This window comes from Hevea brasiliensis, chromosome 9 (genome assembly GCF_030052815.1).
Source record: "Hevea brasiliensis isolate MT/VB/25A 57/8 chromosome 9, ASM3005281v1, whole genome shotgun sequence".
Classification (NCBI taxonomy): Eukaryota; Viridiplantae; Streptophyta; class Magnoliopsida; order Malpighiales; family Euphorbiaceae; genus Hevea; species Hevea brasiliensis.
The window spans coordinates 97,705,117-97,777,205 of NC_079501.1; the positions used below are offsets into that span (position 1 = coordinate 97,705,117).

The window sequence follows — 72,089 nt, forward strand, 5'->3', positions numbered from 1 at the left end:
TTTATTTTTTAGATATTTTTTATTTATTTTATATTTTGAAGAGTTAATATTATATATTTAAAATAACATAATAGAGTGCAATTAAGCTATAATCTTTTTAATGGTATTAATACTTTAAAAAATGTTTAAATATATAATAAAAAATAAATAATTTCAATATTTTACATTATTTATATTTTAATAAAATAATATAATTTTTTTAAGGTCAATAGTTAAAAAAAATAATTTTATCTAATTAATATATATATATGAAAAAATTAAAAGGGTTGGGGCAAGGCTCTCCTGTCCCCCTCCCACAACCCCTGAATTGATGAGATTAACTTAATTATTAAAAAATTTAGTAGTGCTAAAGTGTTTTCTAATGTTGTAAGGTTTTGTGGACTTCAATTAAAAAAAAATAAAGTTTTTCTATTTTATTAATTAGAGTTTAATATAATTGAAAATATTTTATAACTATTTTGAATATGTTAAATATATTAATTATTGTGAATGAATGCATCCTAAAATCATATGAACAAAAGATTATATTTGAATGCACAAAAATTAATTCAAAAATGCTTTTAACTATAAATATTAAAATAATATTTAAAAAATAATAGATTTATCATTTTTTTCATAGATTAATTTATATATTAAGTATTTTAATTTAGGCCAGTAATATTAATTATTCTAATAGCTATTAATTATTTTAGTAGCTGTAGTTATTTTAATAGTTATTAGATATTAGATATTAATTGTTAATTATTGTTAAAGTAGGAATATTTGATAAAAATAATTATTGGATTAGTTATTAAATATAAAAATATTAATATAATTTTTTTGATTTCAATTAAAATACTCACTTAATTTTTAAATAATAATATAAATATTATATCACCAAATAATATAAATAATAGGATTACAATATAAATATTAACTTAAAAACTGCAGTCAAGTAGCATCTTAATTGCTCTTTCAAGTTTATTCAAAAGATTAATTAAATATAAAATAAATTTAAATATTTTTATGAATTATTAAATTAAAATATAATAGATTTATTAATTATTTCAAAGATTAATTTATATATTAAGCCATTTTAATTTAATTGCCGCCTCCAAGTTTATTAAAAATATTAATTAAATAAAAATAAATTTAATTTTTTTATAGGATTATTAAATTTAAATAAAAATTCTTTTTTTTTTATTTACAAAAATTTTTTTCTCTATACTTAACCTGAACAAAAGCCCATTAACTTAACAGTACATCCATGGCATTTGAACCCAAGCCCACCCGGACCAGAGCGCTCTAGACAACCCGGCCCGCCAAACTGTCCTTTTGGATCCTTTAAATATGAAACAAATATTAAAAAAATAAAAATAAAATAAAAATCATACAGAAACTTGGCTTGGTGGCTTGGCTTGCAAGTTCCCAGAGGGTCGGCATCAGTTTGCTTGCCGAATTCGTGAGCTGAGAAGTTGCTTGTGTTGTGACCATTCTTTCGAAGATTGTGAGGTTCCGTTCCTTCCTACTCAATGTATTATCTCCTGTCTTATTCGCGTGCAACAACAAAACTGCTTACTATTAATATGCCTTTCACCTTTCAATCTCAAACTCATTGAAATCATTACTCTTTCTTTTCTTTTTCTATTTTATAATAATATTCTCAATCCCATTAAGGCAAAACTTAATTTTCTTGTTCAAGTTTTGATTTTTTTTTTTTTTTATGTAATTATTTTAACTTTTGTTCATCTGATTATTTCCCACAATGAGAAAATATTGGGGGGGGTGAGTGGCAATCCTTTTTTGCTTTGATATTACTTATAGATCACAAAGGAAGTAAAGGGTTGCCTTTATTTTTGAGAAAAATAGATTTTTTTTTCAATTTTCATATATGTTTCTATTTATTTTTCTGTGTAAAAAAACTGTAAAAAAATATGTTTTTAACTGTTGGAAAGAGAAAATATTTCCAAGAGTTGAGAAAGTGGAGTATTTTTTTTTTTCAAAGAGAAAGTGAAGTTAAGTGAACATCTTTTCCAGTTATCCCTTCAAATTGAGCAGAATACTTGGAAACTACTTGTAATAGTTTCTTGCGTTTACTTTAAAATTGGCAAAATTTGTAAAAGATTTTCTAACGAAAGAAGTTTTGACTTCTTAACTATTGAATGCATTTTTGATAGTTTTCTATGTTCTTAGAGAATTTACCTAAAGTAAACCTGCCCATGTCTCCAAAATTTTTATCTGCATTTCTATAGGGTTTTACATTGCAATGTTCTTGAATGTCAAAAATAGGATATTCTGTCCACATGCCAAATCATGTCTTTGAAGTTTTGCTAGACAGAGAAGAAAAGCAGGAAGTTGATAGAAATTTGCTTAATAGATGATATATGTGGGTGCTTATGTGTGGGTGTGTGTTTGTGCTGTGCTTTGATTTTTAGCCAGTTAAATTTGATCAGAAATTGAAGCTCACTGCTTGTGAATGTGGGTGGTGACCAATAATGTGAAGCTTGTAGAAAAGTTTCAATTTTTATTTCAAATCAATATAGTTGATTAATTTGAGCTCAATTGTCTACTGAGGATTTTGAGTTGGAGCCCAAGTTGAAGCTAAATACTCAACTCAACTCAACTTTTATCAAAAAAATTTATTGAGGTCGGTTATATGGATTATATTTCTCCATTCTAAATGATTTTGGATTAAATTCTCTAAAATGTGTAATGTTTCTAGGTCATGTTGTACTACTCTTCTCCAAATCAGTTTAGGTCTACTCATTCTTTTCTTTCTATTTTCTAACTCAATGTGCTCTGCTTGTCTAACTGGAGTATTCGTATATTTATGCTTCACATGACCAAACCACCTCAATCTTCTTTTTCTCAACTTATTCTCAATTGGCATCACTCCTACCTTTTCTCTAATTCTCTCATTACGGACTTTATCTAATCTAGTATGGCTACTTATCCACCTTAACATTCTCATCTCTACAGCTATCATCTTAGACACATACGGCTCCTTCTTTGCCTAATACTCACTATCATATAATATGGCCGGTCGTATGGCTGTACGGTAAAATTTTCTTTTCAGCTTGTTGGAAATTTGCGATCACATAAAACTCCCGTGGCCCGTCTCCGCTTCAACCATCCGGCTTTAATCCTATGACTAATATCCTCCTCACATCCTCCATCTACTTGAAGGATTGAGTTGAGATATTTAAAGTAATTACTTTGAAGCAATATCACTCCACCCAAACTAATTCCTTCCCTATCACCAGTTCGGCCTTCACTGAACTTGCAATACATGTATTATGTTTTCGTTCTACTTCACTTAAAGTCCTTTGACTCTAGAGTACTTCTCCAAAGTTCTAGCTTTCTATTGACTCCTTCTCGCGTCTCATCTATCAGAACTATATCACCTGCAAACATCATGCACCAAGGGATACTCTCTTATATATATTTTGTCAATTCATCTAGAACTAATATAAAAATGTAAGGGCTCATAGCTGAACCTCGGTGTAATCCAACTGAGATAGAAAAATCTCTTATGTTCCCTCTCACTGTGCGCACAATAGTAGTTCCTTCTTCATCCATATCTTTTAACATTTGTATGTACCTAATAGATACCATCTTTTGTTCTAACACTCTCCATAAGACATTTCTTGGAATACTATCATAAGCCTTCTCTAAATCGATAAAAACTATATGTAGATTTTTCTTTCCATCTCTATATTTCTTCATCAAGTTTCTAATAAGAAAGATCGCTTCCATAGTTGAATAACCAGGCATAAAGCCAAATTGGTTGAGAGAGATAGAAGTGTCATAAAGTAGTCAATGTTCCACAACTTTCTTCTAAAACTTCATAGCATGGCTCATGAGTTTAATTTTCTTATAGTTTGAGCAACTCTGTATGTCTCCCTTATTTTTAAAAATAGGTATTAAAATACTCTTCCTCCATTTATTAGGCATTTTCTTTGAGTTTAGAATCTTATTAAACAATTTAGTTAAATATGTTACTCCTACATTTTCCAAACACTTCCACACTTCAATTGGTATTCCATCGGGTCCACAGGCTTTGCCCACTTTCATTTTTTTAAGTGCTTCTTTTACTTTTGAAGATCTAATCCTTCTAGTGTAATTCACATTCTTTTCTATTGCTCTGTAGTCTATATTCACGCTATTACCACGTTGACTATTATTAAAGAGATCATCAAATAATTTCTCCATCTTTCTTTAATGTCCTCATCTTTCACCAACACTTTTCCTTCTTTATCCTTAATGCACCTAACTTGATTGAGATCTTGACATTTCTTTTCTCTCCTCCTTGCTAATTTATAAATATCTTTCTCCCCTTCTTTTGTTTTAAGTTTCTTATATAACTTTTCAAAAGCCTGTGCTCTTGCTTGACTAACAGTTTTTTTTGCCTCTTTCTTTGCTATCTTGTACTGATCATAAGCTTCATTATTAACACACTTAGGTAATTTCTTATACTATTCCCTCTTTCTCTTTACTGTCTTTTGTACTTCCTCATTCCACCACCATCTCTCTTTTGAGGATGGTCCATGTCCTCTAAACTCTCCAAGTACTTTTTTAGCTACTTCTCTAATCTTTGATGCCATCTGTATCCACATATCATTGGTCTCCACATATCATTGGTCTCCACATCCAGCTTCCATGCTTTGGACTCAAGAAGCTCATTTTTGAACTTTACTTGCTTTACTCATTTGAACTCTCACAACTTTGTTCAAGCTACAATATTTCTTCTAGCCTTACTTGAATTATTCCTAAACTTGATATCTAAGACCACTAATTGATGTTGACTTGTTAAAGCCTCTCCCGGAATAACCTTGCAATCCTTGCATAGAGCTCTATTTGTCTTCCTGGTTAAGGGGAAGTTGATTTGGCTTCTATGTTGTCCACTTTTGAAAGTCACTAAATGCGACTCTCTTTTTATAAAGTGGGTATTTGCTAGTATTAGGTCGTACGCCATGACAAAATCCAGGATACCTTTTCCCTCCTCATTTTGGCTACCAAAACCAAAACCTCCATAAACATTCTCATAACCTTGCTTATCACTTCCTACATGTTCATTAAAATCTCCACCGATGAGAACATTCTCTTCATTCGGTATGATTTGCATTAGATCATCCATATCTTTTCAAAACTTTTGTTTACTCTCACTATCTAATCCTATTTGTAGGGCATAAGCACCAATTACATTTATTGTTTTTCCTTCTAGTACTAGCTTTACTAGTATAATTCTATCTCCTACTCTTTTATCTTTCAATGTCCTGTATATGATTATGCCCACTCTGTTCTTATTCCTCTCATTTCCGGTAAACCACAGCTTATGTGCTGAATTACCCATTTCCTTGTTTTTCTCTTCTACCCATTTAGTCTCTTGAATGTAAGCAATATTCGCCCTTCTCATTTTCAAGGTATCCACAAGCTCCATTAATTTTCCTGTAAGTGATCCAACATTCCAAGTAATAACTCTGATTCTCATCCTATCCTGTTCCTTCCTAATTGATCTTCTTCTATGATATCTTCTATTGTTTTCTATGCCTATCTTGTGTTTTATTCCACTATCTGTTCTGTAAACTAACTTATTTACTCACACATTTCCATAATGTGGGAACCCTTGCTTATTTAACACCACACCCGTGCGTTGGTATGGCGCGTCGTTTTCAGTGAACGCATTATACCCTTGCATATTTCTCACTACACCGGGGCTCCGATATAGTGCGTTGTAAGTAGAGACCTCCCTAACGTTTATATCTTAAGAATTCATATCATGAGGTGTGATAAAATTTTTGCGCTAGTTGTTACCTACTGCAAGCCTCCTCCTTTATTTGCGCTTGGGATCGGTTAAGTATAAAATATTCAAGCGGAGTTAAGCTGAAGCTAAATAATTCAAAAAAAATTATATTTAGTTCATTCAAGCCTTGTGATCTTGCTTGTAGGTTTCACTTCTTACATTTCTATCATGTGTTGATGGATACTGGATTATTCATGACTGAGATTTACAAGATGCATTGATTATATGGTAATGAACTATTTGGACTATCCTGTAAGAAAGTAAAGGAAAAACACCAGTTGGATTGGTTTATTGTTTCAGACATTCTCACTCTATATGCGTTTAATACATTATCTCGTGTACAAGCGAAGAGCCTTGAAGGCCTGAACAAACACACATGCACTGAGTGAGGCAAAAGTTTGTGTGAAGCAGCCATTAGCCGTCTGGTCAGATCAGAGCAAGATGTAAACCCACCTTGCATTTCTGATGCATGATGGATTAATTTGGCTGCAGTGCTTCCTTAAACTTCCCATTCTAACCTAACTTGTTTTTTTATGAAAGTCCATCCAGCATAGGGAGCTAGTTATTGAGCAAACACCAGAATTTTCAGGTCCAGAAATTAAACCACTGTGAACTGCTAGATGACAGATCAAACTGGCTACCTGAATGAAAACTGCACCATTGATTGGGTGATGCCAATGAGCCATCTGTGTATTCATCACTGTTGAGGAGTTCATGCCCTTCATCCCCAGAGTGCTCAATGTCCCTGCTCTTATTGTTTTGTGAACACATGAATTCTGTGTTGTTTAGTCCCTGTTGTGCTTCAGGATCATTATTGATGTTTCCATTGTTTGTAGCAATGAGAGTGTTGCTCCCTTCTAAACCCTTGCAAGTCATATTCCCATCACAAGGTTGATCCAATAGTTCATTTAGCTTCTGCAACTGTTGAAAGAAGGGGAAATAAAATTCAGAAAATAAGAAACTGATTCATAGCCCTTGAAAAGATTCTCTCCTCCTCCCTCCCCCCCAACCCTCTATGGTGATGAACTGATTAGAAAGGTACCTGTATGAGCAAAGACTGTCTTTCATTCTTCAAGGACTCAAAACAGGATGCTAATTTGTCATAATTAGCTCTTAATGTCTTGTACTCTTGCTCAATCTGCTTTGACTTCCATCTAGCTCTTCTATTCTGGAACCATATAGCAATCTGGCGAGGTTGAAGCCCAAGCTCTCTGGACAGTTGCAATTTCTTCCTGGGCTCGAGCTTGGTCTCTGATTCAAAAATTGACTCTAGTAATCTGATCTGTTCATCACTAAATCTCCTCTTGTTCTTGGTGATGTTCTTCTTCTTTCTTGGGGTTTGGGAGAGCTGTGGGCAAGCAAAGTTTTCTGATCTTTCATCTGGTGCCTCTGGAGAATACCCTCTTCCATCTATTTGATTACTCATGTTTTGGTGGGAAATTCTATTTATTGAACTCTCAACAAGAAGTGGCTTTTGTTGTTCCTTATATTCTAGTCTTAAATGCTTTAATATTTGGCTGAGGAGAAGGGCAGTGGGATATATAGCTCATGGAGAAGTTATCTAGTGTGCTTGTTTTCATGATATCTAAACCAGTGAGCTGAGGTCAGATGCCGTGTGTCTTTCTCTCTCTTTTGCCTTGTGGTTATACCTTTTTTGTTCCTTCTTATTATTTGCAAATTGGATTCAGCTAGCTATTACTCTTGTCCTAGTGTAGTCTGTTCAGATTAATACAAATATAAACTATACGCTTGTCACTTGTTTAGGAAAACAAGTTGGCTGTGCTTCCCTTATTGATAGAGATAAGGAAACTGAGGAAAAAAAAGAGGGGAAAAAAAAATCTAATGGCTTCTTAATAAGAAACTGGCCTTTTGGTGCCTTGGTGGCACTTGCCAGTCCATAGATGCCTCATAGCATGTTTATTATGTCCATTTAAAATAAAAAAAGAAAAAATTGTGATGCGATCCACATATAGTGCTGTGGTAGGGGGACACTTATCATTACTTTCTCTTGTTCAAATGTATCATCATGTGTTCTTTATTGATGTTTGCATATAAGCTTATGTAGTCATAACTTGTCCATATGCATTTCAAGCATATAAGATGGAGGTAATAAACTTTGAGATTATAGTGTTTGAATATGCCAATAAAATTTGAAGGCAGGAGAAAAGGAAAATGGGCACTATACCAATCTTGCTTGATTTGTTAATGAGAAAATATGATGAGTTCAAGGAAACATAATAATAAAAAAAAAGAGATATATTTCCTTAATAGTTTGATCCTATCTCTTTTATTTCAAGCTATGGATACTTTGTATGCATTTTTTTAACATTAATTGTTACCCTGCATGTGGCAAGCATGCAGGGGTGATGAAATTTTTTGTTATGTAGTCAATTTGTTAGACCTAATCCAGAGATTTTTTGGGTTGGTATTGAAAAAAGAGTTCTCATGCCTTTGAAAGTTGTCAACTTTTTCTTATCTCTTATTAAATCTTTGTGGTTGTATGCTTGTAATTCCTTTTTCCTGCTGCCATTCTTGGGTAGCTTCAGAAAAATAAACTGCCATGAGGCTCTGAACAGTCAAATCTATGATTTGTCTTGGCATGGTAGGCGCAGAGATATTTAAGTGGCACACTTCAGGATGTGCATGCAGCCTGTTGAAATAGATTTTATTAAGTAAACTTCGGCATTCAATTGTTGACAATCAACATTCTTACATGTTCTAATGGCCTATTAATTTTCACTTTCATTAAGTGCTTCCAATAGAAGGCAAGGCGGCCAGTATTCTTCTAAATGCTAAGACTAATTTCTCTTGAAATACACTTCTTGGTTTCAGAAAGCTGGAGTGGTTGCTTTTCATCTGCTTTTGCTACTGAATTAATTACCTTCTGATTTAGCTCACATCACCAGGCATGATTTTTAATTCCTAGTGAAGCTTCATTAAATCTTCCTGGATGCTAATATTTTTCCTTTCTTTTTAGGAAAACGTTTCAAGAATAACTTGCTAAACATGGAACTATGGAAGTGATTCCCACAAGGTAATATTGGTAATATTTCAGGTTCTTTTTTTTTTAATGGTCTCATAGTTAGAAATCTTTCAACTTAAAAGCATGTCAGATGCTTTTCTTGTAGGACACTAGTATAATGATTTTTATTATATATATATATATATATATATATTATTTTATCATGCTATCGTCCTTTCCTCTCACATGACTTTTGGGTCCCATGTATGGTAGTGTTCACAGTCCACACGGTTTGCTAGAGGGAAAAGAACATAGGATGATCATATATATATTTTTTTTTTCTTGTTTTCACAACTTATAATATACGAGATCATGAGAGATTAATTTCTGTAATTTGAATGAATGACCTCTTGCACATTCACCTAAATTGTGACACCGAAGAATTTATGGAAAATTTGTCAGCTAATATTGACAATATTATGTAGTACACTTGAAAACATTCTCCAGAATGAAGCTTCGAGCGAAGTCATGTCTGTGACTTGGGATGGGTTTAGAGCTATGCCATTGCTTTCATGAACATCAAGTACAAGATAAGAATCTATAAGGGTTGATGGAAAAACTCAATATGAACAAAAGACTAAAGCAAGTTTAGCATTTTAAGCTAATCATGCCAGTTGGCTTTGAAAGAAGTCATCTCATTTTCCATTTGGATTACTAGGATTGCACAGACAGCTAGAAAAAGAAAAAAAGAAAAGAAAAGAAAAGAAAAGAAATGCATTCAAATTATGTCCATTGAATTTCAAGTCTAGTTTCTTTCCATTCAGTCCATTCATGATGTATGCTTGTGTGTGTAGTTTGCTTGTCCTGTATTGCTAAACCGTGTCATGGTTGGTGAAGTGTCATTTATAAACATGTTGAAGACAATAAAGCTTAGGATGCTTTTGGGGTTAGGATGGTCTTGCAAGGCATATGGGCCCTTATAGTTGACGATTTTGGAAGATAGTTTATGGGTTCCTTCGGTTTAGAGTTCTCCAGAAAGACTAGTTTTACCATGGATTTGGATTTACATTGTGAAGTGAAAACTTATAATTCAGTAATACTAATGTCGTCTCCAAAGTTGTGAGGTCTGTTTTAACAAAACATAAGATATGAGCTGAGAGGTTTGGTTTTGTGGTTGGTAAAATGGTTAAATGAGGATATGTTAGGGGAAGAATAGGTGTTTAATTCCAAGAAACAAGGTGCCCTTATCTTGAAGACTACGTGTGAATACAAAGCTTATCCCTCCATACCAATGGTTAAATGAGGAGATGTTAGGGGAAGAATAGGTGTTTTAATTCCAAGAAACAAGGCGTCCTTATCTTGAAGACTACGTGTGAATACAAAGCTTATCCCTCCATACCAATCTCCCTTTGAAAATGACTCTGTAATTTGTCTTTAAATGCTCATCATCACAATGTCTATCCATTTAGGTAAACTGATAAGGACCCACTAAGACCATTTTCTTCTTCACTCGTAACCTTTCACATTAGCATCTTCCCTATGGCTTTGGCCTCTCTCAAAATAATAATAATAATAATTTTGGATGATATTGCCAATTAACCTTTAGGTGGTGACGGGTCGGGTTGAATGAATTCTGGTCATCAGAAAGATTGTCGGGTTATATTCAGGTTGGATTGCAAATCATTTCATATCATTTTTAAAAAAGAAGTAATTTTAATTCGTATAATTGTGTCAGTTTTCGATTGAGTCATCATATTGATCTTTAATTTTGTGGGTCATTTAGATTTAATACAATTAAAAATGAATTATGGGTCATTTTGAATCGTGTGGATTTAATCAAATTGTCGATTAGGGGTCTTGACGGGTCGGGTTGAACAAATCTGGTAATTTGGGTTTCAATTATTTGGGATTGTAAGTTAGTTTGAGTTTTATTTTTAGTTAGTTTGGGGTTTTTTGGATTATGAGTTAATTTGAGTTATTTATGGGATTTAGTTTATGAAAATTTAAGTTTATAAATATTTAAAATTTTAAGTAATTAAAAAAAATATTTATAATCGTTAATGTGTAACTTTTAAATATATTTATTATTAATAAAAAAATAATTAAAAAAGATATTAAATAAGATTTATGATGAAAATTTAAAACTTAAATAAGGATAATATAATAAAAATATTTGATTAAATTAATTTATAAGTACAAGACGTATAAGCATTAAAATAAAAAAAATTAAATTTTTTAGTTTTTTTTTTTATTTTTAAGGTTAAAAATTACTATAAATAAATAAATAAATTAGTCTATAATTTGATAATTTATAAACTAAAACAAATATCTTATTTTTTAAGTTAAATTTATGTTGAAATAATTTTTTATTCATGCAATTTTTTAAGTTAAAATTAAAGTTATTAATCAATTAAAATGGGTCAATTGTTTTAATGTTGAAACGATGTGTTATGCCCTAAAATTATTTTTAGTATTTTAGTTACATTGATGTAGTTTGTATAATTTTCTTTTTCTCCTTTATCTATGTTCTAATAATAGAATAAAAAAAAGCCATCAATAATTAAAATTAAAACAAATTAACGATTTCTTTAATAAGAATCATATTTTATTCTTTTTTAATTATTAAAAATTAGTATCTTTTCATCTTTGCTATAAATAATTCTTTTCATGATAAATTAAACATCATAATTTTCATATTTGATTTGTTATAAATAATTATTAAATACAAAAATTAATATCTTTTTATCTTTGCTATAAATAATTCTTTTCATGATAAATTAAACATCATAATTTTCATAGTTTATTTGTTCTAAATAATTATGTTCATAATAAATTAAACACTATAATTTTCATATTTTACAAGTAAAGAAATTCTATTATGTCATGGATTTTTATATAATTTCTTTTAATTTTGTTTAAAAAAAATCTCACTATTATAATTTAAAATTTTATATTATTTCTTAATAAAAATGAATTTATGTCAAATTAAAATTAATATTAAAACATTAAAAAATTTTAATTATTAACCATTTCGTTTTTTTCTATTTAATTTTAAATTAAAATTATAGATTTTAGTATTGATTTGAACAATATTTATTAACTGAGTATAATATAGTGTATTAAATTAATAAAAATTAAAATATAATTTTTAATTTTTCCCTATTCTTGAGTACGTTTCATAACTTAGCAGGTTAAAGGACAAATGGGCTTGTGCCTTGAGTTATGGCCCATTATTGTAGCCCACTGGGCTAATTTTGGGCCTAAACATTTTGGAGAGGGTTATGTGATTAAGGGTGGCCCCAAGAGTTGGGGTTTTTTCTTTTTCAGTTGACTTTATTTTTGTTCAAATTAAGCAGTTGAAAATTTTTAATTTTTAAAAAATAAAAAATTTTAATTTTAATTTGGAATTGGAATAATTAATTTCTGTTTAAATCAAATATAATTTTTGTTATTCTAATTTCAATTCTATATTAGATCGACTTAGTTTCAATTTCAAATTATAATGGAAAAGAATTAAAAGTAAAAAGTTAAATGTTATCTTTATAAGTTTTAATCTTTAAAAAGATAATTATTTTTACACTCGAAAGAGGACAAATTAATTTTGGAGAAGTATTAAATACCACAAATTTTTAGAATCACTACCATTCCTTTTTTTTCTTATTAAGGTTAAAATATTTTTTGAATTTTTTAGTTTTTAGGACATTCAGAAAATCTAAGATATTTTAAAGAAAAATCACTTTATCTTTTTTTTTAAAAAAAAGTCGTTTTTCTGACTTTAACAATATAAAAACATGAAGACACTTATATATGAATAATATAAATATATATTATTAATTTAACATTGTGAAAATATTTTTATGAAAAATATTGTTTTAGAAAATAATTTCTAAAAACAATTTTGTATATATAAATTATTTTTAACATAACAGAGTCTAAAAAAAGTTTTTAGTTTTATTTTAAAATAGTGGTTAGAGATAAAAAAAAAATAATAAATCTTTTAAAATATCATTTTAAATGTTATCGAAAAATAATTTAAATATTTTAAAGTTCTTATAAGCAAAATATAACAATTTCAACATTTTTTTTTTTAAATAAGCTAGTTATAAAATGTGATATGTGAGTTCTTGTTACAATCGAATATTTCATAGTGAAATAATACCATAAAATATTAAGATTTAACATGATGTTTGAATCTTAAAACTTAGTAGTGTAAACTTTAATTTTTTTATTATTAAATATAATAATTTTCATATGATATTAAATTTAAAATTGACTCTAAAAACCAATAAAAATTTGCAAATTTATACCTTTAACTTAGTTTAGGCTTTGCTTCATAAATTTGTCATTTTCTTTTTTACTTTTATTTTTTCATTTTACATTGGCAAGAAACTAAAAAGGAAAAAAAATATCAAATAGCATTTTAATTTAGCTTTTTAAATAAATTTACATCTCAAAATTAAGTGGGTATTTGATTTAATCGTTAATTTTTTTAGCTATCAATAACAACTACTAGTGCATTTTTTTCAAATGGTTAACATTTATCGGTTATCACCGATAGCTAAACCATACATATTCTATTAGTATTCGATAAGTATTTCATAAATTTATATTCTATAATAAGAGCTTCAAAATAATAATTAATGATATATAATTGGAGTGTATGCTTCATAATGTGTACTACTATCTTTTTTTTTTAATTAAAATTTTATAAGAGTTAATTCAATTGATTTCTTCTTATTAATTTTTATATTTAAAATAAAAAAAATCATTTTTTGTAATTTTAAAAAATTATTTTAAAAAATAAAAATTAAACATAATTGCATGAATTGAGAATAGTCATGCATTACCTGTGTTCGCATACTGGAAGGCACCTCTCTCTTTCAAGAGGATTCACAGCCTGTCAAGCCCTGATAAGTTTCTTCGCTTTGTATCGAATTAAGTCTCATGTTCCACCACTTGTATGGATCCCATCAATTCCTTTGAGTTTCATTCCTACGAACGTGCTCTCCAGACAAGATACTTAATGTGTTAGAATTCAATTAAATTTTTTTATTACAAATAATTTATTTTAAAAATTTCCAAGGTTGAAAAAAATTACTTGTTTAATACATTGAAGATTTAAATTTTCCTTTAGTACTTTTATTAATTTTTTTTATTAATTAGAACAAGACAAATTTAATATGCATAGTATCAAACCCAAATTAAACATTTTCAAGTCAGTTTAACTTTTAAATTTTTATAATTATTAATATATATAAAATATTTAATTATAATATATAAAAAAAATTGTTTTAATGATTATGAAGTTTTGACACGTGAAAAATGAAATGGGCAGACTTGCATATGTTCTTTGAAAGGAGATGTTTTATGCTTTTTGTTAGGCAATTTATTTTAATTGATAATTTACAAAAATCTATTTAACATTCGAATAAATTTTATTTTTGAATTTTTATTTTTTCTAAAATAAATTAAATAATCTTCGTTTTTTTTTTTAAAAAAAAAACTACATTTTAAACATGATATATTGAATTTTTAGTTTGAAAAGCATTAACATTTTTTCCTTAAAAGATAAGAAAATAAAATGTTTAAAATGTTTAAAATATAAGAAAATAACTCTCTCAAAATAAAATGATTTTTTTCATTTAAATGGTAAAAAACTAATTAAAAACTTATTTTATTTAAAACGTAAATGGCCATGACTGTATAAAGTGTATAGAAATTTCATTTTTTAAAATTATATATATATATATATATATATATATATATATATATATATATATATATTAATTCTTGTAATCTTAATATATATAATATTTTAATCATTAATACTATTAATGGATGAAATTGTTGTGAATATTAAAATTACATAAATTAAATTATTCTATATATTAAAATTAAATAGATTAAATAATTTATTTCTCAAACTTCAGAAACTAAAGTATAATATAGTGTAAAATTAAAAAATTAAATAATTAATTTTTTAAAATTCAATTATTAAAAAGTAATATAGCACAAAACTCAAAATTAGTTCTGAGCAATTTATTTTTTTTTTGAAAAATTGTTTTTATTGAATTAATTTTGATGAATTTGATTTTAATAATTTCGGTTGATTTCAATTCTAAATTAGATTAGTCCAATTATGATTTGAAACTGAGCCATGTAAGTTGAAACACCACAATGTTCTATTTGATTTAATTTGGGAAATGGGATTTGAATTTACATTTTTTTTTGTAAAAAAAAAAGGAAAATACAAGCAAAATTAAGGAGTTGTAACCCTGTATCTACCAACTAGGGTAAGATAAATGGCATCACAGTCTCACTTCAATTTTCTTTTCTGTTTTCACTATAGCAGAAAGGTGTGATCAGCCATAATGGCCAAAACTAAGGGTAGGAGTTGAATGGATTTTGTATCCCATCTCTCTCTCTCTCTCTCTCTCTCTCTCTCTCTCTCCCTCTCTCTCTCTCTCTCTCTCTCTATATATATATATTAATTGATTAGTGTTATTATAATTTAAGTGAGAGACAGAGTCAAAAGAAAGCAGACACAAATGCTAGCTTCAAGAAATGACCACGACCCCCCGGACCCCATGCTCTTTCTCTCTCCCTCCCAAAGCCAACTTTTCCTTTTCTTTTAGGTAAAAACAAATGATTATCTTCATCATCATGTTCATTGTCTATGATTTTTAGCACAAACCCACAAATTCTTGTCAAAAGGATTTGGTTTTTTCACCCTCTGGATCCGCACAACAAAAGAAGATGAAAAAAGAATGGAGTGGTTTACTGAGGAAGAAGATAGCTATTGCTTGCTAGGAAGCTTTTCTTTTTGAGGGGAATGTTGTCTGGTTCAAGGTCATGCGATGCTATACATATGATTTGTTTATCTTTTAGCTAGTTCTCCTCGGACCAGGCTTCATTCCTCTCAATTACTGCTTCCATATAAATCCATATGCAGCAGGAATATTATACACTTCTTCAGCTGCTCATCAATCGGATCAACTTCAAGATTTAGAGGTGGGTTTTCGCTTGATTTTACTTTTTATTTTCTTGTTCATGGGTCATCTGATCTCACAGATTTTTCTTTTTCTTCTATTGATTTTGCACAGAAATTAAGGTTGGTAATTACTCAGCAGATTGGTGTAATGATGAAGCATTTTGACTGTTTATTTGTCTTTGCTCTGATGGGTATTTAAAATATACGACTATCTAATTTATATATGTTTTTCAACTTAGTTATCATGGCTAGGCTATGAGATTTTACCATTCTTTCCAACCCTTTTGTGGTTCATCATTGGACAGATTATTCAAGGAATTGGTAGTGGTGATCTTTTTCTTGTCTTGAGGTTTTAGGGTTGAAAACTTGAAATTATATCCATCATTATAAATCCTTTCCATGCAATCTTTTCTCTCTTCTCTTTCTCTGTAGGGTTTATGTTTAACAGTAGCTAGGCATACGAGTTTTCAGTTCTCATATATGTTTGAGATGGAGTCGAGAAAAATACAACAAAATCAAGAAAAAATTGTGTAAAATTTTTAGATTAACGAAACCCATTTTAGACCATCAAGAGATTTTCTTTTCTGTTTTCTTTCTTTCTTTCTTTCTTTCTTTCTTTCTTTTGATTTCTGCCGACTTACCTTTACCAATCTTTTCCATATATCTATTGAGCCGATCGAATCCATTGATGACTTTTTCAGTGGAAGACAAACAGCTGCACTAAAGGTTTTGCAGATAGCGTTGGATTTATATTCTGCAGTATTGATTCTATTCTATTACAGTCACTTTATATTATTTATTAAAAGAGAGGTATCTTTTTAAACCTGTATATGTCTTTTAGAATTATTTCTTTTCACATCCTTTTGTATTGTTAATGTATTCAATACATCCACTAAATATTAATTACCTCTCCTTCAGAATTCTTAATCAGAATGAGATCCACGATGATCATTATCCTTAATTATAATGAGATCCACCATGATCAATGATAAGAGCAAAATTGTTGTACACACATTGGTTTTACTGAAAAATTTTTCGTGTGATACCAGTTATACAGAGGTGGCAAAAAGATCTCAGGACTTTTCAATGCATTGAAAGTTAAAGAAAGGATAGAACAGAGATAGATCTCAGGACATTCAACTTGCATGGCAAAGGAAAGTTGGTCTCATTGAAATTCATGCCATGCAAAAATCCTTCCACATGCTCTTCCTTCTTCCACTGCAATGAAATGAATGAATATTAATTTGGATGATTTCACTAGAAAGATTGATGACGAATTTGACGATGATGATGGTGATATTATGTGTGTGTGTTGATATCAAATCTTTCACTGTGTCTCTGTGGGGTTTCACAGCTGCTACTTTTACAAAGAACGTCAGCATACGCAGTAGGTAATCCAGAGAATCTCATTGTCATTTTCTTGTAACTGGGAAAATCTCCATTTAACGAAAAAGCTCAATGGCAAACTTCAGTGCCCATCTTTTATCTGCTTAAAGCAATTTCCAAAACTGTCCACTGATCATCTCGAAAGCTGATTTTCTCTACACATTGCCCAAGGGAATCATTTACTTTCCTGGGGTCTGATGTTTGCATTTCTTTTTGCAATTTCTGTGTAAGTTTTCATCATCTGTATGCTTTGATTTTTCCCCCCTTTCTTAGAAGAATAAGATGATGATGATGGTGGTAATATCAATGAAGTGAAGAAGGATAAGTTTTTAAGTGGATTGTTGTGAAGAATTGCCGAATGCTAGGAATGCAAATTATCTATTCATTCTAACTTATCTTTTCTTTCTTGTTTGCTGTTAAAAGTTAACTTGTGATTGTAATCACCAGAATCTGGAGCTAATTTTCCTTTCCTCTCCTTCCACTTTTATATTATGTGAACAGAAAAATAGCTAAACTTGATTTCCCTTTCACTCTTTTTACTTTTTTTTTTTAATTTATTTAAATCTGATAGAACTTGAAACTTTATAATTTTAAAATCGATTCCAATATGGTAGAGTTCAAATTTATTCATTAATTGCCTTTTTCACTTGGCATAATAAAATTATCCTGAAAAAAGCTCTAATATTTGATATAAGAGTCATCACCACCATCAATTTGAGAAATTTTACAATAAAACAGTGATTTTATGTAAATATTCTACATGAAATAATAAACTAACAAAAAATATATAAACAGGCAAATAATTAAAATTATTTAATTTTTTAAAAAAATATTTAATAATTATAATTTTCTGAATCTTTTATTCATATAATTATTGTCAGTTTCATTAAAAATATTTTTCCAACTTATCATTTTATATAATTTAAATAATTAATTTAAAAATAAAATTTATTTATTTAATTTTTAAACTAATTAATTTGAATGGATGATCAAAGTTATACGAATCATAAATTAATCTTCAATTTTATAAATCATTAAATTATTGTAAATTAAATATTCAAATAAATTATAAATTATCTTAAATTGAATGATTTAAGTTAAATCTAAAAATCACTAATATGGCCCTCAAATCAATATTACAAAATGAAGTCCAAAAATGTTTTTGTAGTTATGGACAGGTAACTTCATATATGGGCTTAAAGGCAAAATGGTCCCTGGGCTTTCGGCCTGCCCCTCCTTTCCAAAGTTATATTAGGGTAACTTATCACCTTGTATCTTAGGCATGGTACAACCCATTAGTTAGCCCGTATTTATTAACTTAAAATATATTTTTTTTAATTTATACGTTAATTTAAAAATAATTAATTAATTATTTTAATAAAATTATTTAAAATTATTTTAAAATAATTTAAATATTTAGTTAAAACAAGATTAAAAATAATTTAATTTAATCAAAATGACTAAAAATAATATATTATTGAAAGTTATTTAATTTATCAAAATGTCTAAAAAAATATAATACAATGTATTTAGCATCTATCTTATTAATATATCCATAAAATTCGGGTCCTTAAATATGAGAATAAAAGATGTAATATTAAAATAATATTGTGAAATATCCATCGTGTTTCTTTGAAAAAATAATATAGATATTGTGGTTAGATTTTGGAATAAAGCCTAATTTATTTGAGAGGTTCAATTTCATTATTTTCAAGTTTTGATTTAATTTAATTTAGAAATTTTAATTTATGCCTAATTTAGTATAATCTCCCTTATTTATATTATACATGCTATTTACTAAATATTTAATTATTTTTTTATTTTTTACTATTGAAATATTATTTTTATATTTTATAATAAATAAATTAAAATATAAAATATTAATTTATTATTTAATATTATTAATTAAAATGAAAATATAAAAAATATTTTTAAAATTTCATATTATTAATTAAAAAAGTTATAACAATTATACTTAATTAAATTGAAAATTAATAAAATATATTTTTATTTTCATATAATTAATTAAAATAAAAATTATGATTATAATTAAATTTAATTATTTAAATTAAAAAAATACTATTTTCATATTTTTAATTAAAATTAAAAATTATAATAAAAAACGTAATTTTCATATTTCTATGTTATTAATTAATATTTGAAAAAGTAAAATATGAAAAATAACTAATTATAATTATTGAATAAAAAATAATTAAAAAAAATTAACTCATGCATCAATTGGTGAGTAAGTTATACCTTCTTTAATTTTTGGTTAAATTATTTAGACATAAATTAAAATTTTTGAATTAAATTAAATAAAAAATTAAAAATAAATTAAAATGAGCTTTTCAATAAGTACAATGGTAAATAAAATTTTATTCCGTTAAATTTTAAAATATATTCAAAATAGTTAAAAATATAAATTCTTTTTAAAATTTACATAATTATTAGTGATGCTGTATTTGCGGATGCAATGACTAATATGGAAATACGTAGTGTTTTTAATTATTTTTTCTTTTTCTAATGAAGTCAATACAGTTAATAGTAACGAAATTTGACAAGAATCCACAATTATATTCTATTCATAGGAATTTCCAAAAAGCATTAACCTCATGAAATCTACCAACTCTAGGGAAAATGAAAATGCTGCCCTGAAACCAATTGACCACCTCAACTTAACCTTCCAATCCCGAAAACAAAGCAGCCATCTCATTCACAACACCACAAACCCTATTTGCCTCTTGTTCTCTCTCTCTCATTCTCTCTCCGGCCGTTTCTCTCTCCAGAAACCTTCTGTAACTGTGGTTCCCCGCCGGTTGGGAATTGGGGAGAGAAACTTATCTATGTTCTCTTCTCTCCCCCATCCCCTTCCGACCACTCATGTCATTTCATGCATCTTCCACTTCTCATGCTCATGCCACCACCATTTCAAATGATAGTTTCAATTCCCTTTTAGATTCATCCACTCTCTGTTGCATAAGCGGTCTCCTCCTCCTCTCTCTCATTTCTCTTGCTTTCGTCTTTCACCTCCGTCTCAAATCACGAAATTCACACCATTTACAAAGGTTCAATTCCCTTTGGACTGTTCGCTTTCTTCTTGTCTCCTTTATAACCCTCTGGGCCCTAAATGAACTCTTTCGCTTGTCCTTCTTCCGTCGAAAATATCTCTTCCCTATCATTTCTTCCCTCACCCTAAAGCAGCAAACCAGCTTTTGCAAATTCCACATTGTCTTCTCATTAGGGTTTTATGAGCCTGGTTTTCTTATAACCCAACTTTTTCTTGTTAACGTATCAATCCAGAAAAAAACACCACGCAGCTCTTGGGCTATTGCCTTTGTCTTGGCTAATTGTTTTCCTGTTCTTTTTCTGCAAATCTTGTTCGTCTTTTTTTCTGGAACACAGCTACCATTGCCGGAGTTCTTTCTTACAAGTTCAGTTGTTTCAAAAAGCGACGATGTGCTACTGTGTGAATACCCTTTAATGAGTTCTATCATATTTGGTGCTTTTGGGATCTGGTATTTGATAGGCTTCTCATTGTCATGCTTCAAGGTGGTAAACGTTGTCATTAACAAAGGGCTAAGGCTTCGAATTTATGCTCTAGCTTTCGTTGTTCTGATAATGTTACCTATACAAATTCTCTTTCTTGGCTTATCAGTCTTATGGGGGCCGGAGGAGGTCCTCTATGCTTCCATTGCATTCCTTGTCTTCGGAACCACATTAGTAATTGCAGCCGTAGGGGAGGGCATTTTGGTAATTAAACCCATCGTCGATTCTTTGGCTGCTGGAGAAGACGCTCTTCCGCCGTGTGCTCCTCGTGGACAGACGGTGTCAGAGGAGCAGCAGAAACCAAGACCAACATTGGAAGGCACAAGCATTCAATTATAAAATTATGGGGACATAGCTGCCATTTTATTGATTGATGGAGGTCTTTCGAGTCAATTAACTTTCACATGAGGGATCACGCCCATGGCACGAGGTCAAAATTTCCATTGGAGACTTCAAAGGGAAAAAATTTGCTAAAAATGCTAAAGCTTAGATTGAAAATTATTGTCTAAATCCCTATTCCCATGAATTTAAAATATAAATACATGAGATTTATCTTTTTAATAGATAGTCTCATTATACATTTTGTATATTAAATTTACATGAAACCGGGTGTATATACAAAAAAATCTCTCATTTACTAACAAAAAATTATTAGATACATGCAACATGTAAAAATTTAATAGTTTTTATATTTATACATGAATGAATTTTCTATAAATTATGATGAAAAAAAAATCTCATATTTATACAAGTCAAAAAGAATTACCCTAAATATATCTAATAATTTTTAGTTTTTGCTACATATATTATTTTGTCCTCCATCTAGATCAGATTTGTAAAGTACACATTTTTTTTTTTATTTTAGTGTTTACAATATTTTCTTTTTCATTCTTTTTTAGTTCAAAGTTTAATTAAAAACATAAAAAGGTTGTAAAAAGAAATTTTTATTTTTTAATATTTTAAAAAATTTTAACTAGAATTGAATGAATGTTATATTGCTTCTTCTAACCTATATGGTGATGATGTTATTTTTATCTCTTAAATGGAAAATTTTTGTCTGCACTTCATTTACTATGAATTTAAAACATAAATATGTGAGATTCATATATTTAATAATTGGACATCATCATATATTTTATTTTTTGAATCCATAATAGACTGTATTTAGATAAGAAAAATTCATCAGAATTTATAATGGCTAGAACTGACTAGGTTCTGAATATAATAGAATCTCAGTAAGAATGGAGAAAGAACAAGCAAAGGATTCTGTGTATCGATTGGAACACCAATGCTCTCCAAGCTCTTAAATTCCATCTGCAGAGAAGCTGAAACAGAGTTGGAAAAAGTTTGTTTGGTATAGAAACTAAAACTAGAAAAATAAAGTTAAACTATCAGTTTGGATTGATCTTGATCTTGGGTTGCTTACATGATGTGTTGGGGATTATAAATCATTTCATGTAATTATTATATATATATAAAATGAATAAATTTTCAACATTAATTATGATAAAATTCACCATAATTAATAATTAAAATAAAATTATTATATATTAAACGATTATATGAAATTTTAAGGTAAACCGATAGCTTAATAACAGAATATTATGAGAAGCATAGCACAATATATAGAAAATAAGAAATGAACACAAGATTTATATAATTTGATTGTGAAGTTTATGTCTATGGATAAGACATGAATAAGAGATTCTAAGGATGTTATAACTCATTATTGTTAATGTAACACCCGTTACCCGGTCTACAGTGTAATCGAGCAAGAACAGTCACACTTGTGTCGGAGCACCTTATCTTATCTTACTTTATTCCTTTAATAATTTTATCTTGTTATATTTTAAAGTCAATTATATTCAAAAGAGAAACTTACGGAGTTTCCCCTATTCTATTACCGTTTGACGTGTTTTACTATTCACCTGTTTAAAAATTTCAATAATATTTTTCAATAATAACCTCATCCATTTTCATCATAACCAAGTAATTTCAACTCATTATCTCAAATATCATATCTCAATACCATCATTTCCATAATTTTAAATATCATCTCATAAATTTCAATTCATGTTTTTCATCACAATTTCAAAAATTTCATCCATTTTGATTTATAACAGCTTACAACCCTCATTACATATGAAAAGCCAATTTATTAATTTATATCATATACATCTTAAATACAATTTCATAGTTTACATTACAATATAATAAATATTTATAATGTACAAAATACAGTAATATGACCTATATGGGCCCTATCTACATGCATTGCTGAGGAGGTGACACCCTGGACACTTCTGCAGATCCGGACTCCAAAATTCCAATATAATGTCCACTAGGCTTTATCTTCAGTACCTATGCGAGGAAACAATTCATCGCGCTAAGCAATTCTGCTTAATGATGCAATAATATAACAAGAAAATAATATATACAAATAAAGATAAAAATAGAGCATAATTTGTGTAATCAGTAATTAATTTGATTTTATATGAAATTTTTAATATTAAATATCTTTTGTCATATATTTTTGTTGTTCTTTGAAAGTGCTTATTTCATAAGTTTACAATAACAATATACAATATACAAAATTAATAAAAATATTGAATTCATTTTTATATTATTATGGAAGATGCATTTGTAATAATTATTTAAGTTATACTTATTTTTCTAGCATTTTCATTGCTTTACTTAACATTTTCTATGTATTTTGGATCATTTCATAATAAATAAATTTTTAGAACTAATCTAGTTCATTTTAGATCTTTCTTACTCATTTGTTTAATTTCTAATATTCTTAATTTATTTCACTGCCCAAGTAACCTATAACAGGCTGACTGTACTGGATACGCGGGTCCCTGGCACTGGACACCGTGGTGCCTCGGGCAGTCATATCATGGGACGCATAATATCAACCACGTATGCAATCAATATGGCTAAGAAGCCATGGTAACACATAATCTGGCATACAAGCCATAAATGCAGGCATAAAGCCTTACGTAGTATTGCTAAATCAATTCTCTATTGGCATGCCAATCTATCCAATCTGACATATGTGTCCAGGCAAAACATGGGCACATTAGTACCATTAATTGTTTATATGTTTCATTATTTCATTACATATTCCATTTATATTTTATAACATTTTTAATCCTATTCATGGTGGAAGCATAAATTTTCAAATCACATTTCTACATAATTTATGCATTCATCATATCATTCATGTTGATTACAATTTACATCAATTAATTTCATGTATCATTTATACTCAAAGTATTTTTCCTTTCTCTCATGATGGGAACAAGTGTCCCATTTACACATTCATGTGATTTATTTATTCATTACTCTATTTGTGTGAATTATTATTCACAATTCAAGAGGTGTTTCGTATACTAAGTATTTTTAATTCACATTATTCCCTCTCATTTGCCATTTATTGTGCAAGGTATTATTATTCTATTTGCAATGGAAATATAAGTCCTAATGATAGCTTCATCTCATTTATACATTTAACAATTTATTTATGTTAATTACATTTCATATTTCAAGTTGTATTGCTAATGTATTATGAGTTCCAGAATTGAAGACTCAACTTTCCTTTGCAATTTAGTTGAGATGTAGACTTCTTTTGATCCTACTTCCTTCATGAAAGTTGTTCCTCTATGTCTTATCCTTATTTTTCTTTTTAAATCATGTCATTTGCAGTTTTAGAACTCAAGTTATGGTCAAATTATCAAAACTGGTTCATTGCCTCTTTCTGGTTCCAGAACCAGGCAGATTCTGGAGTCAAATTTTATCTAGTCATTTGGGCATACTACAGTCATTTTTAGACCTAATATCCTTCATATGAATTGTTACTCTATGTCTTACGGTTACTCAGGTTCAAGAATCACAATTTTTTAGGCTATGTAGAATGAGTTATGACAGTTTAACTAACCTGGATTCCTAAACCCTATACATCTAGAATTTCAGGTTCAGGTCAGTCTTTGTAACCCACATTAGAGGTCTTTACACTCAAAATTTGAGCAAGGTTCCTAAATCAAAGTTGTAGCCCTATTTCTTAAGTTTTCAAATCAATTTGGTTCATCTCAATTGGAGTTTTCTACTGAAAGTTATGATTCATTTACTATTCGGGTGTCAAATGGTCAATTTGTCCAGTGCAGGAATTTTCAGATTGGGAAGTCCTAATTTCTCCTAGCAATTTCTCTAAGTTGTATTTGGTTTTAGGTTTTAGTCTAAACATCAAAGTTGTAGTTTTAGGTCTTATGAAAATTTTGGCTTTGGTTTCGCTGCATTTTCAGTTTTGTAAACTGAGTTATGACATTTTTACCACAACTGGTCGGGTTGGTCAATGTCCAGAATTTCAGGTCACTTTTAGTTCTAGTCAGAATTATTAACCTAAATTTTTCAAGAAAATTGGTTGGTTTAGAGATAAAATTGGGCTCTATGTTCTGCATGAAAAGTGTGCTCCTATGTCTAACATTTCCAATGGTTCAAGAATCAGGTCATTCTGACTTTCTTAGAGTAAGTTATGGCCATTTGAATATTTACTGTTCATATGGTCATTTTTCCAGATCCAACATATGGTTACCCGGATTCAAGCCAACTTTAGGTGATGTTAGGTTCAATTTCTAGGCAGGGTCTCTACATGAAAAATGTGACAAATTGTCCTAAATTTCATCTCTAATTAGCCTCACACCAATTGGAGCAACATAGCTCTACTTATGGTCTTAAAACCACACTGGACTCAAGGTCCAAAATCCTGCATGAAAACAACACTTCCAATCCAACAATTCCACACTACTACTAACTTCAAAACTCATTCAATTATTATCAAATGGTCAATAATTGACCTCAACAATCTCAATTAAGTCTCAAGGCACAAAACCCCCAACTTATCACAAAACCCTAATTACTACAATTCACAATCTCATATAATTCATGAAATCTTTCATTTCAACTCAAGCATACACATCATTTGGCATTAGTAGACATATTAAATTCCATCAAACTCACTAAAACTTTAGATCATCTAGGCTGACCGAAAATCCAACCTTTCATTAATGCATCAATTATATCATTTCTCATGAAATTTCACCTTGATTCAACTTAGTTTTAAGATTTAAAGAAAGAAGAAAGCAAGAGTTAGGTGCTAACCTCAATTGATGAAATTCCCAAGCTTTCTAACTTCAATTTCTTCTCTTTTTTTTTTTTGCCACTAATCACTCTACCAAGGTCTAAAATTAAGTTTCATTGTTTGGAGTTTATAGAAATTATGGAAGAATAGTAAGGAATTAGAGCTTGAGTTGAAGAAAAATGGAGGAAGTGGAAGTGGGAAGAGGTTCAGCCAACTTAACAAAGAGGAAGAAGATGAATCAATTGTATTTTAATTAATTTCTTTTATCCTTTTTATAGTGTTTGTCTTATTCTTATTGGTTATATATTTTAATTACATCACCGTGACATCATGCCTATGTTATTAATTAGATTTTAGTTTCTTTTCTTTCTTTTCCCATTTCTATTTCACACTTCATGATTTTTAATTTATTTTTAGTGTTTTAATCTCTCCAATTTTAATTGACATTTAGGTCAAAATTCATCTCTGAGGGTGAAATGATCAAAATATCCTTCGTTATGTTCATCAAGTTATAATTGTTTGTACCGATTGGCATTATTTCCTTGTATTCCTTTGACATTTTTATTGTCATCTAAACCTCATAAATCCTTCAATTTAGTCCTGTATAATTATTCCATAGGGTTCCCCACGAGTCTGGGGTTGGCAACTATATTCACAGTCACTTCTCGTTAGGGTTACCTATCGCCGTGACCTCCGGCTCATTTAACCGAGCTGTACTTTGCTTCTTTTATTTTTTTTTTTTAATTTTTTTTAGTCTTTATTCAATCAATTTATGTCTTCTCACCCTAGTTCAAGTGTAGTTTCAGACATTCTAACTGTCCGAACAGACGTTAATCATCGGAACAGTAGAATGTATGGACTACCTAAAGTAAGGACGTTACAGTTAAAATATTTTTTTATATTGATTTTATATTAATTTTTTAATTTAATTTAACTAATATTTTAAACTCGATTAAAAATTTGATTATTCTAACAAAATGCACACTCTTAAAACAGTTGTATTTGAAAATAAAGAAGACAACCAAACCAATATCTAGGGTGAGCACTATTCGGTTTAAACTAAAAAACCGAACCAAATTGCCTTAATTCGGTAATTTGATTCGGTTTTGGAGAAAGAAAATCGGTTTGAACCGAACCGAACTGAATATTATTTTTTATTTTTGAATTAATTTATTTTTATGGGGAATTTATTAATTATATGTAATTATATATATATATATATATATATATATATATATATATATATATATATATATATATATATATATAAATCGCTTAATTTTATTGATTAATGGTTATTAGGTTTAAACTAAGGTTAAAATCAAACCAAATAACTTGAAAATCAAGTCTAAATTAAAAAATAAGTAAATTTTGGAATCGATCAGTTTGAACCGAACCGAACCGAAATAAAGCAGCTCGGTTCGATTTGATTTTTTATTTATTTCTGTTCAGTTCTAAAATATAGTAATTCGGTTTTGATAATTTAATTTTATTCGGTTTGATTTGATTTGAACCGAATGCATTTACAATTTAATGAGAATTTATAAAAATAAAAGTTATATATGAAAATTTTACATAGATAAAATAATTAAAATAATATAGAATAATTTAATGAAAGGAATTCCTTAAAAATAAATGATCTCTACTCTCAGGCTCCATATTGATCACTAGCTCCGAGGGTTGAACTGAACGTAAAACCGTGTCAGATTTTTAATTGAACTGAATAAGAGAATAATACGAAAAAAATAAGTGACTCAATGCTTGGATCAATGACTGGTGTGATTTTATGATCCATTCAGTAGGTTAATAATTTTTAACTTAATAATTTTTGAAAATATCATTAATATTGATATATTAATATTTAAAATTGTAAATTTATATTCAGTAAATAAATGAGATGTTATTTAGTTTTTTTTGTATTATTTAGTTATTTTTGTATTTATAGTACTACAATAAATTTCATAATTATTTTTTATTTTAATATATAATTAGTATTTCTTAAATATTAAGAACATAGTTATTAATTTATAAAAACATTTTAATTTCATATATTACATATAAACGTTAAAAATAAAAATACTAAATAATTATATTTAAAATTTGAATATTTTTAATATTTTTGTATAAAATTTAAAAATATAATTAAAATATATGTAAATGTAACTTAACAAATATCAAAAGCTTGTTTTAAAAAATGAAAATGAGTTTATTAAATTTATTTGTTTTTATTAATAAGTGTATATATATATATATATATATATATATATATAAAATTAATTTTTTGACTTATTTTGTTGATCAGTCTCTCAATTAGATTTTTTTTTGTCAATAGAAGGTACACATGTACTCAAATTAGAGACAAGACTGGACTGCTGTTAAAATCATGACAATTTTAATAGGGTCCTTAGTCCCTCAATTAGATCAAGGGCCGAGTTTCATAATTATGATATTGATAATTATTTTTTATTTTAATATATAATTAGTATTTCTTAAATATTAAGAACATAGTTATTAATTTATAAAAATTTTTTAATTTCATATATTACATATAAATGTTAAAAATAAAAATATTTAATAATTATATTTGAAATTTGAACATTTTTAATATTTTTTTATAAAATTTAAAAATATAATTAAAATATATGTAAATTTAACTTAAGCTTGTTTTTAAAAATGAAAATGAGTTTATTAAATTTATTTGTTTTTATTAATAAGTATATTATCTAATTTATATAATTAATTAATTAATTAATTAATTTTTTGACTTATTTCGTTGATCAATCAAGGGCCGAGTTTCATAACTCTGATATTGATAATATTTTATTCAATTATTGTATGGGGCTACATTTACTTGGATTTGGTTTTGTTGTTTGCTACAAGAGATTATTAGATAAATGGAGTATATAAAAATTTAATAATTTTTATATTTATTGACGAATGAATTTTTTTATAAATTATTAGAAAAAAAAATCTTTTACTTATATCTAATAATTTCTAATTTTTTGCCATATATATTATTTTGTCCTCGATCTAGATTTTATTTGTAAAGTATACATATTTTTTATTTTTATGTTCAGAATTTTTTTTATTCATTCCTTTTTTTAGTTTAAATTTTAATTACAAACAAGAAAAGTTTATAAAAAGAAATGTTTTATTTTATTTTTTAATGTTTAAAAAATATTTAAATATAATTAAATGAAGGTTGCTTTTTCGATGCATATAAACACTCAACTATTAAAATGTTATATTGCTTATTCTAACCTATATGAGCAGGGCCTGAATAGAATAGAATCTCAGGAAGAATGGAGAAAGAAAAAGCAAAGGAATCTGTCTATTGATTGGAACACCATCCATTCTAAATTCAAGATATTGGATGTACTGTAAAATTCACTTATTAAATATATAAATATCACATATTTATATTTTGAATTTATAATAAACTGAGTATAGATAAAAATTTTTCATAGTAGAACATATAGTGAAAATAAAGAAGAAACGAATATAGTATTTATGTAGTTTAACTATAAAGTTTATGTCTACTAGTAAAAGATATTCTACAATAATGATAAATTATAATTTCTCTGAGCTCTTTTAAATTCTAAAATAATTGATTCGGGTTTGTAGTTAAACTAGATTAAAAAGTGATCCAGTTTGATATAGTTGAAGTGGCTTGTGTCAGACTAGTAAATTGGTGTGACCTTGCGGTTTAACAAACAGCCAATATATATATATATATTAAAATAATAATTATTTAATTTAAATAGTGACATATTTAAATTTAATGATAGTTTTTAAAATTATTTAAAAAAATAATAATTTATAAAAATGAAAATTATATATGAAAATTTTACATAAACAATAAAATAATTAAAATAGTATAAAATAATTGAATGAAGGTAATTCCTCAAAATTGATTGATCCCCTAGAATCAATATTGATCACTGTTATAAAACTTTGGGGAATGACTGCGTCGACGGGTTGAATTATGAAAACTCCATGTAGCTTTGACAGCTAACTATGTTTTCCTCTCAATGTACTAAAACTATTGATTACTGAATCAAATCATATTATTGAATTATGAAACAATAATTAATTTTAAAACAGTAATAGACGCACTAGCTAGCAAAAACAAAAAGATAATATATAATAGGAAGCATAGAGAGGAACTAGGAGTAAATGCATGTAGCAACATGTTCAGCACAACTCATTTCACTGTCACCATATATGTGTGCAGTCCTTTGTATATGGTCTGGAGCACGCTGCCCAGAAGTAAATTCAAAGAGCATTGATGAAGCAAAGTAAGGGTTTCAGGAACTCTTAAATAGAATAAGAACATGATTTATAGCTCCATCATTCTTGCGTTTTCCTTCCCCAAACAACTGAATTATTCATGAGCATCCATCAAAACTATCCGTATAGTGCATGAGGCTATGTCATCTCTCTATTTCTCTTTCGAAGAATGAGCCACGTTTTCGATACGAGAATTTCCTGCTTACACTTCCTATACAAGGGAAGATTCAAATTGATTTTCTGCTCACAATAAGTTGGAAAATTCTTGAATATGGCGTTTATATTTGATGCATATATGATTATCTGAATTTTTGTTCGTTTATATATAAATATAAATGTTTATATTCTGCAGCAATGCGCGGGTTATGGTCTAGTCATGGTCTAGTCGTTCAATAAAATGTAATGAAATATTATGTAATTAAATAGTCATTGAAATTCAATAAATATTTGATCTGCCATCTTACAAAATGTAACCTTATTGCACAATCGGCTACATTCCATATCTTAGAAAAAGTACAAGGAGTATATCAAATTCTGGAAATAATTATACAAAAACATAAAAATATTTATATCCTTCAAAAGAAAATCATCTGGAAATTCAAATCACCAGCCTTCCTTTCAACAAACCTTGACTTGGGTTTTATTTAAAATTTTCTCACCATTTGCTGCAGTCTCTAGCAAGCTTGAATCCTACATTAAAAACTATCATCAAGAATTAACATAGAAATCATTAAGATGATGCAAATGAAATTTCAGTCATTCACATCTTCAAAGCAATTAATTAGATTAATTTTCATACTAGCACAAATCATTAATGTTTAAGTTTGCCGATAAGAGCATCCATGAATAATTAATGAGTGATTAAAGAGAAAGAACTAACCTTCTCATGCGTTCCCTTCAAATTTGTTTATGTGAAACTTTTTCTTTAGTTGATTTGCCTTAATTGCAACTGTTACCCAAATCTTGTTGTAGACTCTGTCAGCTAACTGAAAACAAACATACCTCCATGAGTCTTTAAAGTACAAAATGCTACAAACTCCAACAAATCCAGTCACAAAACCCATTCCCAAACCACTGTAGAACCAAAGCATTTTGGAGTCATCTGTCCTCATATTTCCAACTTTTTCATGTCCCTTAGGCAATTCATCTACATCCTCTGAACAATTATTCAATGGAAATCCACAAAGTCCATTGTTGCCAATGTAGATGGATTTGTCATCCAGAGTCTGAAGTTGGTTTCCCAAAGGAATTCGTCCAGATAAGTGATTGAATGACAAATTCAAGTAACTTAAAAAGTTCAAATCAGAAATGCTGGATGGAATAGAGCCAGAAAAATCATTTTTAGACAAGTCAAGCGATTCTAGTGATTTTAACTTGCCAATGTTCCGAGGGATTTTCCCATCTAATTTGTTTCCAGATAGGTTCAGGTTTTGTAGACCTGAAAGATTCATCAGCTCCTCTGGAATTTCTCCAAAAAAGTTATTTCCTGAAAGGTCGATGGAATAGAGAAATCGAAGTGTACTAGTATATTCAAGCTCTATTTCTTTAACATAAACCTGAACATTCTCACCATAGCTATCTTTATCATAATGAACATAAGGATTTTCACTGGTGTGATAGTCCCAAAGCCCTTTGTCTTCATGCATAACAATTGCGGTAAAATTGCCAAAACAAGTAGGAATGGTTCCAATCATCATGTTGTTTGCCAAGTTCAATATGTGAAGAGAAGCAAGAAAGCAAAGCTGCAGAGGAATCTCACCTTCAAATTTATTGGAGTGAAGACCGAGTATTTTGATAGGTTTTCACCTATCCACGAAGGAATAAAACCATCAAAAGCATTCATGCTAAGATCAAGAGTCTCCAAGGATTCTAGATGTCTTAATGACATTAGGATCTTTCCTTGCAGATTATTGTTTTGCAGATGCAGGGAAACAAGAGATTGTGCGGCCAAGGACATTGGAACACGGCCCCTCAGCATATTATTTGACAGATCAATCACTCTTAAATATGTCAAATTTCCCCAACATGAAGGTATTCGTCCTGATAGATGATTTGTCGAAAGATGAAGAATTTCTAAGCGTCCAAGACTGCATAAAGAAGCTGGAATGGTACCGTTCAGATAGTTGTTGGAGAGGAATAACAATTCCAAATTTGGCATCGTTTTGCTGATCTTCCGAGGAATCTGGCCATGGAGCAAGTTGTTGGAGATATCCAATATGCTTGCTTCAATATGAAAATGAGTTAAAGAACCCTCAAACTTGTTAGATTTCAATAATATGTACCTAGAAAAAGCATAAACTGGGGAGAATTCTCTCAAATTTGGCAAGTTTCCAAAAATCTGATTATAAGATAGATCCAATCCTACAATATTGGAAGATATGTTTTCAAACCAGTCAGGGATGCTATCTGAGATGCTTGCATTAGAAATTATTAAAAATACAACTCTTTTTTGAGTTTTGAGCCACTGTGGAAACCGAGGCCCTAATTTGCAAGATGATAACTCAATATCATAAAGTTGGAAGGGAGGAACCCATTTGGGATCAATATCAAAAACCAAAGAATTCCCACTCATAATCAACTCACCCAAGCCCTGAGTTTTAACAAGTGAAGTTCAGAAACTTTCCCATGCAATGAATTCTGACTGAGATCTAGACTATCTAGGTTGTAAAGCTGTCCAATTGACACCGGAATTGGACCACAGAAAGAGTTGTTAGAAAGTAGAAGAGATTTTAGGCATTTAAATTGTCCCAAGTTATTTGGAAGACTACCAGAAAATGAATTGTTGCGAAGAAACAGAAGCTCTAAACTGTTCTGGATGCAACTGGATGAGTTGCCAAAAGGTCCAGAAATCTCACCGCTGAACTTGTTGGATTCCAAGAGTAGCTCACTCAAATTGCAAAGCTTGTTCAACGTTTTGGGTATGTTACCTTCCAAAGAATTATAAGACAGATCAAGGAAAGCAAGAGAATTAAGATTACCGATCTCAGTTGAAAGAGAGCCTTGGAAAGCATTATAACTCAGATCAAGATGTTGAAGGTTGCTAATATTAAATAACCAGCTGGGGATTGTGGAATTGAAGTTGTTATAGCTAAGATCGAGAACCTGAAGAGATGTAAGATTGACATGTGAAACATGACCAGTGAGGGAAAGCTCACAATTAGACATAGATAATTCTAGTAGAGCAGGAAGCATGTTTATTGACTGCAAGCAATTGTCACACTTGTCCAGAAGCACACCCTCCATTTTTAAGTATTTCAAAGAAGGTGGAAAATGGAGGCTGTCGATTGTCAATTTACGATCCTGATTGAGATAAAGATCCTGCAAGTTTGAAAGGTTTCCAAGATGAAGGGAAACCTTTCCTTGGAGGTCGTCCCAGTAAAAGCTTAGCTCAACCACATGACCAGTATGTTATCGCAAGTGACTCCTTCCCATCTGCAGCAGTTATCTCCGACCCATGAAAGCAACGAGTATGAACTGTTGATGCCATGGCTTGCCTTGATCTTGATAAGAGCTTCTCTTTCAATCTTGATACAGCTTCCATTGACATTTGCTCTATTGCAGCAGAACAGAACGCTTTGAAGTAGAATAAGTATGGCAAGAATCTCAACAACAGTAGCAGTTGCTGATCCCATCACTTCTCAATGCAAAGAAGGAAACTTATTCTATTAGATTTTAGATGCTAAGGGCGATTGCATAAAATAATTCCAGGGATATATATCATAATTCTAATGAGAACTTAGTCTCCAATCGGTTAACAATTTAATTCATTTCTTGCTTTCCTCGCAGCCTCTTGACTTGGACGTGTAGCTTGGGGTAAGCTTCTTGGCCCTTACAGGACAGAATTTGAAATATTCCTTCTATGCAGACTCGGAAATTAAAGTCATTTGAATGCCTTTGGTACCAGAATTCCCATTAAAGCATTAATTGTTTCAATTGCTGTCAATTTTACTGAGATGGATGGACCTCTAACACCTTGTTAATTTTATGAGTTAAATAATCCATTACTATTAAAATATGGGATAATTGCCAAAAAAAAAAAAAACTTTGGACTTTTTAAATTTTTGTAATTCTACCCATATTATAAAAATTACCAATTAAATCCTGAACTTTTTAACTCTTATCAATTCTACCCTACCATTAACAAAACCGCTATCTTACTAACGGAGACGCCACGTAAAATGCCATGTCACGCTAATGATAGGGTATAATTAGTAAAAATTGAAAAGTTTAGGATTTATTTGGCAATTTAATTAGTATAGGATATAATTGTAAAAATATTGAAAGTATAGGATTTTTTTTGACAATTTCTTCAAAAATTTTTAAATTTTAAAATATAAATTATTAATTATAAATATGTTTTATGTAGATAATTTTCACAGGTACTTCATATGTTATCATTCCTAACATAATCTAAAGACTAAAAAATAAATTTTCCTTAAATATTTACTATAAAAGTTATATATGATTAATTAAAACATATGCAACAACAATAATAATAATGATAATAAAGTCTTCAAAACTAATTAAAATTGATTATATGAATCATTTTTTGCCATTCAATTATGTTCAAAACCATTTTCATATCAATATTTAAATGTTATACATTTTTTAATATTACTTTATTTCATATCATTTTAGGTATGTCACCACTATTTTATCATATTTCGTGTTGAAACATTTTCGTGTCAATCAAATTAATATAAATCGAATTGTTAATTAACTTTTATTTTTTTTAAAGTAATTTGAAATTTTGTATAAATTAAAATGGATTTAAAAAGTTGCCAAAAAGCCCTATATTTAAAAATTTTACAATTATGCCTCATGCTAAAAAAATTATCAATTAAATTATATACTTTTTAATTCTTACCAATTATATCCTACCATGACATGATGTGACAACTGACATGGCGTGTTAGTGGCATATGATGTGGTAGAGATAACAGTTTTATTACACTTCAAGAAATTAAAAAAATAGTTACGAAAATTACAGATAAATAAATTTTATTGGTAATTATAAAAAAAAGTGAAGTCAAAAGAATTAAAATTTAAACTAATTATTACCAACAAATTACAAACGGAAACTTTACCGATGCCTAAATTTCATAGGTAAATGTGGCGTCAAATTACGGCGGCAAAGTTAGCAATCAAACATAAAACATACCGATGACAATATTCGTTGCTAATTATTGACGAACAATGATTTCATAGCTAAAGTTAAAGAGGGAAAAAAAATTAAAATGGTAAAAAATTACAAACCACAAGGAGTAGTTGGTAATTACTAACGCAAAACGATTTCGTAGCTAAATTTAAAGAAGAAAAAAAAAAGGGCAAAAAAAGTACCTATTATAGGAAGTCAATCCTATGATTATGTAAATAATATTCTTTCTTAATTAGTTAGCTAATTAGTTAGCATAATTAGTGGAATATCACCCCAATTAGAATACTTAATTATAGGATTTAGAATACTAAATTATAGGATCATTTGTATATAAATACCTTGTATCTCATTCAATAAAATACACAGAAAATATTCACTACATGGTATCAGAGCTTTATTAGAAAAGATTTTTTTTTTTTTCTATCAGAAGCATCACTGTGGAGTTAGGTCACCATCTCAAGGTGACATTTAAGTCTCATCGCCCACCCAGGAAGGAAGGTCCCTTACCAGCGACCTCACCCAGAAAATCCGGTCACCAAAAGATTGGCAAGTGAGGCTCACGTGCCGGTACAAGCTCTTGTCGCCGTTCCACTCGCCCACGCGTGGAGGCGCATTTGACGTCCTCTGCAGCTTCAATTGCTCTTGCAGGCATCGCTTTGGGTGTATGCTGCATCCCTGTTAGTTGTTTTGCCATAGGGTGCCTTTGTGGAGTTGATTTGTCTTGGTCCACCTACTGTTGGGTATGTTTTTGGCTTATGTTACACTGAACTGCTTTAAAATTGTGTCCTGAGGTGTGTTTGCTCTGTGTTTATTGGTTTGGGAAAGGAGATTTCTGTGATTTGCTGCTATGAAATTTTTTTTAATGGTAGAAAGTAAAAGTGTAATAGCTAATGTGATTCCTGTGATGACTAAAATCACATAACACAAACTTAATGGTTCTAATTATCTGGATTGGAGTAAGATGGTTTGGGTTTATTTGTGGAGTATCGACAAGGATGATCATCTCACCCAAGATCCACCTACTGATGATAAAAAGTAAACTTGGATGATGGAGGATGCTCGTTTGTTCCTGCAAATTCGCAATTCCATTAACAGTGAGGTAATTAGCTTAATTAATCACTGTGAGTTTGCTAAAAAATTGATGAATTATTTAGAATTCTTATATTCGGATAAAGGAAATATCTCTCATATTTATGAGGTATGTAAGGCATTTTATCGTGCAGAGAAACAAGATAGGTCCCTCACAACCTATTTTATAGATTTTAAAAGGATCTATAAAGAACTTAATATCTTAATGCCGTTTAATCCTAATGTGAAAGTTCAACAAGCTCAACAAGAACAAATGACTATCATGAGTTTTTTGGCAGGTCTTCCACCAGAGTTTGAGACTACTAGTTCTGAAATTTCATCTCTACATGATACTTTCTCAAGAGTACTTCGTACTGAAGCTCCCCAATTCTCCCAATTTGTTAATAGTGCTCTTGTTAGTCATATTGACAGTGGCAGGCAAAGTCATAAAGCAGGCAATAAAGGAGGGTATAGTGACAATAGGGGTAATCAGTGTAGTGGGGAGGTTGCCCCTAATCATAACTCGGGAGGAATTGAATGTTACTATTGCCATGAGCCAGGTCATACAAAAAGGTATTATTCGAAACTTCAGAGTAAGAACCCACGATCTCGGACGGCCAATATGGGAGTTGATGACTCTTCAGTAGCTCTTTCTAAGAAAGCAGTTTTAGTATCCGCTAAAGAATATGCACAGTTCTTACAGTATCAAGCTTCTCTAAAGTTCTTTAGTTCCCCAGTCACTACAATAGCTGAGTCTAGTAAATCTATTACATGCCCTGTCTCCTCCAAATGGGTCATTGATTCTGGTGCAACAGACCACATGACAAGTAATTCTAACATTTTGTCTACATTTTAACCTCATCATCCTTCATCCTCTGTTGTTTTGGCCGATGGGTCCAAGTCTTGTGTCATTGGTTCTGGCATTGCAAATCTCACACATTCCATTTCTTTATCATCTGTTTTGTGTCTACCCAAATTCGCCTTTAATTTACTCTCTGTCAGTAAACTTACTTGAGTCTTAAATTGTAGTGTCTCATTTTTTCCTGATAATTGTTTGTTCCAAGATCTTACGACGAAGCAGATTATTGGTTGAGGATAAGAGTCTGGAGGCCTCTACATCCTTAACAAACAAGTGCTAAGTTCTTTTGTGTGTTCCAGTATTTTAACTCTTATTGAAGTCCATTGTCGGTTGGGACATCCATCTTTATCTGTCTTGAAGAAGTTATGTCCACAGTTTCAGTTTTTGTTAGTTTTAGATTGTGAGTCCTGTCAGTTTGCTAAACATCATCATTTGCCTAAAGTGTCTAAAGACAATAAACAGGCTTCTTCCCCTTTTGAGTTAGTTCATTCTGATGTATGGGGTCCATGTCCTGTTATTTCAAACTCTAGATTCAAGTATTTTGTTACATTTGTTGATAATTATTCCCGTGTTACTTGGTTATTTTTAATGAAGAATCATTCAAAATTATTTTCTATTTTTTGTGGCTTTTGTGCTGAGATTCAAAATCAATTTAATACGTCTGTGCATATATTGAGAAGCGATAATGCTAAGGAATATCTTTCTGGCAATTTTCAAACCTATGTGTCACAAAAAGACATTCTTCATCAGACATCTTCTGTTGATACTCCATCCTAGAATGGGGTTGCTAAAAGGAAAAATAGACATCTCCTTGAGGTAGCACGGGCACTCCTTTTTCAAATGAAGGTTCCCAAACAGTTCTGAGCTGGTGCAATTTATATAGCTTGTTTCCTGATTAATCGTATGCCATCATCTGTCTTTAACGGTGACATTCCTTATACCATTTTTTTTCCTTCTAAATCTTTGTTTCCTATTAAACCTCGTATCATTGGTAGTACTTGTTTTGTGCAAAATGTTCGTCCACAAGTTACTAAACTGGATCCCAAGTCTCTTAGGTGCCTCTTCCTTGGATATTCTTGACTTCAAAAAGGGTACATATGTTTTTCTCCAACCCTTAATCATTATATTGTGTTTGCTGATGTTATCTTTTTTGAATATACTCCTTTCTTTCCTCCCTCACTTATTTGTGAGAGTCTGGGGGAGGAAGATGATGTAACATCCCTAATTTTCAAATAATTATTATATATATATATTTTTTATTCTAACCCAGGTATTGTGGACTTCGCGTATGTACTTTCATTTCATGGAAATTTGATCGTCGCCCGGATCTGCAATTTCGGGCCGAGCAGATAAGCTGCTAGAACCATTTTAGAACCGGGTCAAGATTATAGGCTACCCCACCATTTTGGGCGTTACGACGCGTTCAACGCTGCCCAGTTGTCGACGGTAAACTCGAACTCTACATTACTCAATTTTTGCCTTGTACTGGGTTAGAATAAAATTTATAAAATATTCGTGGATGATAAGAAAATTACGATTCTTATTGCAATAGCCTTATAATATTGTTAAGGACTGCGGGGCAGATTTATAGAATTTTTAAAGTTAGTTTGGATAGTTTTTGAAAAATATTAGTTTTGAAGTCTTATAATTGAGTTGTCTGATGTTGTGATTATTACTTGGTTTGGAGGGCCCAAGAGGGGCCATATAATGATGATGAGATATGGGTTGAGTTTAGAAGTGTTGTTTGAACCATTTTGCAGGTTGGGTAGGTCATAGGTATAGGGGAGACTCTACCAGATTTTCAGCACAACTTAGGGTGTCTTTGGTCTTTTCTAAACTTGTATTGAGACTCAATAGACATCTCCTTGAGGTAGCACGGGCACTCCTTTTTCAAATGAAGGTTCCCAAACAGTTCTGAGCTGGTGCAATTTATATAGCTTGTTTCCTGATTAATTGTATGCCATCATCTGTCTTTAACGGTGACATTCCTTATACCATTTTTTTTCCTTCTAAATCTTTGTTTCCTATTAAACCTCGTATCATTGGTAGTACTTGTTTTGTGCAAAATGTTCGTCCACAAGTTACTAAACTGGATCCTAAGTCTCTTAGGTGCCTCTTCCTTGGATATTCTCGACTTCAAAAAGGGTACATATGTTTTTCTCCAACCCTTAATCATTATATTGTGTTTGCTGATGTTATCTTTTTTGAATCTACTCCTTTCTTTCCTCCCTCACTTATTTGTGAGAGTCTGGGGGAGGAAGATGATGTAACATCCCTAATTTTCAAATAATTATTATATATATATATATTTTATTCTAACCCAGGTATTGTAGACTTCGCGTATGTACTTTCGTTTCATGGAAATTTGATTGTCGCCCGGATCTGCAATTTCGGGCCGAGCAGATAAGCTGCTAGAACCATTTTAGAACCGGGTCAAGATTATAGGCTACCCCACCATTTTCAGACGTTCTGAACGCGTTCCAGTTGTCAGATTTGGCATAGGTAAACTCGAACTCTACATTACTCAATTTTTGCCTTGTACTGGGTTAGAATAAAATTTATAAAATATTCGTGGATGATAAGAAAATTACAATTCTTATTGCAATAGCCTTATAATATTGTTAAGGACTGCGGGGCAGATTTATAGAATTTTTAAAGTTAGTTTGGATAGTTTTTGAAAAATATTAGTTTTGAAGTCTTATAATTGAGTTGTCTGATGTTGTGATTATTACTTGGTTTGGAGGGCCCAAGAGGGGCCATATAATGATGATGAGATATGGGTTGAGTTTAGAAGTGTTGTTTGAACCATTTTGCAGGTTGGGTAGGTCATAGGTATAGGGGAGACTCTACTAGATTTTCAGCACAACTTAGGGTGTCTTTGGTCTTTTCTAAACTTGTATTGAGACTCAATAGACATCTCCTTGAGGTAGCATGGGCACTCCTTTTTCAAATGAAGGTTCCCAAATAGTTCTGAGCTGGTGCAATTTATATAGCTTGTTTCCTGATTAATTGTATGCCATCATCTGTCTTTAACGGTGACATTCCTTATACCATTTTTTTTCCTTCTAAATCTTTGTTTCCTATTAAACCTTGTATCATTGGTAGTACTTGTTTTGTGCAAAATGTTCGTCCACAAGTTACTAAACTGGATCCCAAGTCTCTTAGGTGCCTCTTCCTTGGATATTCTCGACTTCAAAAAGGGTACATATGTTTTTCTCCAACCCTTAATCATTATATTGTGTTTGCTGATGTTATCTTTTTTGAATCTACTCCTTTCTTTCCTCCCTCACTTATTTGTGAGAGTCTGGGGGAGGAAGATGATGTAACATCCCTAATTTTCAAATAATTATTATATATATATATATATATTTTTTATTCTAACCCAGGTATTGTGGACTTCGCGTATGTACTTTCGTTTCATGGAAATTTGATTGTCGCCCGGATCTGCAATTTCGGGCCGAGCAGATAAGCTGCTAGAACCATTTTAGAACCGGGTCAAGATTATAGGCTACCCCACCATTTTCAGACGTTCTGAACGCGTTCCAGTTGTCAGATTTGGCATAGGTAAACTCGAACTCTACATTACTCAATTTTTGCCTTGTACTGGGTTAGAATAAAATTTATAAAATATTCGTGGATGATAAGAAAATTACAATTCTTATTGCAATAGCCTTATAATATTGTTAAGGACTGCGGGGCAGATTTATAGAATTTTTAAAGTTAGTTTGGATAGTTTTTGAAAAATATTAGTTTTGAAGTCTTATAATTGAGTTGTCTGATGTTGTGATTATTACTTGGTTTGGAGGGCCCAAGAGGGGCCATATAATGATGATGAGATATGGGTTGAGTTTAGAAGTGTTGTTTGAACCATTTTGCAGGTTGGGTAGGTCATAGGTATAGGGGAGACTCTACCAGATTTTCAGCACAACTTAGGGTGTCTTTGGTCTTTTCTAAACTTGTATTGAGTCAAATATATTAAATAATTACAATGAAATTGTCAGGTGAGCCGGGATAGCCTTTCTCCTACCTTAGGGAGGGGATCTGTAGCAACTCTAATTTTTCATATCCATTTAATTACCTGAAACTTAAAATACTAGGTATCCAAACCTGTCATTCAATTTAAAGGCTTACATACATCTTGATCTTACATCTTATAATTCCTACATGGAACTTGTACCCTCTCCAGAACACCTGAGCTAACAAGTCTCTATCTTACGCTACAATCCCATCTGGGACACTACTCCATAAGTCATCATTATTAGTAACAACCTTTGATCCCTTCTAAAAAGATAGGACTATACCCTAACTTACTGCAACAAAGGTACTACATTTACCACCTTGCCAAAACCATGTCAAATTAATGACTCTCTTATCATATCATAGCTCTGTAAATCATCAATTCATAGTTTCGACCTTCCCTAGGTAGTAAGGTTGTACTTTACACCTTGCTGATACACACGAGGTATACTATTCTCATTAAGCTCTAAGCAAAACGTCTGTCGTACTGCAAAAATATCCAAAATTCCATATTGAAGACCAGATGGTCTCACTCTATAGATGTCACCTTTACTTTGCAACTAATCCGCAACCTCTGGTCTGATGGCAACTCTTGATGTAACTCAAGCTCATGCTAGGGTAATCGAGTTACTGACTCTAGTTACCATCCAACTGTGACCTTTCGATATTCTAGCTCTAGATCCCTAACCAGGAGTTCCCATACGGAGTCTAAAATTTAACTCAATTGTACAAAATACATTAAATACTATCAATAGACCTACGAAGAAGAAGAGCAGGTTAGCCACAACAAATAATCCCCCCGTAGCCTGGAAAAAAAAATAGATGAACAGGAGTGAGTATTCGACTTAGAGAGTAAAATATCAATTTTAACCATAATCTCTATGTTAGGTTGAGGAATAGTTAGGCTTACTATGGGCCTCGGGGGCTTTAGGCTGGCCTAGGTCCTAGTGCCGATCCGGCCCATAGGTTGGGTCGTGACAGATGATCTCTTAATCTATTATGTCCATTCGGTATCAAGTCCTCACCCAGGTCCTCAGAATTCTCCTACACCAGCATCGGCTCAACCTCGTCACCCACTTATTATTCATGTTTATTCTAGCAGATTGGAGAATCTTGACTCAGATCCTCCATCAGCTTCTTCGTTAGAAGATCCAGTTCCATCCACTGCTCCTCAGTTTGACTTAGATCTTCCCATTGCTCTTTGCAAAGGTAAAGGTCAATGTACTTATCCTATCTCTTCCTTTGTATGTTATGATCACTTGTCTCCATCATCTCATTGTTTTATCAGTTCTCTAGATACTATTTCTATTCCTAAAATTGTTGCTGAGGCATTATCCCATTCTAGCTGGTGTGTTGCAATGGAAGAGGAAATGGTGGCTTTAAATACTAATGGTACTTGGGAATTGGTATATCTGCCCCCGGATAAGAAAGTTATTGGATGTAAATGAGTTTTTACAGTCAAAGTGAATCCTGATGGTACTGTGGCTCATCTCAAGGCTCAACTTGTTGCTAAAGGATATGGTCAGACTTATGGCATTGATTACTCTAACATTTTCTCTCCTGTTGCTAAACTAGCTTCTGTTCGCTTGTTTGTTTTTTTGGCAGCTAGATATGATTGGCCTTTACATCAGTTAGATATAAAAAATGCTTTCCTTCATGGTGATCTCCAAGAGGAAGTTTATATGGAGCAACCACCAAGTTTTGTTATTCAGGGGGAGTTAGGCAAAGTTTGTAGGCTCCAAAAATCCCTTTATGGCTTGAAACAGAGTCCTCGAGCTTGGTTTGGCAAATTCAGTGAGGTAGTTTAGCAGTTTGGTATGAAGAAGAGCAAGTTCAATCATTTGGAGTTTTATAGACACTCTAAAGCTAGACTAATCTTACTTATTGTATATATTGATTAAATTATTATTATTGGAAATGACTCTACAGGCATTTCATCACTTAAGTCATTCCTTCAGACTCAGTTTCAAATAAAAGATTTGGGTTTGTTGAAATATTTCTTAGGCATTGAAGTTTCAAGGTGTAAGAAAGGCATCTTCTTATCTCAAAGGAAGTATGTCCTTGATTTATTAGTGGAAGCAGGAAAAATAGGTGCCAAACTATGCAGTGCACTAATGACTCCAAATCTTCAGCTCACAGCAGGAGATGATGAACTATTTGAGGACCCTAAGATGTATAGGAGATTGGTTGGCAAGCTTAATTATCTCATAGTAACTCGTCTGGATATTGCATATTCAGTTAGTGTTGTAAGTCAATTTAGGTCTTCTCTTATTATTAACCATTGGGAAGCTTTGGGGCAAATTTTATGTTACTTGAAGGGTGCTCCAGGTTGTGGTCTCTTATATAGCAATCATAGGCACTTAAATAATGAGTGTTTTTCAGATGCAGATTGGGCAGGTTCAAAGATTGATAGGAGATCCATTACATGATATTGTATCTTTGTTGGAGGAAACTTAGTATCTTGGAGAAGTAAGAAACAGACTGTAGTTTCTTGTTTAAGTGCTGAATCAGAATATCAAGCTATGTCCCAAGCTGTGTGTGAAGTAATATGGACACATCAGTTATTGGAAGAAGTAGGTTTTGAGACCTCATCTCCTGCCAAACTATGGTGTGATAATCAAACTGCTCTCCATATCGCCTCAAATCCAATGTTTCATGAGCATACTAAGCACATTATAATTAATTGTCACTTCCTTCGAGAAAAGATTCAATAGAAGATCATCTCAACAAGGCATGTCAAAATTGGGGAGTAGTTAGGAGATATATTCACAAAGGCTTTGAATAGGGCTCAGGTTGATTACAATTATAACAAGTTAGGCATGATTAATATCTATGCTCCAACTTGATGGGGAGTGTTATAGGAAGTCAATCCTATAATTATGTAAATAATATTCTTTCTTAATTAGTTAGCTAATTAGTTAGCATAATTAGTGGCATATCACCCCAATTAGAATACTTAATTATAGGCTTAAGAATACTTAATTATAGGATCCTTTGTATATAAATACCTTGTATCTCATTCAATAAAATACACAGAAAATATTCACTACAGTACCAACCAAAACAAGTAGTTGGTAATTACCTACAAAAATCAATTTCTTAGCTAAATTTAAAGAGGAAATAAAAAAAAAATTAACATAGCAAAAAAATTACTTATCAAAATAAGTAGTTGGTAATTGCCAACGAAAAGTGATTTCATAGCTAAATTTAAAGAGGAAATAAAAAAAATAAAATTTTAAAATGGCAAAAAAAATTACTGAACATAATGAGTAGTTAGTAATTACCAATAAAACCAATTTCATAGCTAAATTTTGAAAAGGAAATAAAAAAATAAAATTTTAACATGACAAAAAAAATTACTAGACTAAGTAGTTCCCAATTACCTACGAAAAATAATTTCGTAGCTTAATTTAAAGAGAAAATAAAAAAAATAACAAATATAATTTTGAATAGGAAATAAAAAAAATAAAATTTAACATGATAAAAAATTTACTAGACTGAGTAGTTTTTAATCACTCACAAAATCCAATTTCATAGCTTGATTTAAAGAGAAAAAAAAAAAAAAATAACACGCTAAAAAAATTCTCTCTTACAAACCTTTAAACCTCGCAATGCATTCATATTTTTTAGGATTTTAGAACATACTTTGCATACATTTTGTTCTTATAAATAATTATTTTTATATATTTTTAGTAATATTTTTGTTTAGTTTAGTTTAGCTTTATAATTTTATAATTAACTCTTTTTTTGCATTTTAGGTTAAATTGTGGTCAAAAAGTGCTGATAGCGGTGATAAAAAGAATTTCATGCTGATGTGGGGGTGAGAGAGCTTAAAAGCAGTGAGAATTTCAAGTTTTGGTGAAGCAGAAGATTACGCTAGCACTAACACAGCAATGCTTTTGGTTGTGTAAAGAAGGAACCTGTCAAAATATAAGCTGTGTTTCTAGTTACACAAGCGATGTAATGACTAATAATGTCATTATGAGGGTAGTGCTTTTGCTCATATGAAGACATCTTTAGTAAAAACATCAACTGAATGCTAGGATCATACACCTTATGCTTTGCCTAAGCCTAAAGATTCATTGAAGCATCTTGGGCTTGTTTCTAGCCTTACAGTGGACTTTTGATTTCTGTTTATTTTGCTAGACTTAGATTATATATCTTGCCTATTTTGGAATTGTATATAATATGGGTTTATTTTGATATATAGTTATATATATTATAGATTTTATTTGATCTCTACTTATTTTGCTAGACCCATATTATATATAAAATTTATAATTTATTTTTTTATGATTTATGAATTGTTTTAATATTTTTATATCATTTTGAATAAAATTTTTATTGTTGTAATTTTTTTAAAAAACTCATTTTTTCAAAATTGTAAATTTCATTACTAATTAAATAAAATACATATTATATAACTTAATAAAATTATATTTACTAAAAAAAAACTTAATAAAATTGTTTTACAATCCCCAAATTCGTTCCCCAATCATAAAAAAATTGAAATTCCCTCCTCCCCTCCCCCAATTTCACACTCTCTAATTATCTCTCTCTCTCTCTCTCTCTCTCTCTCTCCCCAATTTCATTCATCATTCATCCTAAATTCCTTCTGCTCCAAATTCCTTCTTTAACATCATTTGTCCCAAATTCCTTTTGCCCCTAAAATCATTTGCATCCACGGCTCTCTTCTCCTTTCAAATGCGCCCAGGATTCTTGGACACCACTATGATGACATTACAATGATAGCTCTCAGCTAAACTCCACCTGCCTTACCTCTAGATCTATTGATCATTTCGTCAAGCTCTACAAGTTTCCAGATAGTTTTTATTTTTATTTTTTTAGCTCTTTTTATTGCTGTGGTTGATCTTTTGGCACCTCGTGCCTAGGCTTGAGGACCTTTTGGCACCTTAGTGTGCCTTGAGCCTTTAATATGTTGACAAGCAAATTTTGAGTCGTTCATCTGGCTTGGTTGAGCATGCTAGTTGGAATAAAAAAACATTAATTTACTTCTTATTCAATCCCATGAAAAATGGATTCTTATTTGTGCAATGGGATCTGGATGACTGTTGACCATTTTTTACTTGTTGAGATTGGTTATAGGAGATGCTCAAAGTTGTTGATGTTTTGAATGTGCTAAGTTTTATAACAGATGACTAGGAATACACAGTTTTAGCTTTTTGTTTGGAAATTTTGGTAAATTGGATTTTAAACTTGACATTTGGTGCTGGGTGTTGCAGAGATAGTAGATTTTTTTGATTTTCTCCCTACACTGGAGGAACAAGCTACACGTGATATAACAGTAACAAGTGTTTTTGATGTTATCAAATACATATGACCCAATTGCAAGGTGATTGATGTCTCTATCTGCATTCTAATTTTATAGATACGTAAGCAAAAAGGTTTTGAGTTTAATTTAAGATTTTGATATCTCTATCTACATTCTAATGTTATAGGTAGAAGTTTTTGGTTTGTACAAGACAGGACTTTATCTAGTAGAAATCACTTCAAATATGTATTATTGTATATTGCAGAAAAAAAAACAGCTAGACTATTGCAGAGAAACTAGGGGTAAAGGTTTGCTTTCAATCAAAGGCTGCTGAACGATATAGGGATGATGTCCCAAATATGTCCCAGAGGGGGGGGGGGTGTTGAAATGGACTAATACAATTTTTCAGTTCTTGCTCATAACCTTTGAAAAATTGTGGCTTGGTTCAACAAAATGTTCTAATGTGAAGTGTGTGTGTTAAAATAGGTCAAATAAATTGTGCATACAAATTTAACTCAAACCATGCTCAGCATACTATTCAAACAGAATATATCAGTACTCAGCAAATAGAGCAGTAAACTGATTCAAACACAGCACAGCAAATTAAACTCAACTAGAAAATAAAATGTAGAAATTTAATGAGTAAGGGTTAAGAAAATAGAACACTGAAATTTTTATGGTGGTTCGGCTTAACTAGCCTATATCCTATCACAATTCGATCCCACAGGCCAGACCGGCACTAGGACCTGGGCCAATATAAAGCCCCCGAGGCCCGTAGTAAGTCTTACTATTCCCAAATCCATAACTAGGGCCAAAAACTGAAGCCCAATATGCAAATAAAATAAAATAAAATATTATATTTTTATTCGAGCCAACCCAACTCGATAACCATTAGAAGCTAAAGCTAGGGGAGCCTAGCTCAACCCTGGTATCATCATTTACAAACTATTTAAATATCATAAAAATTTTTCATTTATTAATACCAAAAACTTAAATTAACACAATCCCTGACAAGATCAATACTACTGCTAGCATATGCGGAGTTCTAAATTACAAATTAAGAAAATAATAGTACAAATGAGTAGCCGCTGATAAACCTACAAGAAAGGAAGCGGGTTATTCTGAAAAAGAAATGCTCCTGTAGCCTGAAAAAATAGGGTGAACAGGAGTAAGCATTCGACTCATAAAGTAAGATATTGATTTTAAATACGATTTTTGTAACTATCTAGGGCTAATGTGTAACACCCCTCACTAGTCTACAGTGTAGCCGAGCGAGGCATGTCACACTCGGTGCCGGAGTACCCTATCTTATCTTACTTTATTTCTTTAATAATTTGATCTCGTTATATTTTAATATCGATTATTTTTCTACGGAGAAACCAGCGGAGTTTTCCCTATTTTATTAAATATTAACGTGATTCACCATTCACCTGTTTGAAATTTTCAATAACATTTTCAAATAAAGATCACATCCATACTCATCATTTCTAATATTGTCCATACATTTCGATTCTTATTCATTACCATGCATATTCATTCATGCTCATTTCATATATCAAAATTCTCAAATTTCCATTAATTACATAATTTACAATTTACATAATATACACATTAATTACAATTCTATTATTTATATTTCAACATAATAACTAATTATAAATACATAAATTAACTTTTGTGAGCCTTATCTACCTGCATTACTGAGGAGGTGACAACCTTGAGCACTTCTGACACTTTTGCAGATCCGATTCTAAAAATCTCAGTCTATTATCTACTGGGCTTTATCTTTAGTACCTGTACCAGGAAACAAATCCATCACACTAAGCATTGCTACTTAGTGGTGCGATAATATAACAAAGAAAATAATATGCAAATAAAGAAAGAAATGGATTATACTTTGGATACTCTGGAATTTAATCTAATTTAATATAATACTTCTAGTATCAACTATCTTTCGTTCTAATTTATTCCTCTTAAGAAGTAATATATTCCTAAATTCACAGTAGTAATATACTTATACTTCTTTTGCAAATCTTTTTATCATTTCATTCAATGCTTTCTAGGTTATCGCAGATTATTTTATAATAATTAAATTTTTATATCGTTCCAATTCATTTTAATTCTTTCTACTAAATAACTAATCTAATTTATTTTAAACATTCTTACTCTTTTATTTAATTGTTAATATTTTCGGTTGCTATTATTCTTAACTCATTTTAATAAATTTCACTGCCCAAGTAACCTATGACAGGCTGACTAAACTGGATAACGGATCGTTGGCACTGGACATCGCGGTGCCTCGGGCCGTCATACCATGGGACGTGAAATGGGGAACGTCAACCACGTATGTAGTCAGAATGGCTAAAAAGCCATGATAACATATCAGTATGGCTAAAAGCCATGATAACATATAATCGGGTATAAAAGCCGTGAGTGCGGGCATAAAGCCATGAATACAAGCATAAAGCCTTACGCAGTACTGCTAAAACAATACTCTATTGGCATGCTAATCTATCCAATCTGATACACATGTCTAGGCAATATATGACTTCATTAAATGTTAATGTATTTTGTTTTATGACTTCATTATTTCATGAAAAATTCCAATTATAATTTATAACATTTCAATTCTATTCCTAACAGAAGTATAAATTTTTAAAATACATTTCTACATAAATTTTGCCTTCATCATAATTCATATATTTATTCATTATATCACTCATATTTATCACAATTCACAGCAATGGTTTTCATAAACCATTATACTCAAAACTTTCTTCTTATTTCTCATATGCCATTAATCATGCAAGGTATTAATTTCTATTATTATTTCTTATGTCTTTGGGGTTACTATTCACATACTATTTATTCAAAATGTTGACTTTCTCTTACATAACAATTACATGAGTTCTAACCACATGAAATTACCACATTTTGGTTCACAAAAGTGTTGGCATTGGTTGCCAATCAATACTTCAAACTAATAGGAAATAAATCAAAAATTTTAGTTTTGGGTGCTAGAGTTCACTGTTCCATTAGGCAATTCTACAATGAGAATTTGGCCAAATGTTCTTAACCAAAGTTATTCCTTATTGTTTTTAGTTCAATTTTTGTTTTTGAATCACTCCATTTGGAGTTTTCTAACTCAAGTTATACTAATTTCTTTAGGGCTGGCTGGATTGCTTCCTACCCAGAATTTCTGGGCAGAATTGGTTCTGCCAGATTTGGTGTCTTGAATTTGATGGACAATTTCATTAAGTTCTGGTCAAAATTTAGAGTTATGTTCTTCATGAGAGTTATTCTAAATTGTCTAATCTTTCCATTGATATAAAATTCAGGTCAATTGAATATAACTACACTGAGTTATGGCCAAATGAACAAACACTATTTATTTGGTCACTTTTACTAGGTCCAGAATTGGTTACCCAGATTTGATTAATTTTTAGGGTATTCTAAGTTTGTTTTCTGGGCAAGGTTTCTTCATCAAAGTTGTGCCATTATGTGTCTAGTTTCATGTCCACTTAGCCTTGCACCAATTGAACCTACACCTCTCAAGTTACAGCTACCCAAACTTGCTAGACTCACATTCAGCCCTGCAGGTCCTATGAGGCAGCATACCCAACCTCAAATCCAAAGCCACAATTCACTTCAATTCCTCATCAAACACAGCCAAATGGTCACTAATTGACCATTAGGACTTTCATTCACCAACACATGATTAAAACCCTAATTTTACCCCCAAACCCTACTCCAAAATTCCAATTTACTCAAACAACATGCAATCTAACACATCCAATCACAAATACCTACAAAGCAACTCCAATAAACACATTTTATTTTATTTAAATTCATCAATTCCCATAGCAACACATGCTGGCCGAAATTCTTCTTTCATCAAACATGAATAATTCCTCAATTTTTTTCTTGAAATTCTTCCCATATTCATGCTCAATTTCAAGTTTACTAGAAAAAAATGGAAGAAAGTAGCACTAACCTTATTTGATAGAATTCCCAACTTGATAAACCTTTAATTCTCCTCTTCTTTTTGGTACCAACCTTCTCCCCAAGGTCAATTATCAAAGTTTAGTGTTAGGGATTATGAGTTTTATGGTGTAAATTGGTGGAACTCAAGCAAATTAAAAATGAAGAAGGAATGAACTCTCCCATGGAGATTTTTGGCCAAGAAGTCCCAAGGAGAAAGAAGCTGATTTTTCTATTGGTTTTTATCTCCTTTTATGCTTTTTATGAGTGCTTGTTGAATCATGATTGACTAGTAAGTTTTAATTGCATCATTTTTACATGTGCATGATGTCATAAATCTTATTTAATATCATTTTATTTTCTTTCCTTTTTATTCATTTTAATTAATTTTTCTTCAATATTTATTCATATTTTATGTCATATAATTCATTTACATAAATAAACAAGTTGGTCAAAATCATCTCTGAAGGCAAAATGATCAAAATGCCCTCCGTTTGGCTTAAGGAGCTAAAACTGTCTGTACCGATCTTAAAAATTCTCCTAACATTTTCTTGGCATTCTAATGCTACCTAAGGCACTGTAATTCTTCTCTGGCATCCCAGAAATTATTTCACGGGATTTCCCTCGAGTTTAGGGTTACTAGCTGTCTTCATCGTTACTTCCCGTTAGGTCACCCATCACCGGGGCACCGACTCATTTAACTTTGTTGTATTTTATTTCTAAATTTTTTTTAATTTTTTCTTATCATTATTTGGCTTATTTATGACTCCTCACTCTAGTTTACATATAGTTCCAGACATTCTGACTGTCCGGACCGATATTGATCACCAGAATAGTCGAATGCACGGACTAGCTAAAGTGAAAGTATTACATAATGCATCCTTAAGAATGAAATGTAAAATATATCAACATATTCAACTAAATTCAAACAATATTCCCACAAAGAATAATTTGAAGTACTCACACACCTGTGTGTCACATCAATCAAATATATATATATATATATATATATATATATATATATATATATATATATATATATATATATGGGAGTTGATCCCCTACACAGCTCTCTTAATTTCAACCTCTGCCAGCGAGATTAACTCGAGCCAGACTTTCTCTTAATAATCCAAATGTGGGGGTCAGTGAGATCAACTCAAAGCCGTACTCACCCTGACTTATTATAAAAGGACCGGGCTCCAAGCGAGACTACCTTAAGCTGATCTGGCCGTCCTCCCTATATCCAGTACCACACCTCACGCACGTCAATACATGCACACAACTTCAAATTACCCTAAGGCGACACTCACATCAATTTCATCAAATAATAATGCAATACAAAGCGTGCCTATAATAGCTATATGCATATAATTATAAGTGAATGCATAAGTATGCCTTGTATGTATAATAATATTGAAATTATAAATAAAATCAATATCTACTCACAGTACATCGGAGACTATTATGGTTGCTAGGTGGAGAAAGATGGCTGACCCTACTCATCCAAATAATTATATTAATGAATTTATTAGCTCTAACACAAAATAAGAACTTAGAGAGTTAAAAGACACTCTAGTTTATGTTGAAAATCTAATAGAGTTTTTCCTATACCTAGGACTTATCCAACCTGCAAAGTAGTTTAAATAACACTTATAATATCACAAGTCTTAAGCCTACAGATTATTAACATCACATGGCCCCTCCTGGGCCCTCCAAACCAAATTAAACTCTCACAATCAGACAATTCAATTATAAGGCTTAAAACTGATATTTTTTAAAAATCATCCAAACTAACTTTAAAAATTCTATAAACTTGCTCCTTGGTCCTTAACAATATTATAAGGCTATTGTGAAAGAAATCACAATTTTCTAACTATCCACAATTATTTTATGAATTTTATTCTAAATCCGGTATTAGGCAAAATGAACAACTTGGAGTTCGGGTTTACCTATGCCAAATCTGACACCTGGAATGCATCCGAAATGTCCAAAAATATTGGGATCAACTGTAATATTGACTATGTTCTGGGAGAGCCGCCGGGCAGTCGGGTCTGGCTGAAAGTTAGGTCCCGGGAGCTAGTGAGCTATCATTGATTCGATCGCACCTAAAGGAAGCCCAAAAATTGTCAATAATTATAATAAAATTATTTTTAATTTTTGAAAATTGAAAAAGCTCGAAAATTTCTCCAAGTGATCTAGACTATCTGATGATCATCTTTTTCAAATGGTGTCCAATCAGAGCGGGGTCAGTTCCATCTCGAAGGTTTCATTGCCCTGAGTCCAATAGTGGTCTCGAATTTTCGATCTGATAGTCAGATCGCCAAAAGAGTGGTTAAAAATCTTGAAAACAACCATTTTCTCTCTTCTTGTTTTGTATGATTCTGGTGGCTACCGATAGTGAGACTAGTCGAAAAATGAAGCTGGGCTTGTAGGGAGTCAGTTGATGATGGTGGGGTCACCGGGCATTGGCCGGAACGACTAGATTTTGGTCAGGAAGTTTTTCTCTCTCCTGCTCTCTCCTCTCTCTCTCTCTCTCTCTCTCTCTCTCTCTCTCTCTCTCTCTCTCTCTCTCTGTTGCTATTGTCGTGTGCTGCCGTTAGTTGGTGGTCAACTTGGTGTGGAGGGGACTTCGCCGAAGTCCCGCTAGCGCTGTCGCTAGTTGGCTAGAATGGGAGACAAGGGAGAAAGATGGTGAGGGAAAGAGTGAAATGGGGAGAGAAAAGGGAGAGGGGGAAGCTGTTTCACTTTTTTTTTTCTTTTAATTCTGCCATTGCATCAGTGGTCTTTTCACACACACACACACACATATAATACTTTTAATTTTAAAACAAATATTATTTTATTAATATATATATATATATATATATATATATATATATATATATATATATATATATATATATATATATATTGCAAGGTCATTCCAGGAGAGGCTTTAACAAGTCAACATCGGTTGGTAGTCTTGGATGTCAAGTTTAGGAACAATTCAAGTAGGGTCAGAAGAAATAGTGTAGCTCGAACAAAGTGGTGGGAGTTCAAAGGAGTAAAGCAAGTGAAGTTCAAAAATGAGCTTCTCGAGTCCGAAGTATGGAAGCTGGATATGGAGGCCAATGATATGTGGATACAGATGGCATCAAAGATTAGAGAAGTAGCTAGAAAAGTACTTGGAGAGTCTAAAGGACATGGACCACCCTCAAAAGAGAGATGGTGATGGAATGAGGAAGTACAAAAGGCAGTGAAGAGAAAAAGGGAATGGTATAAGAAATTACCTAAATGTGATAATAATGAGGCATATGAACAGTACAAGATAGCAAAGAAAGAGGCAAAAAAGGCAGTTAGTCAAGCAAGAGCATAGGCCTTTGAAAAGTTATATGAGAAACTTGGAACTAAAGAAGGGGAGAAAGATATTTATAGATTAGCAAGGAGCAGAGAAAGGAAATGTCAAGATCTCAATCAAGTTAGGTGCATTAAGGATAAAGAAGGAAAAGTGTTGGTGAAAGATGAGGACATTAAAGAAAGATGGAGAAATTATTTTAATGATCTCTTTAATAATAGTCAAAATGGTAATAGCGTGAATATAGATTATAGAACAATAGAAAAGAATGTGAATTATACTAGAAGGATTAGATCTTTAGAAGTAAAGGAAGCACTTAAGAGAATGAAAGTGGGTAAAGCCTGTGGACCCGATGAAATACCAATTGAAGTGCGGAAGTATTTGGGAGATATGGGAGTGGCATGGTTAACTAAATTATTTAATAAGATTCTAAACTCAAAGAAAATGCCTGATGAATGGAGGAAGAGTATTTTAGTACCTATTTTTAAAAATAAGGGAGACATACAGAGTTGCTCAAACTATAGGGGAATTAAACTCATGAGCCATACTATGAAGTTGTGGGAGAGAGTTGTGGAGCATCGACTACGTCATGATACTTCTATCTCTGTCAATCAATTTGGTTTCATGCCCGGTCGTTCAACTATGGAAGCGATCTTTCTCATTAGAAGCTTGGTGGAGAAATATAGAGATGCGAAGAAAGATCTACATATGGTTTTTATTGATTTGGAGAAGGCTTATGATAGTGTTCCAAGAGAGGTCTTATGGAATGTTTTAGAACAAAAGAGGGTATCTATTAGGTACATACAAGTATTGAAAGATATGTATGAAGGAGCAACTACTATTGTGCGCATAGTGGGAGGGGACACAAGAGATTTTCCGATCTTAATTGGATTACACCAAGGATCAGCCATAAGCCCTTACCTTTTTACATTAGTTTTAGATGAACTAACGAAACATATACAAGAGAGTATTCCTTGGTGCATGATGTTTGCGGATGATATTGTTCTGATAGATGAGACACGAGAAGGAGTCAATAGAAAGCTAGAACTTTGGAGAAGTACTCTAGAGTCAAAGGGTTTTAAGTTAAGTAGAACAAAGACAGAATACATACATTGCAAGTTCAGTGAAGGCCAAACTGGTGATAGGGAAGGAGTTAGTTTGAATGGAGTGATACTGCCCCAAAGTAATCACTTTAAATATCTAGGCTCAGTTCTTCAAGTAGATGGGGGATGTGAGGAGGATGTTAGTCATAGGATTAAAGCCGGATGGTTGAAGTGGAGACGTGCCACGGGAGTTTTATGTGATCGTAAGATTCCCAATAAATTGAAAGGAAAATTTTACCGTATAGCCATACGACCGGCTATGTTATATGGTAATGAGTGTTGGGCACTGAAAGAGTCGTATGCATCTAAGATAATAGTTGCAGAGATGAGAATGTTAAGGTGGATGAGTGGCCATACTAGACTAGATAAAGTCCGTAATGAGAGTATTAGAGAAAAGGTAGGAGTGGTGCCAATTGAAGATAAGTTGAGAGAAGGGAGATTGAGGTGGTTTGGTCATGTGAAGCGTAGACATACGGAGGCTCCAGTTAGACAAGTAGAGCACATTAGGTTAGAGGATAGAAAGAAAAATATGGGTAGACCTAAATTAACTTGGAGGAGAGTAGTACAACATGACCTAGAAGCATTACACATTTCTGAGGATTTAACCCAAAATCGTTCAGAGTGGAGAAAGCGAATCCATATAACCGACCCCAAATTTTTGGGATAAAAGCTTTCTTGAGTTGAGTTGAGTTATATATATATATATATATATATATATATTCTGGAAATGCCCCATCAGTGTACTTTTACTTCTTCTTCTTATTATTATTATTATTATTATTATTATTATTATTATTATTATCACCAAATCCAATAAAACAAAAAAATAAATTTTAACTAAATTTCCTTAAAATATAACAAATTAATAATTTAAATACTACTACTAAATATTTAAATTATTTCATTTAACTAAGTATAAATAAAAATCTTAGTATAAATAAAGGCATGATAATATTAATACTTTAATACTTAATATAATACTAAACTTTAAAACTCATCAATTAAATTTAAAATTGAAACTTTAAAATAATTTTACAAAATATGTTTAAAAAATAACATTAAAGATATATAAATGAAAGTATTACAAAAATTATGATTTAGTTAGATAATATTAAAATACTATATAAAAATATGAAATTTAGATTTAAAAATTTAGATTATAACAATCTTCCCCCCTTAAGAAAAATTCGTCCCCGAATTTCTGAATAAACAGGAGATGAAGAAAAGAAGGTTATTAGGATAGGTACGAGCATTTACTCCTCCAGTTATGCAGAGATGGTTAAAATACATTATTCTACAAACTCTTCGTATGCTATTGATCACATTTTACTGCTCGTTAACTCTGTTGTATTATCCTAGCTATCATCATCATTTCATAGCAAAACCCTTACCTATATTACTTGTCCTTTTTCTAACATCTTTAGTATCCTCTATGCTTTCTCTGCACTCTAGTGTAATAACTTGTAATATTAGTCTTTGTTCCATTCTATTACCAATCTTTGTGGTGCAAAGATGTCACTCATATTGCCTGTTTTGTAATGACTGGTGAAGTGCCTTTCTGAAATAACTACTTTTACACGTACCTTACCTAAGATCATTACTGATTTTGTTGGCTATTGAGACTTTAGTAATACTTTCTTCATGCTTAAAGCACCGATACTTCTTAATTCTATGATATTATGAACTTCCCACTTACTTCGTGCCACTAATAAGGTCTTTGTACTAACTCCTACCTATCTCATAGATAATCAGCTATGTAGAGTTTCATCCAAATGGCAAACATTCCTTATACCATCTATCGACATCAGAAAGTGAATTGGGTCTCTCTTTTGGCATAGCGATAGTTTATGTATTCTCAAGCTATCCAGTCAACACAATTTATCATCTCCTACTCTTTTTTTTTGAAAAGGGAGTTCCTTGACTTCTGCTTGAAACTTCTTACCATTTGACATACCTCTGAAAACATTGGTAATTAGATCAAGAATTCACCGCTTCTTTAGCCTGCTATTTTACCATAACTTGTCCTAAATATCCCTTAGTGTCCCTATCATACCATTCCTTTTTGTCTTTTCTCATATTGTGCCTTATCGTTGAAGATATTCATACTATTAGTGTTAACTGTAACCTTTTTACCATTGCTTAATCCTAACTCGATTGCTAACTCCATTACTTTTGAAATTGTAACTCTATGATTGGTTTCCATAAGCAAATACAACATATAGTATCATACAATAGCACTAACCTACAATTCATTTTATGGAAGCCAAGCAATCCACCATGGATGATTCTTCCTATACCTCCTTCCTAATATAACCATCAAAATATTATCGCTCCCTACTATCCTTTATAGGGAATTGCCCTTCATGGTCAGATAGGTATCCTTGAACCTATAGGTTCCACCTGTACTAACATGACAATGAAAAAATGTGTGTTGTACCACAATCCTAGACAAGTTATTTCACACATTCCTCCTCCTTCATATAGCCACGTTTCTTGATCTTCCTTCATTCTTGACATTACGTATACACTTACCATCATTTTTGCCTCAAGAGATTGTGTACGTATTAGTGCCCATCAAATTCTCAATTAATTGAGTCACCTTGACACAACCTCCCTTCTTAACATAATCTTCCAGAACCAAAACATGAGCTAATTTAGAACTCCTACAATTTATAGTACACCAGTGTTTGATAAATAATATTTAGCTCATACGCTTTAGTCTTCCTTTTCAATTTTATCATTTCTTTATAATTATTGTGTTTTATTATAAGATATCAGTTGTACCTATCCTTTATTGTACTGTTGCCCCATTCAACATATCATCTTGGAATTTATAATCTTTTTTTATTCTCCATTTATCCGCCATACTTATTATTATTTTTCTAATGCTCCTTATACTTGGTTATATTTTGAAAGATGAAGCACTAATAGATTCTTTTAGAACTAACTCCAGTCTTACCAATAATCACTCCTCTAATCCATGTACTTCCTAATAACTTATAATTATATGTATACCTATCTTATCTTGTCTTCTACTAATGTTTTGTTATATATTATGAAACGGTCACTCATATTTCCTTACAAATTTAACCTGTTAGTCTTGTTACAAACACTTGCCTAACCTCTAACAGACTTTATGACTACTATCTCGCCATTTTGAATTCTAACTTCAAACCTCTATGCCATTATCCCTCATTTCTTTCTCCCATTAGGCATGTTTGAATCCATTAGGTTGAGTTTTATTCAACTTACCACCTACTAACTCCACTTCTTTGCTTGATAAGATAGTTCAAGTACCCTCAGGTTACTACCTACTTTGGTTACATACCTCACCTAACTTTTCTCATACTATCAACAACCAAAAGGGTTCTTATCCCATTGCCCCCTTATTCTACCTTGGGGATAGAAAATAGACAAATCCTAATCCAGATCCTGCTCTAAGTTCAGGCTCCTAACACTGTATTAATTATGACCTGCTTTGAGTTCTGCACTCCTGGGTTCTATACCTTGACAAATGTTATCCTTAATGTCGTCCTTTTCTAAGCTCTTCATCCTAACATTTATGTTTACCTCATTTACCTTTCCTAGAACTGCATTTGCCTCCTTTGTATCTTGACTCTACTCTTCCTAATCTTATCCTAATTTGGGCCTTTCAATTTGTTCTTTAGCCAACTCCTTTATCTTACCCAAAATCTAACTTTAATTATTTTATTCTTTAACTCTACTCTTTTTCTTGACCGGACTATCATGTTAGAGACTTATACCATTTACACTGTCCCTACCATGTTATCTATACCTTGATGTTACTCAAATTTAGTCCTCTAACCACTCTAGCTAGTACTTTTACTAGCACTCAAGTTATCTCTCCCGCTGCATTTGAACCAACTATTTTATCTTTCCCTTCTGCACTTCTTTTATATATATACATATTCTATGATTTATCGATGCTAACTTCTGTCCTTTTCCTTTCTTTTTACAAACTACCCTCTAATACTTCAAGGAGTGAATCTATAGGATCCCCTTTTTCCCTTGCTACTCTATAGCTCTGCATCCATCATGATTTAATCCCTTATGATCCTTACAACAAAAATTGTACTTTCCCTAAGGGGGGTACCTAAGCCACTATTTCCTATCACACTACAATCCCATTTAGGACATCATTCCACAGATCATTATATTAGTGGCACTCTTCTGTCTCTCCTAAGAAAACATTGCCATACTCTGTAGCATAACTAACTGCAAGAGAGGTACTACCTCTATATCATTACCACAACTATATAAGGCTATCTACTCTCTTTTTATATTGTAAACTTTCCTAGGATGCCATTTCGTAGGCTACGAATATTATTCATATTCTTCAGTCTTCTTTAGGGAGTAGAATCGTACTTACGCTCCATTGTCACACAAAGGAGATGCTATCTTCATTAAACTTTAGGCAATACATCCACTATAATGCCAACACTACCAGCAATCTCATATCGGAGACTAGATGATTTCACTAATTAGGTGTCATAATTACACTACAACCATATTAAAAACCTCTAGTCTTGTGCCACTTATGCTATAACTCTGCACTCAAGTTAGGATAACTGAGTCACTAACTTTAGTTATCACCCAACTGTGACCTTTGATGTTCTATCTCTAGGGTCTTAAACCCTAACTAGGAGCTTTCCTAACTCTTATGCAAAAATAAAACTCTGTCTTGACATAACTGTACCAAAACAGAGGCTGTTTGCAAATACCCTCATCATGGTACACCACGAGGAAGCATGCAGCTCTACACAATAATCCCATGTTGGTATTGTAATCTGCAGCTTACAGCACAAATATTGAGAACATTGTATAGTTACTACGGTACGTCCCAATAGACCAGGTTTCCCAACCTCTTATCTCTCCTTAACCTATTGATACCACAACTTACTCTAATTGGGCTATCTAGTGATGACTGCCAGTAGTGGTACCCTTACTCCCATCTAGGGCAGCTATGCTATCATAACTCACGTTTAAGTACTCGTGCCTTGCACTAGACAGGCACATCGTTAGCCCTATACTAATAAAAATACAACATTCCTTAGAGTACGTATTCACACGGCAGACCTCAACACGTTTGCTAACTCTAGTTCACATTACCATGTACTCCATGAAAACTGAGACACTAAACTGAAGCACTCTTAACTACTCAAGGAATAATGCAGAATCTAGAAATAAGGAATTACAGAAGAAGACAAAACAAGATCCTATACTCCACTCCACATGTGACAACTCTAGGTACACACTTTCCCATGAATCTAGAGCCTAAGCTTTGATACCAACTTTGTCATGACCAGATCTAATAGGCTGGACCGACACTAGGGCCTAGGCCAGCATAAAGCTCTCGAGGCCCTTAATAAGCCTTACTGTTCCCAAATCCATAATCATAGCAAAAAATTGAGGCCCAACATGTCAATAAAATAAAATAAAATATTATATTTTTATTCAAACCAAACCAACCCAATAACCATCAGAAGCTAAAGCTAGGGGAGCTCAGCTTAACCCTGTTATCATCATTTATAAACCATTTAAATTTCATAAGAATTTTTGATTTATTAATACCAAAAATTTAAATTAACACAAGCCCTGAAAAGATCAATGTTACTGCTAATACATGCGGAGTTCTAAATTACAAATTAAGGAAATAATAGTACAAATGAGTAGCCACTGATAAACCTATGAGAATGGAAGCAGGTTATTCTGAAAAAGAAATCCTCCTGTAGCCCAGAAAAATAAGGTGAATAGGAGTGAGCATTCTACTCATAGAGTAAGATATTGATTTTAAATACAATTTCTATAACTATCTAGGGCTAATACATCCCTAAGGATAAAATGTAACATATACCAATATATTCAACTAAATTTAAATAATATTCGCACAAAGAATAATTTAGAGCACTCACACACCTGTGTGTCACATCAATCAAATATATATATATATATATATATATGGGAGCTAATCCCCTATACAGCTCTCTTAATTCCAACCTCTGCCAGGAGATCAACTCGAGCCGGACTTTTTCTTAATAATCCAAATGTGGGGGTCAGGGAGATCAACTCAAAGCCGTACTAACCCTAACTTATCACAAAAAGGATTAGGCTCTAAGTGAGACTAGCTCAAGCCAATCTGCCCATCCTACCCATATCTAGTACCACACCTCACGCACGTCGCCACACGCACACAGCTCCAAATTACCCTAAGGCTACACCCGCATCAATTTCATCAAATAATAATGCAACATAATGCGTGCCTATAATAGCTATATAAATATAATTATAAGTGAATGCATGAGCATGTCTTGTATATATAATAATATTAAAATTATAAATAAAATTAATATTTACTCACAGTACAGTGGAGACTATTGTGGCTACTGGGTGGAGGAAGATGACTGACCCTGCTCACCTAAACAATTATATTAATGAATTTGTCAGCTCTAATACAAAATAAAAACTTAAAGAGTTAAAAGACACCATAGTTTATGCCAAGAATCCAGCAGAGTTTTTTCTATATTTAAGACCTACCTTGTAACACCCCTACATGCATAGTTCTGTATATTTCACTGTTCCAGTGATTGATATCGGTCCGGATAATTAAAAGGCTTAGAACCATATTTAAGTCACCTAGAAAAGCCCAGAATAAAAATTAATAGCAATTACCAGAAGGAAAAATTGAAATAAGAAAAACAAAGCATAAAAGGTTAAATGAGCCGGGGGTCACAGTGATGGGTGACCGTACCGAAAAGTGATTGTGAGGTCAGTTGTAACCCTAATTTCGTACGGGGCATTGTGACACCGTAGTCCTAAGAAATATTGCGAAGCTAGTGGAAATGAGAAAATCACAGAAAAGAGTTGAGAAGTAGGTCAAATAATTAGATTAGGGTTCTAGAAGAAATACATAATTATTGGTAAATCGAATCAGATCGGCGAGGGGTAAATTGGTCAATTCACCCCTAGAGGTGACTTTTGGCCTAACTGTCCAATAAAATGTAAGAAATTAAAATTTTGAAATATAGATTTAAATTGAAGAAGTATGGAGAAAACAAAGAAAAAAGAAAAGAAAATAAAATAAGATTAATGACATCATCATGATGATGCCAAAATGAGATCATAAATAATTACCATTTACTTAATTATTTGACTAAGTCAAAATAAAGTTAAATACACATAAAATAAAAAAAGAAAAAAAATAATTTCATTTTGTCTTCTTCAACTCAAATTGCCGTCCCTCTCTCTTGGCTCTCTCTCTCTCTATACTCAAATTTCCACCATTGATGAGTAAGTTCAAGCTTTTAGAACTTGAATTTTTCTCACAATCCCTAACCTTGAACCTTAGAGAACTTCTAATTTACCCTAGAAAAGAAGAATTGAAGGAAGAAAATTGAAAGAATTGGAGGAAAAAGTGAGGATTCAAGAGCTTCATTTAAGGTTAGTGATTTAGCTTTTAATTGTATATTTAAATTCATGTTTAAGTAGTTGAATTACATTAGAATTTGAAGAAAATGAAACAAAATCAAGCATGTTAGAACCCTAAGGAATTTCGACTGCCATGGTGGTTGTAGCAGTTGATGTGTTTTGGTTTGATAAAACATGTATACAAGTTCAATTAAGTGTGTAGGTATGAATTATTTACTTTAATTTCATCAATTGAACCAAGTAGAGAAATTAGGGTTCTTAGCCATTGCAAATTGGGGGAAAATTTGGGGATTTATGAAATTGAGACAAATTGACCTAATCAAGACTCAAAATGGTCAATTAGGATAAATTAGAGAGTGTTGGAATGGTGAGAAGTGAAATTAAATTCAGATTGGTAAGGGTCCAATTCTGGACAGCCAGACCAAGGTCCACTTAAAGGACCAAAACTGTAATTATTCTACTCCAATTGGTGTGAGGCCAATTGGAGATGAAATTAGACACATAATGCCACAATTTTCATGCAGAAATCCTGCCCTAAAAATGACTTTAAGTTAGTGAACAATCAGGTCAAACCCGAATTTGGCACACTGCCAATGTACAGAAATGACCAAATGAACAGTGTTTGTTCATTTGACCATAACTTAGTGTAGGAAGGTCCAAATGACCTGAATTTTATACTGATGGAAAGTTGAGATATAGCACTACAATTTTTATGAAGAACACAAACCCAATTTCTAACCATAACCCATCCAAAAAGTGAGCTGCAGTCGGCACACCAAAACTGTCAGAACAGAATTGATACCCAGAATTCTGGGTTAAAACCAATCCGACCAGCCACCTTGAAATTAACATAACTTGAGATAAAAAAAACTCTAAATAGAGTGATTCAAAAAAGGAATTAAAGCTAAGACAATAAGGAACAACTTTGATGAAGGAAAGTTGGCCAAATTCCCATTGTAACCAGACCAATGGAACAGTAGAAGACAGTGATCCAAAACTGAAAATTTAAAATTTCTCTTAGGAGGCTTAGAAATTGAAATGGCAAATAATGTCAACAAATTTGACACTCAAAATGTGGTATGTGGGTGTAATTGGAATTCACATACCTATTAAGAATGAAAAAGTCAATATTTTGACTTGAATAGTATAATGAATAGTAACCCCAAATTACCAAATTCAAAGAATTCCATTTTTAAGCAAGTTTAGGTGTACATTCAAGCATGCATAAAATTAAATGTTGGATCAATTAAGAAACCTGATACTGAAACGCTTTAAATTATTTGTTTCAGTTGAAAAAGAGACTGAGAAGGAAGATAAGGAAAAGTGAGTCAAGACCTAGAGGCGACTCATTCTAGGTTTGTGCACAATAAGCTTTAATTTATATTTTCTAATTGAAAACTTATTTAGCTATGCATTGTGAATTAATTATACTAATTATGGGTTTCGAGAAATGTTGTGTTGCCATTTTATGAATAGAAATTTGAATTGGAAATTGATTTGTGTTTTGCGTGAAATGTTTGAATAACTTGATTTAAATTAATTTCGGATTCACACTTAGCATGACAGTATCATTATATTCCTCCTCCGTTTACGGGGTTGAGATCGTCTATATTCCTTCCTCTCTGGCTTGCCAGTTGAGGTCGAGATTGGATGAGTACTCATATAGCTAGCTAGCCACCTCCCTCATTGATTTCAATTAGTGGGGTTGAGATTGTTTTATCGTGGTGTACAATACGGCATTGATAAAAAATTTTGTGTCATGATCTAAGTTGTGTATGGATTGGCAACACTGTGCTTTATAAATTATTTGACAAAATGGTATTATAAATATGATTTGAAATTTGTGAAATGTGATTGTGAAAGGCTTCGAATTACTGTTTATCGATGAATATTTTATTTTTCGCATCTTTAAATTTTTTTGTGCACCACTGAGTAAACAATACTCTGAGATAGCTTTATTTGCTGTCGCAGATAAGGGAAAAGAAAAAGCAGCAGAGTGAGCTGCTAAGTTGATAAGGACTCCATTGAAGTTTTTATACAGGTATTTATTTATACCCTTGTAAATTTGACTTGATGTAAATATTCTTTTGTTCATATGTATCTAAGTAGTTAGATGAGTAGTTGTACATTAAAGTTTGTAATAATATTATTTTTAAATTTTCTTTCTGTAAATTAAGACTTATGAGTGTAAATTAAATTCAATACAACGTTGATGAGTTTATTGAACTGTTTTTTTTTAGAATGTTTTGGGTTGTGAATTTTGACTTAAGATTTGGTTGAATTGTATTGATTTGAGAATATATTGGCAGTTGGGGTTGAGAAATAAAATTATTGGGAGTATTTTCATAGGTTTTAAAAAACTGATTTTTCCCAAATATAGACGACACTCTGCCGAAATTTTTATAAAATTTGCGAAAAATTTAAATTGATTGAAAATTTGATATGTGGTTTAACTTAAATTAAAAGTTTTTAATACCTGTCAAAATTGCTCACCACCTTTAAAGGGAAATAAAATTGCTTTAAAATCCCTTGTAGTGTAGTTAATGGGTTATCAGTAGGCAAAGTTCAATAATTCATTAAGTATACTATGGAATCATGTTATGCCTTACAGAGAGGTAAGGTATGACATGTTTTAGTGGTATCATAGCCATGTTTTAAAATGAGTTTTGAATATGAATTTGAATATTTTCTTTGATAAGTACAACTGCTCAAGTGTTCTTAGTTGATACATATGATATATTTACATCATGAATATGAACTAATGGAGATAAACCTCCTTGTGTTTGTTATTAGGAAGTAGATAATTTATTTGAAATCAGAATGGAAGAAGGAGATCATTCCGTCGAGCAATCTGTTGAGACTGAGGCACCGGGGAAAGCCCTATCTCTCCAGAATGTGAGTGGGTCAGCCACTCCAGCTCCTCAAATGCCATAATTTCCTGCACAATTTGCTTAGCAGATGGCTACATTATTCAAACAAATGGTTGGCAATGTACCTACTCAAGCACCTGTAGCACAACCATAGTCCACAGCCAAACAATATGAAAAATTAATGAAATTTGGGGCTACAGAATTCAAAGGAACTGTGGATCCACTGGAAGCCGAGCAGTGGTTGGAAAGGATGGAATGGGTATTTAGGAAGCTGCAGTGTACAGAAGAACTTAAATTTGAATATTCAGTTTCCTTGCTGTAAGGGGATGCCTATGAATGGTGGAAGAGCATCCCCCACAGTCTGGTTGAACCTCCAGTCCTTACCTGGTTAGATTTTTTGAAGGAGTTTCGACAGAAATGGGTTCCTGACGCTTATGTCGACATGAAACTACAAAAGTTTTTAAGTCTGAAGCAAGGGGATAGAATAATAGCAGAATATGAGAGAGACTTCTCTCGACTGAGCCATTATACTGGAAGCTTGATTGCCACCCCTAGAGATCGATGTAAGCGGTTTGAGGCTGGGTTAAGGCCAAGCTTGAGAATGCAAGTTATGGGGTTCCGACATCAGAACTTCTCAGAGTTGATCTCACAGGCTTTGGAGCTGGAAAGGATTGAAAAGGAAGGATCAGTTAAAAAGAGTACAGAAGAGAAAGAGAAAACTAGGAAGTTTACTAGTTAAGCACCTGATAGTGGTTCAGGGAAGAGGAAATATTTTGGGGGATCCAGTTCATGCAAGTCGGGTAGAGGCAGATCTTCTGGACAGAGACCACCCCGATCTGGTCAGCAGACCTAGCAGACACCCAGAGGGGCATTATCGGTCCATGTATGTGAGACCTGTGGCAGAACACACGGTGGAGCATGCTATAGAGCCATATGCGCATATTTTAACTGTGGAGGGACCGGTCACTTTGCAAAGGATTGTATGAGTGCACACCATTCTGGACCATCTACTACATTTGAGGGATTAGCCCAAGCCTCTACACTGAGGGGTTCATCAGCAATTAGCAGAGGCAGAGGTAGAGGTAGGGGTAGTACCCTAGGGAGTTAGAGTACAGTGAATTAGCCAGAACAAGGTAGTGCACCAGCCAGAGTCTACATGATGAGATAGAGAGAAGAGGCTGAGATATCTGATATTGTGGCTAGTATATTCTCTATCTCTGATCAACATGTATTTGTGCTATTTGATCCGGGTTCTACTCATTCGTATGTTAGTGCTAGCATCGTTGATTCTCTTATAGTTCCTTGTGTAAAAATGGATTTTGAGGTGCTAGTAACTAGCCCACAAGGACAAGAGGTCAGGGTCAACAGCATGTATAGGGATTGTCCTTTGGTGATCCAATGACATACTTTTCTGTCTGATTTGATAGAAATGCCCTTTAGAGATTATGATATTATCTTGGGCATGGATTAGTTAGCTAGGCGTCATGGCATGATTGATTGTAGATTGAAGACAGTCACTTTTGGTCTTCCTCAATACGGTGATGTGGTAATACATGGGGAGAGACAGTTATTGCCATCAAACATTATTTCGGCTTCACTAGCTCGAAAAATGATCAGAAAGAGGTGTGAAGCATACTTGGCATATATGGTAAACACCCAAGTAGGGAGTCCAACACTGAGAGACAACCCTACAGTATGTGACTTTCCAGATGTGTTTCCTGAAGAATTACTAGGATTACCTCTGGAAAGAGAGGTGCATTTTGAAATAGAAGTTATGCCTGGTGTGGACCTAATCTCCATTACACCTTACAGAATGGCACCTGTCGAGTTGAAGGAGTTGAAGGTGCAGTCGCAAGAATTGCTTGATAAGGACTTTATTCGCCCTAGTGTGTCACCTTGGGGAGCGCCAATGTTATTTCTTAAGAGGAAAGATGGTACTCTTCATCTATTTATTGACTACATACAGCTGAATAAGGTGACAATAAAGAACAGATATCTATTGCCTCGTATAAATGATTTGTTTAATCAGTTGAAGGGTGCAGTTATGTTCTCCAAAATTGACTTAAGATCAGGATATTATCAGTTGAGGGTGCAAGAGCAGAGCATTCCTAAAACTGTGTTTAGAACTCGATATGGCCATTATGAATTTCTAGTTATGCCATTTGGGTTAACCAATGCTCCGGCTGCATTTATGGACCTGATGAACACTATCTTCAGGCCCTACCTTGATCAATTTGTGGTTGTGTTTATTGATGACATCTTAGTGTATTCGAGAAATGCAGAGGAGCATGATAGACATCTGCGGATTGTGCTACAGACTTTAAGGGAGAAACAACTGTAATCCAAATTGTTGAAATGTGAATTTTGGCTGAAAGAAATTGCTTTCTTGGGGCACATAGTATCAGTAGAGGGTATCAAGGTAGATCCTAGTAAGATTGATGCTATCCTTAATTGGAAGGCACCCAGAAATATTACAAAAGTCCGCAGTTTTCTGGGTTTAGCTGGATACTACCGTCGGTTTGTGAAGGGATTTTCCATGTTGACATATCTACTGACCAAACTGCTTCAAAAAGATGTGAAATTTCAGTGGACTGATAAATGCTAGCAGAGTTTTGATGAGTTAAAGAAATGTCGAACTGAAGCTCCAGTCCTGACTTTACCTACATCGGGTAAAGAATATACAGTTTATAGCGATGCTTCTCACAATGGGTTAAGCTGTATACTGATGCAAGATCGAAATGTCATTGCTTATGCATCATGCCAGCTGAAACCACATGAGAGAAACTACCCTACACATGACCTGGAGCTTGCTGCTATTGACTTTGCTCTGAAGATTTAGAGACATTATCTGTATGGGAAAAAGTGTTATATCTACACAGATCACAAGAGCTTAAAATATTTGGGCACCTAGAAAGAGTTGAATTTGAGACAGAGGAGATGATTAGAGATGATAAAAGACTATAATTGTCTAATAGACTACCAGCCAGGGAAAGCTAATGTAGTGGCTGATGCCTTAAATCGTAAGACTATGGTAAGTCTAAGAGTTTCTTCTTTGTCCATGGACATGAGTTGAAAGCACTACATGCTAGTTTAGAGGTTGATGAAGGGGGACAAATGGTAGTTACATGGTAGGTACAGCCAGTGTTGATTGATCAGATTAGAATGGCTACACAAAATGATGAGAAATATCAGAAATTGATGAAGGAAGCTCGGGATGGTAAGAAACCTAAATTTTCTATGAGAGATGATGGCTTATTGCTACACCAGGGTAGAATGTGCGTTCCTAATGATGTTAAATTGAGACAAATCATTATGAAGGAAGTATATGAGTCTCCTTTTGTTATGCACCCTGGTGGCACTAAGATGTATAGGGGGGGGGGGTAAAAGAACATTATTGGTGGAATGGGATGAAGAAGGATATAGCTGAGCACATATCTAAATGCCTAACTTATTAGCAAGTGAAGGCAGAGCATCAAGTGCCAGTTGGTTTGCTACATCCATTGCTAGTGCCTGAGTGGAAATGGGAAAGGATAACAATGGATTTTGTAATGAGACTTCCGAGAACACAGAAGAGCCATGATGCAGTATGGGATTGGCTAAACTATACATTATTGTGGATTTTACTAAATAATGGATTTTGTAAAAGAACATTATTATGGACAGATTGACCAAGTCTGCTCATTTTCTGCCAATCCAGATGGACTATAGCCTAGAGAGATTGGCTAAACTATACATTGATGAGATTGTGAGACTTCATGAGGTGCCAGTATCTATTATGTCAGACAGAGATCCAAGGTTCACTTCTAGATTCTGGGGTAGTCTTCAGAGAGCCTTAGGAACTAGATTGAACTTCAGTACGGCATTCCACCCATAGACAGATGGCTAGGCTGAGAGGGTAATTCAGATATTGGAGGATATGCTACGAGCTTGTGTAATTGAGTTTGAAGGTAGTTGGGACACACACTTGCCTTTGATTGAGTTCGCTTACAACAACAGCTATCAATCAAGCATAGGCATGCCACCATATCAAGCTCTGTATGGTAGGAAGTGCAGAACTCCTCTGTGTTGGGATGAAGTGGGTGAAAATAGACTGATTGGCCCAAAGATTATTCAGCAGACAGAGGAAAAGATCAGGCTGATCAGAGACAGACTAAAGGTTGAATCAGACCGACAGAAGTCCTATATTGATTTAAAAAGGAGAGATATTGAGTACACCGTGGGTGATAAGGTATTCCTCAAGGTTTCCCTGTGGAAGAAGATTATAAGATTTGGCAGAAAGGGGAAACTGAGTCCTTGCTTCATTAAACCATATAAGGTTCTCGAGAGAGTGGGTCCTCTGGCATACAAATTGGCACTACCTCCAGAGTTAGAGAGGATACATAATGTCTTTCATGTATCCATGTTCAGGAGGTATAAATCAGACCCCTCTCATGTGCTACCATTATAAGAGATTGAGGTGAATCCAGACCTCACTTATGAGGAAGAACCTTAAGATTCTGACATAAGAGGTGAAGCAACTAAGGAACAAGCAGATACCATTAGTGAAAGTGCTGTGGAACCATCATTCAGGCCAGGAAGCTACTTGGGAACGTGAGAAATATATGAGGAAATAGCACCCACAGCTGTTCAGAGACTAACCTCAGGTAAAATTTTGAGACGAAATTTATTTTAAGAGGGGGGAGGGGGGGGGGGGGAGTGGGGGGAGAGAATTGTAACACCCCTACATGCATAGTTCTGTATATTTCACTGTACCGATGACCAGTGTCGATCTGAACAATTAAGAGGCTTAGAACCATATTTAAGTCACTTAGAAAAGCCCAGAATAAAAATTAACAGCAATTACCAGAAGGAAAAATTGAAATAAGAAAAACAAAGCATAAAAGGTTAAATGAGTCAGGGGTCACAGCGATGGTTGACCGTACCAGGAAGTGACGCGAGGATAGTTGTAACTCTAATTTCGTACCGAGCATTGTGACACCACAGTCCTAAGAATTATTACGAAGCTCGTGGAAATGAGAAAATCACCAAAAAGAGTTGAGAAGTAGGTCAAATAATTAGATCAGGGTTCCAGAAGAAATACAGAATTATTGGTAAACTGGATCAGACCGGCGAGGGGCAAATTGGTCAATTCACCCCTAGAGGTGACTCTTGGCCTAACTGTCCAATAAAATGTAAGAAATTAAAATTTTGAAATATAGATTTAAATTGAAGAAGTATGGAGAATTGAAGAAGTATGGAGAAAACAAAGGAAAAAGAAAAGAAAATAAAATAAGATTAGTGACATCATCATGATGATGCCAAAATGGGATCATAAATAATTACCATTTACTTAATTATTTGACTAAGTCAAAATAAAGATAAATACACATAAAATAAAAAAAGAAAAAAAATAATTTCATTTTGTCTTTTTCAACTCAAATTGTCGTCCCTCTCTCTTGGCTCTCTCTCTCTCTCTCTCTCTCTATACTCAAATTTCCACCATTGATGAGTAAGTTCAAGCTTTTAGAACTTGAATTTCTCCCACAATCCCTAACCTTGAATCTTAGAGAACTTCTAATTTACCCTAGAAAAGAAGAATTGAAGGAAGAAAATCGAAAGAATTGGAGGAAAAAGTGAGGATTCAAGAGCTTCATTTAAGGTTAGTGATTTAGCTTTCAATTATATATTAAAATTCATGTTTAAGTAGTTGAATTACATTAGAATTTGAAGAAAATGAAACAAAATCAAGCATGTTAGAACCCTAAGGAATTTCAGCTGCCATGGTGGTTGTAGCAGTTGATGTGTTTTGGTTTGATAAAACATGTATACAAGTTCAATTAAGTGTGTAGGTATGAATTATGTACTTTAATTTCATCAATTGAATCAAGTAGAGAAATTAGGGTTCTTGGCCATTGCAAATTGGGGGAAAATTTGGGGATTTATGAAATTGAGACAAATTGACCTAATTGAGACTCAAAATGGTCAATTAGGATAAATTAGAGAGTGTTGGAATGGTGAGAAGTGAAATTAAATTCGGATTGGTAAGGGTCCAATTCTGGATAGCCAGACCAAGGTCCACTTGAAGGACTAAAACTATAATTATGCTACTCCAATTAGTGTGAGACCAATTGGAGATAAAATTAGACACATAATGCCACAATTTTCATGTAGAAACCCTGCCCTGAAAATGACTTTAAGTTAGTAAACAATTAGGTCAAACCCAGATTTGGCACACTGCTACTGTACAAAAATGACCTATTCATTTGGCCATAACTTAGTGTAAGAAGGTCCAAATGACCTGAATTTTATAACGATGGAAAGCTGAGACATAGCACTACAACTTTTATGAAGAACATAAAGCTAATTTCTGACCATAACTCATCCGAAAAGTGAGCTGCAGTCAGCACACCAAAACTACCAGAACAGAATTGGTACCCAGAATTCTAGGTTAAAACCAATCCGGCCAGCCACCTTGAAATTAACATAACTTGAGCTACAAAACTCCAAATAGAGTGATTCAAAAAGGGAATTAAAGTTAAGACAATAAGGAACAACTTTGGTGTAGGAAAGTTGACCAAATTCCCATTGTAACCAGACCAATGGAATAGTAGAAAACAGTGATCCAAAACTGAAATTTTAAAATTTCTCTTATGAGGCTTAGAAATTGAAATAGCAACTAATGCCGACAAATTTGACACTCAAAATATGGTATGTGAGTGTAATTGGAATTCACATACCTATTAAGAATGAAAAAGTCAACATTTTGACTTGAATAGTATAATGAATAGTAATCCCAAATTACCAAATTCAAAGAATTCCATTTTTAAGCAAGTTTAGGTGTACATTCCAGTATGCATGAAATTAATTGTTGGATCAATTATGAAACCTGATACTAAAACACTGTA

The 72,089-nt window shown here is 32.1% G+C and overlaps 4 protein-coding genes and 1 long non-coding RNA gene across 5 annotated transcripts; 2 read left to right on the forward strand and 3 right to left on the reverse strand.

Annotated features, from left to right (window-relative positions):
* Positions 1–6,043: 6,043 nt before the first annotated feature.
* Positions 6,044–7,309, reverse strand: LOC110638064 (homeobox-leucine zipper protein ATHB-12). Its single transcript, XM_021788476.2, has 2 exons — positions 6,825–7,309; positions 6,044–6,703 (listed from the first exon to the last, which is right to left on the reverse strand). The coding sequence occupies exons 1-2, from the start codon at positions 7,206–7,208 to the stop codon at positions 6,368–6,370; spliced, it is 720 nt and encodes a 239-aa protein (XP_021644168.2). The 5' UTR covers positions 7,209–7,309; the 3' UTR covers positions 6,044–6,367.
* A 7,650-nt stretch (positions 7,310–14,959) lies between these two features.
* Positions 14,960–17,512, forward strand: LOC110638007 (uncharacterized). The gene is made up of 2 exons (XR_002491606.2): positions 14,960–15,755; positions 16,785–17,512. It is a non-coding gene; the product is annotated as an uncharacterized LOC110638007 (long non-coding RNA).
* Positions 17,513–20,001: 2,489 nt separating this feature from the next.
* Positions 20,002–21,006, forward strand: LOC110638045 (uncharacterized). Its single transcript, XM_021788449.2, has one exon. The coding sequence runs from the start codon at positions 20,002–20,004 to the stop codon at positions 21,004–21,006; it is 1,005 nt and encodes a 334-aa protein (XP_021644141.2).
* Positions 21,007–30,981: 9,975 nt separating this feature from the next.
* LOC131182987 (putative receptor like protein 25) lies at positions 30,982–31,794 on the reverse strand. The gene has a single exon (XM_058152560.1). The coding sequence runs from the start codon at positions 31,792–31,794 to the stop codon at positions 30,982–30,984; it is 813 nt and encodes a 270-aa protein (XP_058008543.1).
* Positions 31,795–31,808: 14 nt separating this feature from the next.
* LOC110638046 (receptor-like protein 37) lies at positions 31,809–35,949 on the reverse strand. Its single transcript, XM_058152561.1, has 4 exons — positions 35,817–35,949; positions 33,499–33,731; positions 32,953–33,415; positions 31,809–32,320 (listed from the first exon to the last, which is right to left on the reverse strand). Exons 1-4 carry the CDS (start codon positions 35,947–35,949, stop codon positions 31,809–31,811), a joined length of 1,341 nt encoding a protein of 446 aa, XP_058008544.1.
* Positions 35,950–72,089: the final 36,140 nt, after the last annotated feature.

Coding starts and splice junctions, on each gene's coding strand:
- LOC110638064 (XM_021788476.2), bottom strand. CDS start 7,208: ATGAGTAATCAAATAGATGGAAGAGGGTATTCTCCAGAGGCACCAGAT. Junction 6,704..6,824: donor GACAGTCTTTGCTCATACAG/GTACCTTTCTAA, acceptor TTCTTTCAACAG/TTGCAGAAGCTAAATGAACT.
- LOC110638045 (XM_021788449.2), top strand. CDS start 20,002: ATGTCATTTCATGCATCTTCCACTTCTCATGCTCATGCCACCACCATT.
- LOC131182987 (XM_058152560.1), bottom strand. CDS start 31,794: ATGATGATTGGAACCATTCCTACTTGTTTTGGCAATTTTACCGCAATT.
- LOC110638046 (XM_058152561.1), bottom strand. CDS start 35,949: ATGGCAAAACAACTAACAGGGATGCAGCATACACCCAAAGCGATGCCT. Junction 33,732..35,816: donor ACAAGAGCTTGTACCGGCAC/GTGAGCCTCACT, acceptor TGCATTGAGAAG/TGATGGGATCAGCAACTGCT. Junction 33,416..33,498: donor TCACTTGCGATAACATACTG/GTCATGTGGTTG, acceptor TCAAACTTGCAG/GATCTTTATCTCAATCAGGA.